This window comes from Columba livia, chromosome 17 (assembly GCF_036013475.1).
Source record: "Columba livia isolate bColLiv1 breed racing homer chromosome 17, bColLiv1.pat.W.v2, whole genome shotgun sequence".
Lineage (NCBI taxonomy): Eukaryota > Metazoa > Chordata > Aves > Columbiformes > Columbidae > Columba > Columba livia.
The window spans coordinates 5,366,558-5,419,457 of NC_088618.1; the positions used below are offsets into that span (position 1 = coordinate 5,366,558).

General features: G+C 51.6%; 1 protein-coding gene across 6 annotated transcripts; it reads left to right on the forward strand.

Moving 5' to 3' along the window:
- The first annotated feature begins 1,031 nt into the window (after positions 1–1,031).
- RPH3A (rabphilin 3A) lies at positions 1,032–38,653 on the forward strand. 6 transcript variants are annotated; one of them, XM_065033538.1, is made up of 21 exons: positions 1,032–1,376; positions 16,008–16,224; positions 16,742–16,756; positions 17,549–17,692; positions 26,463–26,592; positions 27,463–27,549; positions 28,001–28,166; positions 28,591–28,632; positions 30,278–30,418; positions 31,091–31,177; positions 31,332–31,391; positions 31,462–31,701; positions 31,950–32,029; positions 32,297–32,371; positions 33,014–33,123; positions 33,709–33,835; positions 34,080–34,136; positions 34,650–34,801; positions 35,177–35,258; positions 35,483–35,579; positions 35,909–38,653. In XM_065033538.1, exons 2-21 carry the CDS (start codon positions 16,148–16,150, stop codon positions 36,037–36,039), a joined length of 2,100 nt encoding a protein of 699 aa, XP_064889610.1. In that variant the 5' UTR covers positions 1,032–1,376; positions 16,008–16,147; the 3' UTR covers positions 36,040–38,653. The 6 variants fall into 6 exon arrangements, with proteins under 6 accessions (XP_064889610.1, XP_064889611.1, XP_064889607.1 ...); XM_065033539.1 differs by having other exon boundaries at positions 16,090–16,224; XM_065033534.1 differs by lacking the exon at positions 1,032–1,376 and adding an exon at positions 7,292–7,463 and having other exon boundaries at positions 16,090–16,224.
- The last annotated feature ends 14,247 nt before the right edge of the window (positions 38,654–52,900 follow it).

A 52,900-nucleotide genomic window follows, 5' to 3' on the forward strand; every position in this document is an offset into this window, starting at 1 on the left:
ATTAATTTGCTGGCCAGGTCAGGGCAAAGGCTGGAAATCCCCATGTGGAAGATGGTTCTTTGGCAGCAACACAAAAATAAACCACTTACTGTTGTGTCCAGGAGAGACATTGGCTGTGTGCATCTGTCTGTCCAGCAATAAATGTTAGGATGTGGCTTCCACACTGTGCCCCTTTCTTGGGTCACGAGTCTGGTAACATCATTTTATCTTCAGGAGTAAACCTCAGAGCTATAGATCTCAAGGAAATGACAGCAGTTTGCCCAGCGATGGGTAACTTGTATTTATTGGTCTGATCTGGGTGACTTTCTCTGACCTTCTGCACATTTCTCCTGGAAGAGGAATTGTACAAGTACCCTCCTGTGAGGATGCTCAGCTTGAACCCAGGGTTTTCACCAGGGCTGTGTTTTTCCAGGTTAACAGAATCAAGCATGAATACATGTTAAATACTAAAGATGTTTCTCAACCTGCTGTTTTCTCCGAGTGTTTGTGTATTCAAGAATATCAAAGCCCTTGGAGGTTGTTTTTCCTTTAAGCAGCAGCAATAAGGCTCCAAAGCCCTGAAGATCAAAGCAACTAGTTCTGGCATATCTCAAAAACTCTCCTATGCCTTCTCTGTGGATAAGGTGCAGGTGTTGGCAAGAATATTCGTGCAACGATACTCCAGGTTTAACCCTTCCCGGGTCCTGGGAGGTTTGCAGCAGCTCCATCTCGCTCTGAGGAGCTGCTTGTCCTCCCTGGGTGAATGGAGCATCTCAGCAGGTTCCTCTTAGCACAGTTTGGTGCACGGGATGAGGGACGTCTGCTGGGGTTCTCCCCAAAGCCAGACATGCTGGTAGCAAGAGCAGCTGTAAATGTGCAATCCACACGTCCCAGGACCTCCAACCAGCCAGTTTCCAGCTCCTGAGTTAAAGCCTCGTGTGACCGGCTGAGCAACTCGTCAGCTTGCAGCTCCATCGCGTGAGAAACTCAGCTGCTGCTCCTTTCATTTTTCAAAGCAAATCGTTACCCTCAAGGCAGAGGCCTGAGCAGCGATCGATACCCTGCAGGCTTTGCTGGGAAATCAAACAAGCTGGAAAGCAGCCCTTGGTGTGAGATTGTGGCTTTGGGCTGAGGGTGTCCCATGGGCACAAGGGGACGCTGAGCTGCTGCTCCCCAGGGACCCAAATCACAGCCCCTGGACCCTCACCCAGGCTGAGATTTGTCCCTGGGATCCGCCCCAGCAAATCGTTCCGTGCTGAGAAGGCTTGACAGCAAAAATCCCTCTGCGGCGGCATCTCCCGCTGGCGTTTGGATGGGGCTTGACGACAGGATCGATTTCTGAGCTTGTTAAACAAACTGCGCTCGCTGGAAAAGGTCCCCTCGCGCTCCATCCCCCTGTGAGTATAACGTGTGCTGCTTTAACCGCTTAGTCACCATGGAAATAATAGAGATTTTGGGGTTGTTTAGACTTGTCAAGGCTTTTGCTGTGGATTTATATGGAAGAGGGAGTATGTATAGGATGGAGATGGGTCCTCACAAAACCTGGTGTCCTATAGCTGTGTTCCCAGTGCCAACACTGGGAAGAGACCTCATTCCCTGGGCTTGGAGAGTCTGGCAGGGCAGGGGATGATGCTCCATGCTGGAGCACTATAGAAATGCCTCCACAGGGCTCCCTGGGTGGCTGAAATATTTGTGTGGGGGTTTGAAATATTATTGTTTTCCTTTCTTGAAAGAGGGGACCTTCTACACGACTTGACATCCTGAAAGCAGGGGCTGAGTAGCGTCTCCAGGGTGTGGGAAAAGGAACGTTCTAAAAATTAAAGGGAAGAGAAATAATAACAAGTGATCCCACAAGGGTGCCCTGACAGGGAATTCTCAAAGGGGAAGCAACCAGTGATTGTGGTCACCACCACTTGAAAAGACCAAGTCATTATTTATGCTGTTGGTGTGGATCGGGGACAACCACGGTGTCTTGGTGAGAAGTGCCGTGGTGACCTGGGTCTGCTGTCCCTGTCACCTTTCTGCTTTCCCGATGCAGGTCTGTGTGTGATTCCCAGGCTGGGGAGGGACGGGGGAGCTGCCAGCTGAACTCTGCTGCATTTCTTGGCAGAAGGTGACGAATATTCTCAGAGTTGGGCTGGGGAGCGAGCGAACACCTGTGGGCTGGGCTGGGCTTTTCTTTCCCAGTGTAAAATTTCCATCTGTAAGCTGCTGGGGAGCGAGATAAGAGTGTGGTGATGCTTTCTCTGCTTCAAAGGGGAGCAGCCCACCTCTCTGCAGGACAGCGTCTCCAGGTTTCTGTGCCTGGCTGGGGATGTGCGCTAATGATTGCAGATGGAACAGAAACCGCTGCAGGAGGCTGCGCCGCCCAGGCTGAGCCGGGGGCTGGTGTCCATTATGTCTTTATATAAAGCCTGGCACGGGGCGGCTGTCGTTAGTCAGCAGCTGGGACACAGAGGTGACACCCAGCGCCACGGGAATGGGCATCAGGTCCCTGTTGGTCCCTGTTCAGGCTCCCCGACCCTTGATGGTGTCCCCATGGATGGGCACATCTTGCTGCATCCACCCTGATGCCCTTGGAGCTGCTGATTTTGGGGGTGCCTGGAGATTTGCACAGCCCCCCTGGTTCGCAGCCGCCCTCTCGCACCCCGTCCCCTTTGGCTGGTGGCTGCGCCAGCCTGGGCGCCTCATCCTACGGCCGTGGGAAACGGGAAGCGGAGAGACTCTATTTTAATACACCGCTGTGGGTTGGTGACCTAGAAAAGCAGCTCGGAGAGAGCAAGAGTGTGAAGTCCAACCTCCCCCGCTGCCGCCGAGCACAGGGTGACCTATATAAAGCCATGGAAGAGGTGTCAGTGGGTGCCGGTCCCGCAGCCCTGGGGCTGCAGCTCAGGAGCCCTTTGCGGGCATCCCGTGTCCCCAAGCACTGTCCCCTGGGCTGCAGAGGGGACAGGAGATGGATAAATGAATAAACCCCCTCATTTGGTGAGGCTGTGGCAGAGATGCACGGGGTGGATGCAGACAGGTCCCTCCGACTGCTGCAGGTCTGTCCTGGCGCTGGAGGGTGTCACCAGCAGTGACAACTGTTGTTATCAAATATATTAATATATTGGCAATGCTGTAGTACAGCCAATGCTCCGTGTTCATGGCTTGAAATGGAGATAAAGTTCCTTCCTCCCTTTCTTTTAATGCGCCCTATCGGAAATAATTTAAATAATTTAAGGCTTACAGGCATGTGCTCTTTGCAGTCTCGAAAATGAAATCAAGTCCGGTTTATTCTCAGCCAAAACCAGTAAGTTGCTGAAATGCTGTGTTCAGCTGAGTGGAAGACATGCCAATTAATTAAATCAGTAAATAAGTTATACTAATCCCATTAACAAAAGAAGAGCTGGAGATTAAATCTTTTATGGCACTTACTGAAAAATTAATGCAGGCAGTCTTTTAGGAAATATATTCTTCCCCTCACCTCGCCAAGGATAATAGTGCAGTTATATAGGACAGAATGTTATCAGAAATGAAAAATGAATGTAAAACTAGCACATATCTTATTAAAAGAGTGTAATGAGCTGCCTACATGATTGAGCTGGGCCTGCTGAGCTGGGGGCTGTGCACTGCTGCGGGGGCTGTGGCTGATCCCCACATGGAGCTGAGGAGCTGGATCCTGCTTGGGGGTGCTGATGAGGGATTTGGGGTCCCCAAGGGTGTCCTCGGGACTTGGTGGCCTTGGGGTGAGGTGGTCAGTTGGGGAGGGGGATTTTCACCTGGGTATGCCGGCATCGGGGATGGGTGGGAGCGGGTGGGATGCTGGAGTCCCCCTGCTGCAGACTGAGTCTCTGGCAGGGACGGTGCCAGGACGGGGCTGGTGAGGACTGGCATGCTGTGGAGAGGCACGGGGGGGATAAAAACATCCCGGCGTCCTCACAAGGTGCTTTTCCTCTGCTGTTTCTCCAGCCAATGCTTCTGCAGAAGAGCAAATCCCATCACCAGTTCTTGGAGCAGCTGGGTGTCCCTGTGACACCCCAGCACCTGAACCAAGTGACAAAGGGAAAACTTTTTCCTTTCCCTTTCCCTTTTCATTTCCTTTTTCTCTTTTCTTTTTTTCTTCTTTTTTATTTCAACACTTCAAATGAGGGAATTACTTGAGGGTGTCTCCTCTGGCTTGTGCCTTGCTGGTTGTTTTCTGAGCTGGTAGGACCTTGGGTTGGAGGACGACAAGGCGCTAGTGAAATAGCGGTTGTATCCTGTGCAGTTCCCAGGGGAGAGCCCCAGGGATGGTTTTCTCCTGCTCTGGCTTAAATCTTGGCTTTGGCATTTTGTCCTCTTGAAAAAGCAGCTGCGAACTCTCTGGTCCCTGAGGTGCCAGGCACAACCTCTCTGGGTTCAGCTGCTTGGAGAGCAACTGCTGGTGCCCATCACCTCTTTTTCCATCCTCCTCTCCCTCTTGTCTCCTCCATCTCTTTCTCCAAAGCACAATTTAATGGAGCAGAGCCGTGCTGGGCAGCTGGGTATGGATTTGGGGTGCTGAGAGATGGTTCCTTTCCCATCTCTCTTGCATGTCAAATATTTAAGTCAGCACTAAAGCACGGGGCTGAGTGTAGAGCTTGTGTTAAGGTGGCTGGTGGTGAGTTACGATGTGGCTGGTCTGTGTTTCTTGTTCTCACATCCCGGGGAGCTGTGGTAGCATCGTCGGGATCTGTGGCCAGGCAGGCGTGGGGGGGAGCAGCTTGGTTTTCAGTGATTTACAGAAGCAGAAAATGCTCTCTAGGGTGCCCGAGCTGCCATCAATCATTTTAATTTAACTCATGTAACTGTGCTTGGAGCTGCGTCTGCAAGGGAAGGGCTTGATGTGCTCCTGGTTTATTTTTCCCAGTATTGGAGTCAGCAGCAGTGCCAGTTATTCAGCCCTGAGCTTTCGTGTGCTACAGCTCTGAATGTGTAGATTTCTACTGGAACACTTTTAATTCTTATTAAAAACAGTGAATAAAAATGTTTTATAAAGCTCATGTTCCTTTTCCATGGGACTGCCCAACTCTGCAGACACTGCAGTCAGCCTGGGGCTGACTCTTTGCTCCCAGTGTCCTGTCCAGAACTTTAATTAGGTGCAACTAATTGGGCTGTAAAACAAGGGGAGAGGTTTCTTTCCAGAGATCCATCCCCGGCTCCATCCCCAGCTCCATCCATCGCCAGGACAGGAGACTGCTGGAGATGATGCAGAGCTTGGCCCTGCCACCTCTGGGTCTGGTTCTGGTGCTGATTTGATGCCTGGAGCCAACTGTAGCCATGAACTTGGTTTTATTTCTCAATTATCCTCATTAAAATCAGTGGGGTTGCCGATGGTAATACACCCAAGACCACAGGTACCGCAGGACGGAGACTTGCTTGATGCAGCGGTGCCTGGTGCGTCCAGCCTGAGCTGCCACCACGAGCAGGGAAAGGCTGCGCTGCCCTCATCACCTCTGCACTTGAACTTGAGCCTGTGGGCAGGGGCTGCCGGTGAACAGCAGCCAAGCGCTGCAGCCAGGCTGCATCCCAGCCTCTGGGCAGGATCCTCCGGGCTTGAACAGAGCGTTTTGCTGCGCAGTGAGTGGGATCACAAGGGGAAATATAACAAATCCTGGAGAATTAGAGGGCTTGCGGCCATAAAAAGAAACTGGAGAGGAAATAAATAAATAAAACTGCCGTGCTTTGATCTGCTGCAGGAGATGCCAGACTGCCAAAATGTATTTATAATTCGACAAAAATCAAACCGTCTCTTTTATTTTTAGAAGGTGGGCTAAAAAGGGGGGAGTGAAAGTGTCCAGTATTCAGAACAGAGGATTGCAGGTGTTGCTTTTTTCCTTTCTGAAAAGCGGGTTTTAGATCTGATTTTCAAATTTCTGCACATGCTGCTGCTTTTTGTGAATCTCCAAGGAAGGTGTCAAGACACATCAGCTTGAAAGTCTTGTGCTCGTCTCTCCAACTACTTTGCATAAGCAAGACATTCTGTCAGTAAATAAAAATACATAGTTGAGCCTGGTAGAGAAGAAGATCCATCAAGCATCTAGACGAATGCCAATCAACACTCAACCTTGGGTGGTGGAATATTTTCCTTGCTGAAGGCAGGGACATGCTCCATCCTTCAAGGATTTCTTTTTAGGTACAAAAAAAGGTAAGATTTTCATGAAAGGCTTACTTGTAACCAGTTATGAATCTTTTACATAGAAAGGATGAAATCCAGGTATAGGAATGAGAAACTTTCCATCCCCCCCCAACTCAGGCATCACATCCTTGCTTGCCATGTCTCACCCTCTCAGCTTTATCTCGCAGCATCCTTTCATTGAACTTTTTAATAAACTTTCCCTCCTCGGTCACTTGTACCAAGGTGTCAGGCCAGCTCTGATTTCTGTCCCCTTGTGCCGGCAGATGATCCATCCACCTTGCTTCACCTGGCGAGAGGTGATGCAGGAGCAACAGGCAGGAGGTCATGAAAGCTCAAGGGTGTTGTGGTTTGAGAGTGGGTAAAATGGGGCTGCTGGAGCTGATGAAGGTGGCAGGAAAGCACGCTGGGGAGCTGGGCTCCATCCCAACCTGCCTCTGGCTCACTCCCATCTGTGAGCTGCATCCCACACCCTCCATGTGGTCCCTGCTGCAGGGGGACAGAGGTTGGATATCTCTGGCTGGGGGCTGTGAAATGGATTTTGGGGGTCAGTTCAGGCTGCTGCCCCTTTCAGTTTATGAAGCCACAGATGCTTCAGCTCAGAAATGGGGTCCCTCTGAAGGTGTCAGCAGTGCTGAGGTAGAGCTTGGCCAGAGGCAGCGTGTTCCCCACTTGTGCATGACATTTATCTACCAGCTCGTGGGATCCCCTGTGCTGCTTAAACCTGAGTGCGTGGGGCCAAAACCCCAGTAATGGAGAGCTTGGGGGGGGTGGGCAGGCAGCTCCCACAACTTCGATGGTGGAAGCACCTGCCCCACTTTGGGTCCCCACACATGGGTGGGGAGATGCTGGCGCAGGCAACTGGGAGTTTGTGGGTAGGGCTGGGGGAGATGCCCAAAGCCCCGTCTCTCCCAGGTAATGTGTGTGTGCGGGGGGTGCAAAAAAACGTTGTGTCCTCCAAGGATGCGGGATGGGATGGGGAGATGGGGATGGGGAGGGATGGGATGGGATGGGAGATGGGGATGGGAAAGGGCTGGGGAGGAGGAAGAACGGGAGAGGGAGAGGGATGGAAAGGGGATGGGATGAGGGAGGGGATGGGCAGGGTGGAGGTGTCGCTATCTCTAACGCCCCGCTTTGGCAAGGGGCTGCGCCCTGGGGCGGGGGTGGCTCCCGGGGGCGGGCAGCGGGGCCGGGCCCGGCCGTGTCCCCTCCCCGCGCCGCCCCCGCCCCGCTCCGCAGTGCTGCCGCCGGAGCCGCGCCGAGCCCAGCCGAGTCCGGCCCAGCTGAGCCCAGCCCAGCGCGGGGGGCAGAGGGCGGTGGCTCCCGGCCCGCCGGGACCCCGGCCCAGGTAAGGGGCGGTCGGGAGCCCCGCGGCGCTGGAACCGGGAAGGGGGGGGGGTCTCGCCGCTCCTCTCCCCGGGGCGGGCAAGGGGGAGCCGGAGGCACCCTGGGGGTCCCCGCTCCGGAGGGGCAGGGATCCGGGTGCCGGTATGGGGAGTATTCGGCCAAAGGCAATTCGCCCCCACCCTGCTCGTTGGGAGCCGGGGGAAGCTGCTGTGTCCCAGGGCTGTGGGCGATGGGTGGCCCCCCCAACGACCAGTGGCATCAGCCCTTCGGCGCCTGGTTCCGCTGCTGCGAGTCAGGGGGTCACTCTGGCTGATGCTTTTGGACTTTTGTCCGCTCCAGGCAACTTTGGAGCATGTTGGGGGTTTGAAGCCCCTGAAAATGTCTGTTATACCTCTCCTGGAGTGTGATCAGGGGTTTGTGTGAAGGGAGGGGGTGCTGGTGTGATGGGAGGGGGTGCTGACCCTCCTTCCTGGGGGTCGGGCAGCAGTGGGATGCAGAGACTGTCCTGGCCTCAGAGTGGAGAATGTGCTGCAAAGGAGTTTTGGGGTTTCTGCTCCCTATTAGGCTCTGAAAGGGCATTTCTGCCTGGCTGAAGGGCTTTAGCAGGTTCCTTCTCCTTTCTCAGGCTAGACAAAAGTGTTGCAAAGGGCATTAAAAGCCATTTGGAATCACTGTATGAAACCTGGAGGCAAACCCAGCCACTTCAGAAAAGCGTTTTAGGCTGCTCGATGCTGCTGTTCCCAGGGATGGGTTGTTTCAGAGTAGGGACCTGATTGTCTTTCTTGCTGGTATCTTCCTGTTAATTCTGGTTTCAGGTATAAACTGGAGCAGCAATTAGTCTTTGAGCAATTAACACTTCTTCATTTCACTGCTAGAAAAGCTTTGAGCAAGGTGGCTGCCCCGGACGTGGTTTTGCTTTGGGCTTGATCTGTGCTGTACCACTCCTGGGAGCTGAAAAGTGTGTGTGGATCAGCCTGATCCCCCTGCTTCTCAGCAGGCTGCAATAAAAAAAAAGATAATACAGGGCTTCAAAACACGGACAGTTGGCTCTAGGGATGCAGCGATGATAACAGATGAACCATTTGCTTTAATTACTGGTATCAAAAGCCCAGGCTGCAACTTAGCCTGAAAATAAATATTGTTAATGTTGTGATACTGGGTTTTATTTGATGATGCATCATTCATCTGGTAGGGATTTAGTGAGCTGCTCGCTTTTGCTGTAGGGACTGACTCAGAAGATCTGCGTTCAGCCCTGGTGTGAGGATCAGCCTGGGGTGCGTGGAGCCACGGGGCTGAGCCCCACACGGGGAATTTGGGGTTTGCTGGAGCAACTGGGCAGCACTTTGCTGGGCATCCCCCAGGAGAGCAGCGTTGGGTGGGTGATGTCCATCTGCAGCCGGGCATCCCTGGCAGAGCTGTGCTGTGCCCGGGCGATGCAGTGGGAGCTGTTTGCCATCCCCTGTCTGTGGGGTGGGCTTCCAGCAATGCCCCCTGCATCATCCCCACCAGCCCCCCTGGGTGTAAAATACCATCCCCTGCTTGGCCCTGGCTCCAGCCTCCTCTTCTGTTTTCTGCTCATTCACAGTCTCGCTTCTGCACTGCCCCGGCTCGCAAGGAGCGCCGAGAAGCATGTTGGATGCGGGAAAAGCACATTTTATTTGCGGAAGTGCCCTTTGCAGCAAGAGGGAAGCCTGGGAGCCCATTGTGGGACCCTGCTGTGGCTGCATGGGCACGTGTGTGCTGGTGATCAATATTCTCTGGTATTGGAAAGGGAAAACTGCTAAAGAAGGGTGAAGGGACTCAAAGCTCTGGAATCTCTTTTTGTGCGTAAATTTTGAGGGACTTTTCTCTGAGAACTGGAAATGATGATCCTCCATGCCTGCTGCAGGTCCCTGGGGCTGTGCTGGCAGGGGAGACCCTCTGCCTGCTCGCCAGAGCTGTGGTGGTACCAGCATGGTACCAGCCTGGTGCCGTCCTCCTGCCAGGTGATGGACAGGTGATGGTGTCACTGCAGTCATTGCTAATTAGTGCTAATAAGTAATGAATTGCTCCAGGTGCTCCCAGCTGACCACTCAAGGTCTGGGTGGAGAGGCAGTGCTGAAGCAGTGCCTCCAAGGACAGCCTGGTTAATTCCCCCATCCCCATTAAGCTGGAGACTGGTGAGTGGCTGGGGCTAACGGCCATGATGATTAATGACGACCGTGGTGGTTTATAAGGTTCATGTACTAGAAGATGCTCTGGCTCTGTCCCTGTTGGTACCTGTGTGTGTCTGAGCAGCATCACTCTCCTCCAGCTCTGGGAGGTGGGGACCAACTTGCATGTTTGGGCCCAGTAACTCAGTGGTGGGGGGCATATCTGGCTGCGTGAAACCAGATCTTTAACAAGGGTCTATGGAGAGAGAAAGGAGCTGGATTTAGTGCCTGGGGAAGCTGTGAGCAGACACTGAGCAGGGCAGCTGTGTGCTCCTGTGTGCCAGTGGCTAGGCTCCCTGGGGCTCTCAGGTGCTGGGGGGTCCCCTCTCTTCATAAGCATGTCATGGGGTACCTGGCTCCATGTGGGTTCTCTGTCCCAGGCTGGACGGGCATCCCTGCTGCCCCTGAGGAGGGCGAGTGTGCAGCCCTGAGCATCCTTCACCTGGGGTTGTGGTCTGGGAACTGGGCACATGCCTACCCCTGGCTATCATTGCTGCAGCACAGCACGATGCTGTGCTGGGACTGTCGTTGCCTTTGGGGACCCAGCAGCGAGCAGGGCCTGCTGCCTCTGAGCACTCTTTGCATCACCAGGGTCACAGGTACTTCACATTGCTAAACTTCCTTCAGCCACCGTCGTCGTGTGGGGGTCCCTGTGCCGTCCTCCTGCCATCGTCTCTGATAAGGCCAGTTCATCCTGGTGGCTCTGGCCACATGCCCTGTCCTCAGCGGTGCCCGAATGGAGGGCGACGTGCCGGAGCGGTGCAGCGATCTGTTGCTAAGCAGCCTTCGGAGCAGCTCTGCTGCGGTGAGACGAGTGATGGCAATGCCACTGCTGTGTTTAGTAGCACTGGGTAGGCTTGGGATGTGCTTGGGCATCGCCTGGCTGGAGACCCCCAGCTCTGGCAGCCATGAGTAAGTTCTATAAACCCAGAAGTTGTTTTTTTCTTTTGAACTGTTGTCTGTCCTGCAATTAATCAATAGGAGTAAAGCCTCGTGACAGCATCATAACAGTGGTTTGTGAAGGAGCTGCTGGAGGAAATGTCAACGTGCTGCTTAAATAAAATTGACTGCGCGCTGCTGCTTAGCTGCCTTGGGATGGATCTTTGTCTGGAGTATGACAGGGAGCTGGGAATTAAGGGGGAGGGAGGAAAAAAGGCATCTCTGAGCACCTGAAGTGAATGTGAAGGCAGCAGTGGCACTGGCCAAACTGAAGGCATCAGCATTTTGGAGAGCTGCAGCCCATGGGTGCTGCGGGCAGGAGTTTCCCTGGGACTGGGGCACTAGAGGATGGCCAGGACTTTAACTGCTCTGCATTTCTTCTGCTCCTCTAATCCGTGGATTGCTGTCACCTGTGGGCTGCGGCTGTCACCATCAGTTACCCAGGGGACCACATTCAGCCTTAATTAACCAAGTAATGCCAAGGAAAGCTGCGGGGCCTCAGTTCACTGCAAGGGGCTGGCATGGGGCCAAAGGATGAAATTACCTGAGTTTGGGACTCACCGGTTCTGGGTCTTTCCTAAAAGTTAAATTTCCAGGATCCCTGGCCCTCGGGGTCTCATCCCACTCACACCCTCACACTGGAACAGCCTTGCTGGGTGATTGTGGCACACAGGTCCCCATTGGTGCCACCTGGTTCTTCACCTGGATTCACAGAGTGACTGCCCTGCTGTCCCCTGCCCTGATGCCAGACCTGTCTGTGTGTCCACGGGTGGCTCCAGACCACGCAGCTTCAGTTTGCCACTTCCATGTGTTCCTGCCAGCCAGCGTCTGCCCCTCTTCTTTCTCTTTTTGAACTAGAGTCTCAAACATGGGCTGTTTCTTGAAGCGTCATCCATAAAGCAGCTTTCCCAAATTTGCCTGAACTTTCTAAACTGATTTGCACCCGAGATGAGACCAAGCGTGGGCACTGGCTGCACAGGGACATCGGGACTCGAGGGATTTTTTGGTGCGTGGGACCCTATGGGTCCTGCTTCTCCCTCTGCTCTGCTGATTATTTTTCAGCTTCAGCAGCTGTTTTGGGGCTCTTTACACCATTTCTGCTCCCTCTGCAGGTAAATCCATTAGTACCAAATCCTGCCTGACTCTGGAGGGGGGCAAGCACCCTGCTGTTGGCTCAGCTCTTCTTGGCCCCTATAGCCATGCACATATGCTATAGGGGATGCCATGCGGTGGGTGTGGCTCCTGTGGTGGGCAGGCTCTTTTATTTTCCTGGGAAAAGAGGAGCTGGGGTGTTGCGGGATGCTCGGGGCAGAGCTGGGTGCAGGAGTGTGGTGTCTGTGCCAGGTCTCTGGTTGGGACCCAGGGCCACTGTGGTTTGCACAGCTCTCGGGGTGCCAGGCACCAGTGCTGGGATGTGGGACATCCTGGTGGACTCATGAGATGGTGGCAAATGTCACTGTGAGCTGGGAGAGAATTCCAGCTAAAAACGGTGTTTGGGGACACACAGGGAGGTTCCCATCTCAGGGCTGCTGGTGCATCCCGGCTTCTGCATTCGCTTGACTGGGGGTGTCCTACTGGGTCCTTGTCACCCCGAAATCCTCATCCCTTCCTGCTGGCCATGGGGAGCTCCATCAGGCAATCGCACACTTCTACCCTATTTTTCCCTCCCTATCCCCAGCTCCACCATCCAACTGGGGAGGATAAATCAGCTCCCGAGACAGTGTGAAAACCCCGTCAGCCTGACAGAGGATGGTGCTTGGATCTGTTGGAGTTCAAAACCTCCTGTTTGGCGATGACACGCAGAAATAATCTCTCACTTGGCATCCGAGCAGCAGTTTGGGTTATTTGTTTGGGGTCGGCTGCTGGCTGTGAATAATAAGCTGCTACCGATGCTCTGTCTGCAAGTGTGTTTCGCCGAGTGAATGGACGGGCTCTAAAACCTGTTCTTTTGAACCAGATTAATCGCATTAGGCTTTGTCAATGCAAAAATTACCTCATCATTGGCACTGGCAGGTGGTGTAGAGCAGCAGACTTATTCAATATTTAAGAAAGCTGCATTGCAGAGCTGAGAAGGCTGGAGAAATAGGTTGCCTGTGTCAGTGTCTTTGGTGAAGACGATCCCTGCAGGCACCACCAAGTGCGAAATGTTGAGCTCACAGTAAAAAACCTGATTATTGCATGGAGAGTCTTTTAAAACGCTGAATTTTCTCTTTTCTACCCTGGTACGTTAAAGCCATGTGTTTGGGCAGCCCTGGGATGGTCTTGCTTTGCAGATGCTGGGGTGGTGGTGGTGATGTGGGTGGCTCTGGTGGCTTCGGGTCTTGCCTAGGGCACCCACCACCCCATGTCGCTCCCTGTGTCCATGGGGCAGGATGGGGGTCCTGCCGGGGGTGAGGGGCACCCACTGGCTTCTGATGCTGCATCTGCCAAATTTTGGGTGCTGGCGATGGGCCGGTGAATCAGCACCTCTTGGCTCAGAGCGAGCGGCGTCTGCGGGCAGGACGGCAGCGCCAGCAGCTCGGGGAGAGGCAGAGTGATTCATAGAAGACTTTCAACCCCTTTTTATTAAGGCATGATCAAATTCAGGGGCTCCGTCGTACCAAAGTAATGGAGCGGTGTGATTAGAGTCATGTGGCTCTTCCTTAAGGCCAGAAATTAAGACTTTGCTTCTATTCCTGGCTCTGCCCGGGACACGCCGTGTTCACGCCAGCGGGAGCTGCCGCCTCCATCCTCCCGACCTCTGCTTGCCATCGGGGAACCTTGAGCATCCAGTGCTGTGCGGGGACCAGAGGGACCTGGGGGAGCAGGTCCTGGGACCCTTTGGGGACAGCAAACATCTTGGCATCCTCTTGAGGTGGAATATTTCCATTTCATTAACTTAAAGGCTGCTGCACCCCATCGATCATGACTTGGATTGCCACGTCCTTTTGCTTGTGAACAAGGATTGGGTGGGGGCAAAAAGCCACCGAAAGCTGTTATTTTGTTCTTTACTGCACACTAAAAATGCAGAACCAAGCATTAGGACAAGCAAGAGTAGTTGCTGGAAGTAATGCAAAGTAGATGTTCAGAATCTATTATTTATAGGCGCAGGGAAAAGCTGGTGTATTCCTCCAGGAGCCGTCCCCGGGCTCTTCTCCATCCGCAACAAAGCAAAACGCCCGTGGCCTCGCTATTATTAGCAGAAAGTTCTAGTTGGGGGAAGGAGTTTTCCTTCCCACCAGCTGAAGTGCCAGTGATCGCTCTGCCCTCTTTGCTAGGAAAAATCAGGGATTTTCCCCTATTCTTTGCACATTTGGGGTGGCTGCTCCTGCTCTACATGACCTTGGGCAAATCACTTATTCACCTGCATCTCCCCAAAACTGGGTGCTGGCAAGAGGAACTGCCCTCCCAGGGCACCCCCTTAAATCTGCAGGGAACCTCATGAGACCCCCTGCTCCTGGTGGGGCCCCAAATCCCTGGCAGGAGTTTGCTGCTGCAGTGCAGATTGTGGGGATGTAAATGAACAATTTGCTTATTTAACTGACCTTGTCAATTAGAGCCTTCTGCTTTGGCACGGGAATAGTTGCTGTATGAAACAAGTGGAGCATTAATTACACCATGTGCTTCACTGTTTGGGTGGGGTTTTTTTTATTTGTATATATATATATATATATATATCTGTATTTTTGCAAGTTATCAGTGAAGCAAAGGTGAGCCTCAAATCTCTGCTGACACTTCAGGGAGTGATGGAGAAATGCCTGCAATGTTGCAGAGCAGAAAGTGGAGGATGTGATTTATAATTTTTCCCTTTTCTGGGAATGCTGCATGTTTTTCATGGCTTGGAGTCTGTGATTTTAGTGAGCCAGTTTTGCAAACTCCTGTTTTCCATCTTTTCCTCGGGACAACCTCCCCAGCTGGAGTTTTGCTGGGGGCTGGAGTTACTTTGTGCCCTGCAAAGGTGCATTTGCTGTGTTTGGGCTGAGCTCTGGTCTTGCCAGGATGCACTGGAATGTTAATGGCTTTGGTGCTGGGACCCGGCAGGACGTTGGTGGTTGAATGGTCCCTTCCAGCTGGGGAGGGATCTGGGGCAGCATCTTCCTGGTGCAGCAGGTTTGGGAGGATGGACGGTCCCTGGGCTGGGCGCAGCGCCGATGCTCGTGGGCCAGGCTCTGCAGAGGGTTTTGGGGTTTTACAGGCTTTTTTTTTTTTCAGCTCTGCTGCAGGCAGGAGTAAGCCATTCAAATGCAGGTGCTGCCAGCGATGCAGGCTGCTGCGGCAGGGGGGTCCTGGTGGGTACCCCATGCTTGCTCTGTGTGGGTGAACAACCCACAGATGGGAGATGGTTGAGCTCACAAGAACTTTGCCCATAGGCAGGGGGTCCTAACGAAGGGGCGATTCGTATCCTCCGCGTTGCCTGGTGCTCTCGTTAGTGCTGCAGCAAAGCTGAGCCCTTTGAGGATGGATTGCCTTTGCTCTTTTATTTCCATCTTACAGACTGTAACAAGAGGCTCGACCTGAGCTTCTCCCTGTGCCAGTGGTATCTCATGGGTGATGCTGTCCACAGACCCACGAGCTGCACCTGCTGCCCTTGGGGACCATCCCCAGGTGGTGACAGTGGCTCAGGGTTTGATTGCAGCATCCCCGGGCTGGGCAGGGGTGAAGGATTCTGCCCTTGGCTGGGGGACACTGGGGAACACTGTCCTGCCTGCACTGTTTTTTCCCCAAAAGAGACCATGGGACAGATGGATCCGTCCTGGCGTCGTGGGTGATGCTGCTTGGCATCAGCTCGGGCTTTGCTGTCCAGTCCCCATCCCTGTGCAATGAGTAGGGGGATAAATGAGTAGTGGGATAAATAAACACTCACGTTCTGAATTTTACATCAATTTGTTTCTTAATAAAAACCATCAGTTTTGCTGAAAGGGGAAGGGTTTGGACAGGTCCCTTTGTGGTGATTCCTGTGTCAAGATAAGTAGACAGAACATCACCTTTGGGTCCTGTTGCCACATCCTCCTTTGGTGCATCTCCAGGTTTCATTTTTGCAAAAACTTTAGCAAAGAAAAATGAAAGAGGAGGAGTTCTGATCCAGAGTGCCTGTGATTTTTGGGGAGGACAGCAAGATGTGTGGGGTTTTGGGGAGAAAGTTCCCTTGTTTGCAGCTTTTTCTCTGAAACAGAAGGATCCTCTTCCCTCCCAGCTCTGAAGCCTCATAATTAATGTGAGGTCAGGTATCTCATTAATCACATCTGTGCCGAGTGTGGCTGCATTGCCCTCCCTGGAGGGTGGTGGCTGTTGGCTCCTGCATCTCATGCACAACACCAAGACAGTGGCTCAAGTGACAATCCCGTTCCTCTCCCTGCTCTCGCTCCTCTTCATGCCAAAAATAAAGCCCTGCCCTGTATGATTTTGTGTTTTGGTTATTTTTTTTTAATCTGCAGCCTGGTGGAAAGCACCAGGTTCCCTTCATCAGCATCGCTGCCATCTGAGAGGAGCAAAGTGATTTTTGGCATTTGTCGGCAGAGCCATCGTTGTGCCCAAACTCGCTCCGCGAGTCCCCGCGTCCCCTCGGCGGCCGGCGATGACCGACGCAGTGGTGGGCGGCAGCTCTGACCGGTGGATGTGCCCCAGCGACAGGACTATGTCTCTCCGGGCCAGGTGAGAGGAGGGGACTGGGGCCACAGGGATGGAGCCGGGGAGGAGGAGGGTTCCCGGGGGTAGGAGGTGATGCCGGTGCAACCACCCCAGTTTCTCTTCTGGGGACACTGGGAATTGGGTTTACACCCATTGGATGGGGACATTTTGCCTCCTAAACCCCTTGAGAAGGGTTGGTGGGATGGACCCACGGGTGTCACGCACCCCTGTGCTGATGAGGAGCCTTATCTGTCTGTCCTGATGCCCTCCAACATATCTGCTGTGCTGAGCGATGCTGCAGGGCTCCGTCCCGGTGGGATGGGTGGTGGCAGCACCCATGGGTGTGGGGGCTGGTTTTGTGTGCCGGGATGATGCAGGGCTGGGAGTTGGCTGCTCTGCAATGCTTCAGGGGAGCAGCAGGGTCCATGGGGGGATGCACTGTTGGGGACCATCACCCTTGAGGTAGGGAGAGCTCTGGCTGAGCAGTTCCTGTCTCCTCTGTCTCCTAATCCTTGTCCCCTCTCTTTCTTTTGCCTCCCAGCAGCGAGAAGGAGCAGTAAGTATCTCACTTGTTTGGGTCTATTTGGCCTATTGCTCTTTACTTGCCACTCTGACTGTCTTGAGAGAACAGGAAAAACCTTGCCCTAGATGCAAGAAAAAAGCAATTAATTTGGAGAAGTTTTGCATGGGGTTTTAATGAATTTTAAGGCTTAAGACCATGAGAGTCTGCCCAGTCCAGGGGGAAAAGACCTAGGAAAGGTCTTTAGATGAGCAGAATAAGCGGGGGGAGGAGGGACATTTTTGTCTTTTGTATCCTTCGTTAGCATTGCCCCTTGGCCACCTGCTAATTTGCAGGGCTGAGTGGCAAATGTTACTGTGCCACCACATTACCGTGCCACCGGGTTAAAGTTGCCTGACACCCAGGCTGTGCTCACTGTGCAAGACGATCTTTGGAAATGGTGTTAAGAGAGGGAAAAACTCTCGTGTTTGATGAAATGTACCCCTAAAAATGCCATCGCTTCAGTACGGCAGCTCCCTGGCAAACCCAGCGTTACATGGTGCAAAAGCAACCACATCAGTTGATGCTTAACATGGAAATTATGAGAATATTTTTTAGAAGGAAATTGGTTTTCTCTGTATGAAACAAGTGTTTCTACATGAAACCCTCCTAAAAGGGAAATAAGAGCTTTGACTTGCTGGGTGGGGGGTGTTTGCAGGATTCCTCAGAGGTTGACGGGTATCGCACCCCATGTTCCCAAAGCTTGGGCACTGCTGCCTGGCTGTTGCACACACTCGTGCGTGCACATACGTGATCTGTGGCCAAACCCTGTTCCCCCTGTCCCTGCAGGGTCCCTGCCGGCTGGACAACACGGGGCGGCCAAGCCGATCGGCAGCGCAAGGGCGAGGAGCTGACGGACGAGGAGAAGGAGATCATCAACCGAGTCATCGCCCGGGCCGAGAAGATGGAGGAGATGGAGCAGGAGCGCATCGGGTACAACGGGGGTGGCACCGGTGACATGGGAACGCGGGGACCCTGGGTCTGGTGGTACCGGGGAAGCACGGGCTCTGGCTGTTCTCCCGCGCTGCACTGCAGTGCTTCTGAACCGAGCTGCAGGGGATCTTTTAGAGCTGGTGCTGGTCCTTGGCCAGGAGGAACCTGTGAGCAGGGGAAGGAGCTGCATGTTCTGGACCAAGAATTTATAGTCTCATTGATTTTTTGTTTGTTTGTTTGTTTGTTTTTCAAGTGGCTGCTGTTCTATCACTTTGCACAGCAGCAAGCAGCCTGTCCCCGGCTTTTGGAGAGAAGTGGAAGGACAGACTCGGGGTAGTGGTGATGAGAGAGCTGGGGTTGTTCAGCCTGGAGAAGAGAAGGCTCCAGTGAGACCTTATTGTGACCTTTCCGTACTTAAAGGGGACCATAAGAAAGATGGGGACAGACTTTTCAGCAGGGCCTGTTGGGTTAGGACAAGGGCTGATGGTTTTAAACTAAAGGAGGGAGATTCAGGCTGGACATGAGGAAGAAATTGTTGCCCCTGAGGGTGGTGAGAGCCTGGCCCTGGTTGCCCAGAGAGGTGGTGGATGAACCATCCCTGGAGACATCCCAGGCCAGGCTGGACGGGGCTCTGAGCAACCTGGGCTGGTGAAGATGTCCCTGATCATGCCAGGGGCTGGAGCTTTGGAGATCCCTTCAACCCAAACACTTCTATGATCTCATTCCAGACAGTGAAGCTGCTGCTGTTTGCCCAGTCCTGAGCACAGCCAACGCTGTAGCTCACCAAAAGGTGTTTTGTCTTGTTCTAGGAACATGGATGGATCCGTCAGCCCCTCCAGCCATGTGTCCTGGTGTTTAATCCCTCCTGCCACCCAGAAATGAGCTGAATAGGTCAGAGCAATGCTCAGGCTTGGGGCTGGCTGTGTGCTGGGACCAGCTCCCGGGGGATCTGGAGGTGTTGGTGCTGCCCAGCCACATCATAGTGGGCACCCACAGTCACTGGCGGGTGCTGCGGCGTTCCCAGCGTGGAGCAGAGGGCACCAAGTGCCCGCGTTTGCTTTTACTGCATCTCTATCCTGCCTGGGCAAAGGTGCCAGGTGAAGTAATACTCATAATTAGGTATTGACTTGCTGTACAGCTGGGAGTGGTTTTCCGGAGGGGATCTCCATAATCCCGTTTGTCAGGCATCCTGCCTTTTTTTCATTACAGAGGAGCATTTTCTTCTTGATGAGCTTAAGCACCGACTGCCTTTTTCTTTTTTTCCCTTGCAGGGAAAATACTCAGGCCCAGGCCGGAACCACACTTTTGAGGTTCCTTCCAGCCCCTTACATGCTGTGATTCTGTGATTCTTCTCCCTCAGAGAGTGTCAAGGCCCTTCTCATACCTTGGGTTCATCTTTGCTTAGCAAACAGGCACATGCAAAGCATAGCACCACAACCGGCGTTTTAATCCATCACCCTGGCTGTTTAATACCACCAAAATACAGTGTGTGCGTTCGCGATCCAGCGCAGGGTGCTCCAGCTGCAGCATGTGCTCTTCCTTGGTGGCTGCAGCCTGTTGCCTCCTAAGTGCTGGGTTTATTTGCTTCTTTTTAGAAATGCTTTGTTAGGAGCAGGTTTGCGAAGAGCTGAGGCTGTTTGTGCTGCCCAGGGCTCGGCAGGCGCCCCACGGTTGTGCTGCTCCCAGCTGGCATTGGTACAACATGCAACGCTTGCCTCTGCCGCCTTTCTGGCAGGAACCAGGTGAAAGCAGCTATGAATGGTGGTGATTCATTCCCGAAAAGTGCTTACAAACAGCATTTTCCCCGGCTTTTTGCACATGTACAACCTCGTAAGAATTATTCTCAAATGTGATGCTCTTCGGATCATCCTTAAATGAACTTCAGCAGTGGGGGAGAGATTTTATTTTGCATTGTGCATCCCTGCAGCTGTTTGCAAACCTGCAGAAACTCTCCCTTTTACCTTTGTTAGCTGAGTCGGAGGAGGTTTTCTCGTCCCCATTCATGAAAAAGCCGGGCAGAGGACTCCGTGCCGTACTCGGAGCGGAGCTGGCGGATGTGCAGGCGCAGCTGATTTTCCTCCTGCGAGGAGGCGTCGCCGGAGCTGTGCCAGCTCCTTTGTGTTTGTTGGCTGGCAGAACAAGAGCTGTAGGATGTGCAGCTGCAGAAATACGGGACAGCAGCTATATCAGTCTTGTACAGAACCACCCGTGCGGGAGATGCTCGGACATTATCCAGAATAGCTCCTTATATTAGAAAATAATCCGGGTTTGCCAGGCTGGCACCTCGCGGGGACACAGCAGTTGTGACTGTGTCCCTCAGTTGGACAGGCTGCTTTAGGGAGGCGCCCCGGAAAGCTGGATTTTCTGTGGTTTTCTGGGATATTCTATTCCTGTAAGAGGAAAAGAAGGAAAATCCATTACAAACCCGGTTTTTGGTTAGTATAAAGAATAGCTTGCGTGAATTGAATGTGCCTTCCCAAGGGGGAGCATGCAGTAGATACTTGGAGTTGTCTTCATAAGTGGATGGGTTGGAGGGATTGAGCTTCACAGATAATACCTGAGCAATCATGAAGTGCTGGCTGCAAATGGTCACCCTAGAGCCTTGGATTTCCTCCTGATTTAGTGTCCATCCATCTCCTCCTCCCTTCTCCTGCCCTCTCGTGTCCCCTCTGCTGCATCGCTCCATCCCATGAGCCCCTCAGCCTGGATAAGGGGGGAACAAATCGATGCTACTTGTCAAGAAGATGTTTGTGAAATTGGGCTTCGTGTCAAATCCAGCTCAAATTAATTTAGCCAAAGAGTATTTTTAGCACCAGGGGTGGATGGCAGCCCACGGGATACGTGCCCTGGATGCTGATGAGGATTGTAGGACAAGGGACACTTTGGTGTGTGTCGTCTTTTTTTGGCTGGGTCATTGTCTCATAGCACAGAGAAGGATAATAGGAGCTGAAATCATCTTATGCAGTGAGAGTGTGTTGGGTGTGACTTGATGAAGGACTTTACAGCTGCCAGGGGATTAGGATAATCCTTTTGAGGCAGTTCAGGGGCAAAGGGCTTGGAGGACGGCAGGGATGGAGCTGTTCTCATCCCTTCTCCCTCTCCGCTTGGCCTGGGCTGTGCTTGGGGGTGCCTGCGGGGCTCTGGTGATGCTCCAGCTGTGGTGATGCTCCAGCTGTGGCCCATGAGGAGCCAGTTCCTCCCAGCTGACACCAGAGCACCTGCAGGCACTAATTGGCTCTGTTATGTATCTGTAATTAGGTGCCATCAATCACCCACCGAGTCTGCTCTGCTGCCTAATGAGATCTGTTGTGCTCTTGGCATTGAAGAAAAGATCTTAACCTGCCCAAAGTTAGAAATTTCTGTTTCTGGAGAGCACCTTGTGGCACAGAGCTGGTTCTCCTGGGGCTGATGTGACAATCGCTCCTGGATCTGGCCATGCCCCTGCCTGGGTGCAGCTATTCCCTTCCCTCTAAAAGTGTTATGATTTGACTTTTAGGCCCCTCTAAAAGTGCAACGGTTTGACTGTCTCTCCCTGGGTTACAGTCCCTCACCTTTCCTCCAAGTGGACCAGCTATTGAGCAGGATTGCTTTTTAATTTGGCTGCTGATTGCTGGGATGACACATGCACAGTGCTGGAGCAGATGGCTGAAGTCACAGGGGATTAAGTCATTAACCTCAGTGGCAGGCAGCAGAGATGCTCTGTGGGGACCACAGGCTCATATTTTCCTCCTCGTGTTCGAACACCACCAAAATAAAAATAGGGGCCAGGAAGGGCAGGGTGGTTGCTGGAGGCAGACAAATGTCTCCTGAGCTGCCAGCTTCTAGAAGAGATTAAGTTAATTCATGGCCAGACGAACACTCCCGGGCTTCTGGAATTTTTATTTTATTTTATTTTTTCTTTATTTCCCCCTCAAAAAATCTACTCTCCTCTTTCTGAGACCGGGATGAGCCTGCACAATGACAACTCCCCTGTGACACATCACGGGAGGCAGCGAGCACCTGGAGGGATGCACTAGCATGGAACAGGACATGTGGAAATGCCCAAATCCCTCGGCCTCCTCAGGCATCTTCCCTCCGTAGCAGGGGCTCTCGGAGGAGGATGAGCTTCAAAAGTCGACCTCTGAAAGCTCAGAAGATGCTTTACCTTTAGTTACCTGTGCGCTTGTAAGGCAAGAAAATTGCTTCTAATTTTCTATCCTGATTTTAATTATGTGTTCTTTAATCTGTAGCTTGGCTTCTTGTCTCTTTTATACCATTAAAATTAGCCTTAATTTAATATTCAGCCCTTTAAGGCACATGATTTCCTCACAGAGCCAAGTCAGTGCTTAATTCTGGAGGCAGTTGTTGACCTCCTTTGTGTTTTACTTGCATTTTTTTGCCACATAAGTGGTGGCTGAGTCCATCCCCATTGGGCTGGGGGTGCTCTGGGTCAGGTCCTTCCTCACGGATCAGGTCCTGCTCCCACCCAGTGCAGCAGTTCATCATTTGCTGCACTAAATGTCCTCCTCAACGCCGTTTAAAACCCATTAGGCACATCTTTAGCCATTCATTTCTGCAGAGTGGCGATGAATATTTAAACACAACAAACTCTTTGGTGCCGGCCCTGCTGTTAAATCTTGTTTCCCGAGATCATCAGCACTTAACGCCGGTGACTCTCTGTCCCACCCTGGATTGTGCAAGAGAAAATGCTGTAGCAGGCGGGTTTCTATCCTACCCTATCCTACCCTATCCTACCCTATCCTACCCTATCCTACCCTATCCTACCCTATCCTACCCTATCCTACCCTATCCTACCCTATCCTACCCTATCCTACCCTATCCCTCAGCCCATTGAGCAGCCTTTGCCGTGTCCCTGTGGGACCCTCTGCCTGCCTGAAATCCCCGAGAAGGCCAGTGGTACCTGGGGTGCGTGAGGAAGAGTGTGGCCAGCAGGTTGAGGTTGGCTCTCCATCCTCCCCCTCTGCTCTGCCCTGGTGAGGCCTCATCTGCAGTACTGGGTCCAGTTCTGGGCTCCCAAGTTTAAGACAGACAAGGAATTACTGGAGAGAGTCCAGCAATGAGCTACAAAGATGCTGAGCGTCTTTCTGATGAGGAAAGGCTGGGAGTGCTGAGGCCGTTCAGCTGGAGAAGCTGCAAGAGTTCTTATCAATGTGATAAATATCTCAGGGTGGGTGTCAAGAGGATGGACCAGACTCCTTTCAGAGGTGCCCGATGATGGGATGAGGGGCGACAGGCACAGACTGAAACACAGGAGGTTCCCTCTGAATATGAGGAGAAACTTCTTTCCCTTGAGGTGCCAGAGCCTGGAACAGGCTGCCCAGAGCAGGTGTGAAGTCTACTTCTCCGGACCCAATCCTGTGCGATCTGCTCTGGTGACCCTGCTTTAGCAGGGGTTGGACTGGGTGATCTCCAGAGGTCCCTTCCAGCCCCAACCTATCTCTGATCCTGTGATATTCGCAGCTCTTCCTCCCAACACCAGCCCTTCCCCACCTGGCCATGGGCAGGAGCAGGCAGGGACAATGGGGCTGCTCATCTTTCTCTTCCAAACCATATTTCTGGGGCCAGGCAGACATTATATTATCGAGGGACTGTTTTATTACTGTTATCTCAGGTGCACGTTAAGCATTTCAGATATAGCGCATCAACCTGTTCTTATATCGTGCTTCCATCAGTGACTAATCCCAATTCCTCCGGCAGATGACGGATGCTCTCCCACTCCGTGGGGCATTACTCCTCTATATTTTTTTTTCCCTATTTTAACAATTTGAAGCAGATTTCCTGCTCTTTGAAGTCAGTCTTACAGAGGGATGGGCACTCTGAAGCGCCCATAATGATGAGGAAGATGTTGCTGTGGTCCTAGAGACGTGCAGGGGAGAGGGATGAATTGGATGGCTGGTTTATGGGCAATAAAAGTAAGAAACAAATTATATCTTGGGGAAAAGGGAGAGCAAAGCTTTTGGGAAGGCACCTAACTGGTTCCTGGGCAAGCTCAGAGCATCCCTCTGGTTACTGGGTAGTGACCAGCCCATGCGTGGAAGGTGGTGTTGGGTGAAATTAAAGAGAAATTTGGGCTTTTTGCTCACTTTGTTCAGGAGCTTCCCAGCCTGTGGGTCTCAGTGCAGTACCCCCTTGCCCAGGTCCTCTTTCTGCCAGATTCATGCCAGAACCTAAAAATTTCAATTTTTATACAGTCTTCTCAAGGCAGAGTTTGAATCAGGGGTAAAAAAAGCCCCATTTCTCTGGCTTGAATGGGTGTTTTAATTAGGCAAATATGCTTTGCTTGAAACTGGTGCCACAGGTGTGTGTACTGGCTGCTGAAGCATTTCCACTGGTTAAAAAAAAACCTCTTAAGGAGCCGCTTCTGGTAAATGAGAGACTTGGAAAGATTTTGCAGCAGCTGAATAATGAATCTCTTGAAATGCAAAGGCTTTTTTTTTTTTTTTTTCCTTTTGCTTTGATTGTGCCATTTGTTCTAGTTTCTATAATAAGTTTGTTGGGGCTTGCAGATTTCCATCTGGAAGCTGCTTCTCTTGGAGCAGAGCTCTTGCAGCACAGGGTGGGGGAATTGTGGAAGATCTGGGCTTGTACATGTGCTTCACTGGCAGGAAAATAGAGGTTCTGCTGCAGAAACATTTCCCTGCTTAGGTGGGAGCGATGTGCTGCGACAGAAGCTGGATGGTGTTGGTTACTTGCTGTTGGGGGCTTTTTTGTGGGGACCCTATGTTGCACATGGTGGGACGTGGGCTGGAAACAACTATGGTATGATGATGATGATTATTATTATTATTATTTTTAAATAAGTCTTTTCAGAACAGCTACTTTCCAGTTTCTAAATGGCATAATGCTCATTGCTGACTGAGTGTTAATGGGGTGATGCGACTCTTGAAATCACGGGGACCTCTGTGTTTGCAGCAGGGTCTCTTGGCTGTGGAGCTTGGGAAGGCATCACGGGCAGACGATGCTTTAGCAGCTGATTTATTCTGTAGGAAGAAATCACCCATGGATCGTCTGCACAGTATGGAGCAGATGCTTGGGGGCAGGGACAGACAGCCAGGAATAAAGTCGGAGCGGGGAGCTAGGCTCGCAGAGCATCCCTGTTAAGAGCAAAGTGGAAAGGCATTAGAGCACCTCGCTATGGCCTGAGAATGTTATTTTTCAACAAAAACTGTTTTGTTCAGGAAACAAACCAGCTCAGGCTGAGAACTAGAATTGCTGTGTTTAGAGAGCTGGTGGTTGTGTTGCTGCTGAAACTTCAGGCGATGACACCGAAGGAACTTGCAGGCTGGCCCGTCTGGTGACACCAGAGCTGTGAACACGGCGATTTCTCCCATCTGCTGGCTCTGTCTGGCTCCCTAGCCCAGTTTTCCCAGTCTGGCCCAGTCCAGCTTTCCCATCTGCTTGCTGGGAATGGGCTGCAGGTTCATTAATAACACTCTGGGGGCACCTCCACATCCCCAGCCCTGAGTGCCCAGGGAAATCAGCCCCTGCCTAGGTTGGGGTAGGAAATTCTCTGGTGGGTTTTAGCAGGGCCAGCGCCTTCCACCTCAATGAGTAGTTGTAATAATGTGGCTTTGATTGGATAACACACACCGGATCATGGAGCCGTGTCCCCGCTTTGGGCTGGATGAAGCGCTTTGACATGTTTCCATTGACCGCAGCGAGTCTCCAACAAATAGGTTGCACGTTCCACAATGCTTTATTTTTTTCCCTTCTTGCTGCTGTCCCTTTACCAAGCACCCACGTACAACACCATTACATTTCCACAGGGTGCCGGCTGCCCTGCAGACCAACCACAGCGGCCCCTGTGCTGAGGGGAGCTCAGATATTGCTTGTGAGCGATTCCGAGGTGCCGGCAGCCAAGCTGGCATAAACCTAAAGCTGTCATCAGCCATATACGAAAATGTCTTTTAAACATCGGGTGTTTTTTATGGCAGGCTTTGTCAGATTTGGGTCAGGCAGCGGATGCAGCCCCGCAGGCAAGGGGGCTGCGGTTCTCTCTGGTGGGCTTGGGTCTCCTCTTCCCTTTCTTCATTCCTTCTCCTTCCTCTCTGAATGGCATAAATAATGCATCCTTTTCTCCCTTCTAGTGCTATTTTTAGGGCCAGGATTCTGGGTTAACTGAGCATACAACTTGCTCTGGGGTGCTCGACAGGCAACTTGCTCCTGCTTTGCAAACTGCTTTTGCCTCTGCTATTTTTGTTTTCAGAAGCTGCTTAACTGTTTTTTTTTTTCACCTTTGCAGTAAGCAGATGTATTTTTACAACCTGTTCTCCAGGGGGCTTTTTGCATTTTACTCAAAGGGCTGATAATTTCCATAAAGTAAATTATATGCAATTGTTTTTTCTTAGAAAATGAGAAAACTAATTAATTTATCCAGTCCTCCTGCCAGAGCCCTTCCGAGATCTCCTTTCACAGCTCTTCCATGGGCAGTCGCTGGGACTGGGTGGAAAAGTTTCCATTTTGGGGGGGCAAAAAACCGCTTCACTGATGCCAAGCAGCTTTGTGCAAAGGTGTTAACTAGGATGGATTTTATGAATGTGTGTGTATGCAGGAGCTGTAGCAGTGTTGGTGGAAGTTAAGAGTCATGCAATATAAAGCTATAAGGGAATATAATACTTTGACATGTCCCCTGGGATGTGTCTTTTCCCCTGGTTGCTGGAAGAGGAGAGATTGCTGGAAACTACACCAGCGGCTGGACCAAAGGCAGCAGCTGCCCCGGGGAGCGGGACCCCGCGTCCCGGCTGTGACATCCCTGTCCCCTTTCCGCCAGGCGGCTGATGACCCGGCTGGAGGACATGCGCCGCAGCGTGCTGGGGGACGGGGTGAACCGCTGCATCCTCTGCGGGGAGCAGCTGGGGCCGCGGGGATCTGCCTGCGTTGTCTGTGAGGACTGCAAGAAGGTGAGACATCACCCCGCTGCAGCCCCCCGTGCCCACAAACCCTCCCCAGTGCCAGAATGAGCACCTTGATATTTGGGTGCGTGTCGATGTTTGTGCCCAGGTGACCAAGAGGCTACCAGCATCCTGGCTTGTGCCAGCACTGGTGTGGCCACCAGTACCAGGGCAGTGACCATCCCCTGAACTGGGCAGGGAGAGGCCAAACCTCGAATCCTGGCATCAGTTTTGGGTTCCTCATGCTGAGAAAGCCCTTGAGGTGCTGGAGCGAGTTGAGAGAAGGGAACGGAGCTGGGGAAGGGGCTGGAGCACAAGTGTGATGGGAGCGGCTGAGGGATCTGGGGGATTCAGCTGGAGAACAGGAGCTGAGGGGAGACCTTCTGATCTCTGAACTGCCTGAAAGGAGCTTGGAGCCAGGGGGGTCGGGCTCTGCTCCCCAGGAACAAGCGCCAGGAGCAGAGGAAACGGCGTCAAGTTGCACCAGGGGAGGTTGAGGTTGGATCTTGGAACAATTTCTTCCCCAAAGGGCTGTGGGGCATTGGAACAGGCTGCCCATGGCAGTGCTGGAGTCACCATCCCTGGTGGGGCTGAACAGACGGAGATGAGGTTCTCAGGGACATGGGTCAGTGCCCGGGGTGAGTTAACAGTTGGACTTGATGATCTTGGGGGTCTTTTCCAGGCAAAATTATTGTATTCTATGATTACCCAGCATCCCTCTGCACATGGCACATCCTGCAGTCTCTGATGCTTGTACTGGGAGAGCTCTCATTAACTGTCTCTCATTAATCTCACACTCCTGAGGAGTGATGCTGGTGCAGTGGGACCTTTCAGTTCCCGCTGCCACCTGATGCTTTGCATTTTTTGTTTTCCCCACAGAATGTCTGCACCAAGTGCGGGGTGGAGAGCACCAACAGCCGGCCCCACGCCATCTGGCTCTGCAAGATATGCAGTGAGCAGCGGGAGGTGAGCGTGGTACCCAGCTTTTCCTCGTGTGGGAGTGGGGACATGGTCCCTGTCCCCACCCCAGACCTCTGAGATGGGACCAGCTCCAGGCTGGGTGATGCTCTCAGGGACTTCCAGCCTGTCCCCACTGAACCTCACCCAGTTGCTTGAGCCTGGTTCTTATAGGATGATCTTGGGTTTTAGATAAAATGTCACTTTTTTTTTCCTCAAAAGCAAAGTCTTGGGGTTGAAGAGGCTGTTGTGTGCAGAGGTTGGTTCCCTGCCACCTACAGTGTGCAAAAGTCAAAGAGTCAATTAATGGACAGGGTGGGCAGTGGGGTGCTGGGGGGGGTTCACATCCTCAGTGTTGTCTGCTGGAGGCAGACCCCGGTGACACGGGGATGAAGGCTGCCTGGTCTGCACCCAGCATCCCCCCCCGACACGGGTGCCACCCCATTTCCTGCACCCCCAGGTGTGGAAACGCTCTGGTGCCTGGTTCTTCAAGGGTTTGCCCAAGCAAGTCCTGCCCCAGCCGATGCCCATCGGCAAGAACAAGGGACCCCAAGCCCTGAGCGAGCCCAGCCCGTCGGAGCCGCCCACCCAGGACCCGAAACTCCCCTCCCGTGCACCCACCCGAGGTAGGTGACAGCGGGTGCTGACCCTGTCCCTCTGTTCAAGGGGCAGGGGTTCCACCAGCGAGGTGCTGGGTCACCTCCCTGCTGTCTGCAAGGGCAACCCTTAGCAGAAAGGATTCATGTAGCTTCTGCCTGTGTTCTAAAGGGCACAGAAATTTCCCTGTGGAGGCTTCCTCAGGGCTCTCCAGGTCAGGATGGGTTTTGCAGGGACATCCCCGAGCATCCCCAGCCCCGGATGGGGATCCGGGGTGCCCAGCTGGGACTTTGGGCAGTGCCTGAGAATGAACACGGTGATGCAGAAGACTAGAAAACAATAAGAATAAATAAGGAAATGTGGGGAAGGAGTGTTGGCACAGCCCCAAGTTGGTGTTGGTGGGATGGGTGGGCTGCAGCTTCACCCCTTCTTGCTCTGTTTGTGCCCCCCAAGGCCAGGCGGATGCCGGGCCCCCGGCTGAGCAGGACTCTGACGGTAAGCACTGGCATTATGCCCTCCCCTGTGCTGCTGCCTGGGTGCTGAGCTCCCTCTCTCCCTCCTCCTGTCCCCATGGGTTGTTCCTGTGGGAGCTGGCAGCGGCAAGACCTCTTCTTGCTGCTGCCACCCACCACACAGGGACCGAGTTATTCTGGGGCTTCCTCACCTCCTGCACACGCCTGGGCTGAAATGCTGCAATTTCGAGCAGCTGAGCAGAGTGCTGAGTAGAATTACCGCCATAGGTGACATTTCCTGATGCTGATTGACGGGTGTTTTTCTAGTTATTTAATGGCAGTCCTTAGAAAACCTCATGTGGAAACTTTTTAGGAGGCTCATGGGGGGCTTGTGCGTGTCGGCGAGGGGTGGAGCAGGGGAGCTGCTCTGTTCATGGTGGGTTTTCCCCGCCGAAGCTCCTGGTGCCGGTGCCCTGTGCCCAGCCTTGAGTTAATTTTTACTAATAACCCTCATTTTCACAGTTCAGCATTGGTGTGCCAAGGCGATGAGATTACCTGATCATCCTCCAGCACCAGCTGCTCCCGCCTGGGCAATGATGAGGCTGGGAGCAGCTCAGTGCCTGCAAACTCTCCTCTTGCTCTCCTCTTCCTCGCTGTGTGGCGAAGGCAGCAAGGGGCTGAGGACACAACCAGCTGTGCCTGGTTATGCCGAGTGATGATCTTGATCTTCCCTTGCAGCCACAGTTGGGGAAACTACTTAATTAAGACTCTTTAATAGCGATGGTTGCTGGTGCTGTTACACTTCCTGGCCCAAACCAAGGCTTGTTTTACAAAGCCAGCAGCTCGCCCGCACACCAGGGAGGCTTTGCCAGGCTCTGCAGGTCCCTCCTGACCTTCGGCATGCTTGCGACATGCCTGTGATTGTCCTAAAGTTCCCTTGGAAAAATATTTCTTGTGTTTCTGTTTCTGCACCACGAGGCTCCTGGTCGTGGATGCTCGTTTCCCTTCCTCCCTCCCTCCTCTTCAGCATCGTGGCATTTTCGCCCCCTCTCCTCATCCCCACCTGCAATCTGTTGCGTTTTGCTTTATCCTTGTGCCCAGTGACCCTGAGAGCGCAGCCAAGGATAAACATCCCATTTATGTCACAGCAAAGATTTATCCCTGGCGTCTTCGGCACAAGCCAGGTGAGCACTGAGGCATTTTTCTGTCGCATCTGTGGGTTGCAATTCATCACCATGAAGCAACCCCGGCACCCTGGTGTGTGCGGCTGGGATTTATCTGCTGGGACGGATGGATGAAGAGACACAGGCAGCTGTCACCCTTGTCTCGCTAATAAATGGAAGATGATCAGCAAAAAGAAAATGTGATCCCTCTCCCCCAGGCTCCATGGAGCTGCGATGCCGTTAGGGTTTGATGGGCACTGATGGACACCTCTGTCCTTGTTTTCCTGTGGGGCCCTCCTGTCCCCTGGTGTCCCCATGGTTTGCCGTGTCCTTTGGGCTTTCCCAACCAGCCTGTGCAGGTTGGATGGTGCAGAGCAGCATCTGGGCATGATACTGCAGCGGCCGTACCCATCCTCATCTTCCTCCTGCTGACACCCAGGCTGGCCATCACCCAAGCAGCTCCTCTCGGGGCCACCTTTGGGGACAGACGGGTCCTCACTGCTGCCTGTGTCGCTCTCCCTGCAGGCAGCAGCGCCCGGGGGAGCTCCACGGTGCCCGGCCGCAAGCCGGCCGAAGGCAGAGCAGGTCCCTGCGGCAGCGAAAACGCCAGTGGGGACATGGACAGCCACGACTACGCCACCGAGAGCGGGGTCAGCAGGAGCCCTGGTGAGACCTGCACTTCTGCATGCTTGTCCACGCTTGTGAATGCTTCTGTGTGTTTAGGAGGAGAGGGCTGGGGGTGCACAAAGCTGGCAGCTGTACCAGCGTGGTCTCTGCTCAACATGCAGCACTCATTGGTGCTGAGGGATTTCACATTGCAGAGCACCAGCACCTGCTGGTTTATGCTGCTCTGTGGGGTTTGGTGCTGGGGGGCTCTGGGGTGTTGGTGGGACTGTGGAGAGTCCTGGAGAGGGATCTCTGATCCCCTCTCTGCTTGTGGGGAGGAGAGGCAGGACCCTGCTGTGCTTTTCCCAGCAAAGGTGCATCCTATGACCTATGGAAGGATGTGAATTTGAAAAGCTTCATGTACAATGTGAGAGCTGCAGGTGAAAAAAGAAGCAGGCTCAGTGCAAGCCAGGCCAATTTTAAGCAGAGATGAAATGCAACCACATTGGGACCCCAAATAAAGGCATGTTTCGTGCTGCTGTGCCCCATGAGGTGCTGCCAAAGGAGCAGGCGTGGGCCAACCCTGCCTGTGGGAGCTGCGTTTTGCTGGCAGGGGCCGAGCTGGGGATGTTGTTTGTATTTCATGAGAATCTGATGTGCTCTGAGCCATTGTAAATTTATGTTTTATTTAATTTTTTTGTAAATATTGCTGATTCTCCTCTCTCCTTGCAGGCGTGAAGAGGACCAACTCCCTGCAAGCCTCGCGGCCACCTCCACCAGCCGCTGCCAGTCCAGCTCCTGGTCCAGCAGCACCTGCAGGTAGGATGAGATGGGGATGTGGCCAGGATGCTCCATCCCTCTGGGGGTGAACATCCCAAAGAGAGACCCTCCTTCTCGGGCCAGTGCTGGGGTGGGAAAGGGATGGAGAGCATCACTCAGGTGAATGCTCCAGTAAAGCTCCATCTGTCCCCAGTGCCACCAGCAGCGGGAAGACCAGGTCCTGGGGCGGCTGGCCGGTTCCCAGAGAGACAAGGTAAAATCCACCTGCCTGCAAGGGGCTGGGGGGCAGCGGCTGGCGGGGGCTAATGGGGTCCCTCCCACAGCGAGCCCACCGCTGGGACCCCCAGAGCCAGTCCGCGCCACCGCCAGGGAGGAGCGAGGAGGGGGCTACACCGTGCCCCCCACCAGAGAGGAGCGGCCAGCTCGGCAGCCCCCCACCTTCTCACAGCCCCCCGCCATCCCGCAGACCCCTGCCGTCCCCCCGGCACCGGCTGCCCCACCACGGCAGCCACCCCAGGAGGAAGAGGAGGAGGATGCCAACAGCTACGACTCTGATGAAGGCAGTATGTATCTGGCCAGAGTGTTTCTGTTTGGCTAAACTGGGATTTTGGGGAGGTGGTTGCTGCAGAACTGTCACTCGCACCATAAGGTTGGGGGTCCCTGGCAAGGAAAGCCCACAGGGAACACTGCTTTTACATTTGAACTGCAAATCTTTCTAATTATTACTAATCAGGGTCGGTTAAACACAGTTACTGGCTGGGGTTTTAATGAGGTCTTAGTTCCAACTGTTTCTTCTCTACCTGGCTGGCAGCGACGCTGGGAGCTCTGGAGTTCAGCCTGCTCTATGACCAGGAGAACAGCTCCCTGCACTGCACCCTCATCAAGGCCAAAGTAAGTGGTCTGTCCCCTTTTCCCCTTTTTTTCACTGATTGAAGTCTGGCTGGCTTCCAGCTAGGAAGGTCTGTGGGATTCTTCCTCGAGTGAACCCGATTTTTCAGCACATCGTGGTAATCCATGCCTGCTGGGAGCAGAGAACAAGGATGCTCGTCTTGTTGGAGACATCTTCTCTTGACTGAGTTGCTTCGTGGGTGGCTTGTCCCTCTTCCCTGCCTCTGCTTGAGGAGCATTCATGCCCATGTTTTACTTATTCTCTTTTAGGGCTTAAAACCAATGGACTCAAATGGCCTGGCAGATCCTTACGTCAAGCTGCACCTCTTGCCTGGAGCCAGCAAGGTGAGGCTTTGCCTGGTTTGGGTGCATTTGGGGCTGGAGATGGAGCAGAGATTTCTGCTTATAGGTTTATTTTGTGTGCAGGGGCTTTTATGGTCTTGTGTAGAGTAAATCAAAGTGTCGTGATCTTGGGAAGTGCTTTGATTTCTATTGCTCTCTTGTTTGCCGATCTTTTAAATTTTTTGTTGTGCACATGTGTTTGTGAAAGACACATGAACAAGTGACAGAGTTCCTCATTTCCCAAGCTGTCACCTCCTTTAGAACCATGAGAGCTGTTACCCAAGCCCTACACAGCCTCCCCTGTGCAACTTCTTGTACAAGTGTCCTTGAGCGATTAGACCCCAGACAGTGAAAACAGCCAGGTGGTGACAGCTGTCCTGGCCACAGCAGGTGACAGAGTCCCCAGTGCTGGCATAAAGGTCCATGTTGTCAGGTTGGTGATGCTCACCTGGGTTGATGGCTCGCCGGTGCGACAGCCTCAGCAGGCAGTGGTGACATCCTGCAGAGTCCTCCGTGCCCTGGTCAAACCACCTCTTGTGAGCCACAGATGATGGAATATCTCATTTAGACTCTGCTGGGAGCCTAAATTTAGGGGGAGAGGAGTCCAGGGGTGTAATTGCGCTGTGTTTTGCTCTGATGCTACAGTCAAATAAGCTGAGAACGAAGACTCTGCGCAACACCCGTAACCCGGTGTGGAACGAGACCCTGGTGTACCACGGCATCACGGACGAGGACATGCAACGGAAAACCCTCAGGCGAGTAGAGGAGCTGGGGTGTCCCCTGGTGAGATGGGGGCTGGGGGTGTCCTCACACAGGGCATTGAAAGGCAGCCTTGGGAGGGCAGCAAAGTGTAGGTGTTGATGGAGCATCTGGAAATGCAGAGTTTCTGGTCAAAATCAACATCCTCCAAAAAACATGCTGATTTTGATGGTCTTTTTTAAAAGCGGGGGGGGGAAAGGCATTTTGACCCTATCATTTAATATTAAGTGATTGGCATTAGTGTTATCAGCACAGAGATTTGTGTATTGCATATCTGCGCATGATATTTGACAGTGTCTCAGCAAAACATTTAGATGTCTCTCAAATTTTTGGCATTTCATTCCTACAAGAAATGTTCACGTTTTGATTTCTTGCCCCATCACAGGGCACATATTAAAAATGCTGGCTTTTTTCTGGCAAAAGAGAAGTTCGGTTTTCTGACCGCTTTTGATCAGAGGAGAGCCAGATGGATGGGAGCTTTGATGGTGCTTTGCTGTGTCCACCTTGCAGGAGTGGGTTTGTGCTGTGGAGCCAGGTCCTGCTCCAGCCTGGTTGACATTCACCTTTCTTGTTCCATTCAGGATTTCTGTGTGTGATGAAGACAAATTTGGCCACAATGAATTTATTGGAGAAACTAGAGTTTCCTTGAAAAAACTCAAAGCAAATCAGAAAAAGAATTTCAACATCTGCTTGGAGAGAGTGATACCAGTGAGTTTGTGACGTTTCTTTCTACTGTTAATGTCATGGTTGCCAACAAATGGTGAGTGGTGAGCTTGGAGCTGGAACCAGCCAAGAGCTGCAGGTGCCTGACTTCACTGGCATCTTTAGGAGTTGGATTCCAACCCATGATGTGACATGTCAAGGCCAGGAGACAAAAGCATAGTTGGAATCCAGGGGAAGTGACTCCAGAAGTCACTCACGGCAATCTCTCTTTTTCTCTTCCCCATCCAAGATGAAACGTGCTGGAACGACCGGCTCATCCCGTGGGATGGCACTGTATGAAGAGGAGGTAAGAATCCTTGGAGGATTACATGCTCTGTGCACACTCCACCTATTACCTCTCATGAACAAGCCCCTTTCCCACACCCTTCCATGAGGACAGAAGGTTCCCTTGTATCCACCTCGTCCCATCTGCTCTGCAGTTGACGATCTTCCTTGCTCAGCTCGTGTTCCCATCTCCTTCTCGCTCTCTACAACTCCCTGAAAGGAGGTTGTAGCATGGAGGGTGTTGGTCTCTTCTCCCATGTAACAAGTGATTGAATGAGAGGAAACAGCCTCAAGTTGCACCAGGGGAGGTTGAGGTTGGATCTTGGGAACAATTTCTTCCTGGAAATGGCTGTCGGGCATTGGAACAGGCTGCCCAGGGCAGTGCTGGAGTCACCATCCCTGGAGGGGCTGAACAGACAAGAGATAAGCTTCTCAGGGACATGGGTTAGTGCCAGAGTTAGATTAATGGTTGGACTTGATGGGGGTCTCTTCCAGCCAAAATGATTCTATGATCTCTGGTGGCTTCCTCTTGCAGGTAGATCGTGGTGGGGACATAGAGGAGCGTGGGAAGATCCTGGTGTCCCTCATGTACAGCACCCAGCAGGGCGGTTTGATCGTCGGCATAGTGCGCTGTGTGCATTTAGCAGCCATGGACGCCAACGGTTACTCGGACCCTTTTGTGAAGCTGTAAGCAGGTGCTGGGGTGGGCATAGGGAGGTCACGCATGGTCCTGGGGCCACGCATTGTCCTCCGGCAGGAGCTGGTGCTCTTAGAGCTCCTTCCAAAACCCCTGGGAAGTCCAGTGCTCTGCACAAAGCAGGTCTCTATGGTTCCCTGTGTTTCATCTGACAATCCGGGGGGCGGGGGGAGGGAAGAGTATTGAGGATTTTCCTCATTTTACATTTATTTTAAATAATCTTAGAAGGTGGGGAAACTGGCTGACCCATTATTTGCCTTAAATATGTCCAGGTGTTTTTTTCTAGCCCCAAACCTCACTTTTTTTAGCTTATAACTCGCCCTGTTCTTGGACTTGCATTTTGAGCTGTTTTCTGTTGCCCCCAGGTGGCTGAAGCCTGACATGGGAAAAAAGGCCAAGCACAAGACACAGATCAAGAAGAAAACATTGAATCCCGAGTTTAATGAAGTAAGGCTGGATCTATATTTTTATATTATTAAATCAACTTAGCTAATTACTGTGTTGTGCAGGGGAGGGTGGAAGACAAACTCTCCATTAGTGTATTTTAAATGTCCTCTCACTGGATTTTGAATTCAGGCTGTACAGACAGATCATTTGCAATTCCTTACCTGCCGCTTTCCAGGAGTGTTTTCCTGGAATGCTGGAGTGATGTGGGTGTTCTCCTTCTGCAGGAGTTCTTCTATGATATCAAACACAGTGACCTGGCCAAGAAATCACTGGACATTTCTGTCTGGGATTACGACATTGGGAAATCGAATGATTACATTGGTGAGCTGCAAGTCTTGGTGCTCTGGTTTTGGTGCCCTATATTTTGCTGTCTGGATGGGAGGGACATGTGGGTCCCCCACCCTGTGGGGAACCTCAGGTGGGACCACACAGGTTGGTTGGGTGCTTGTATCAGGCCATCAAATACCCAGCGTACTGCCCCTCTCCCACATCTCATGGTGTCTTCTGTGCAGCTCCAGTTGTTTCCACCACATTTTAGATCCAGGAGGTGGAGAGGAATGGCCCAAATGTGGGATCTGTCCCGGTAGAAATGGTTTTCTGGAACATCAGCATCATCTCTAAATATGATGTCTCTTCTCCCTCTCTTCCAGGGGGCTGCCAGCTTGGCATTACGGCTAAGGGAGAGCGCTTGAAACACTGGTATGAATGTCTGAAGAACAAGGACAAGAAGATCGAACGCTGGCACACCCTCCAGAATGAGAACCATGTTGCCAGTGATTAAAGGGAGCTGCTGCCCTGTCCTATGCCAAGCCCCTGTAGATCCCTGATGTCTGTCTTCCAGCACAGCCATGCCCTGCTCCATACCGCTGGTCCTGGGGCAGCAACGCTCCTCTGCCTCCTCCAAGCATCCTCCGCACCTTCACCTCCGCCTGAAAACTAACCCACATCTTTTCTATTCACTTCCTTTGGTTTGGAGTATTTTTTTTTTGAAGGGGGAGTGTCATTGGATTATCCTGGTGTGTAATATTTGCCAAGCAATAGTTATCCTCCGACTGTTCCTCTTTCTCACTAGTCTCACACGCGCCGTGATAGCCGTCCTGTTGTGTGCGTGATGCTCCGTGTCCCTCCAGCCTCGTCCCATTGCCACCAGCTCGTGGCTCCTTCCTCTCCCAGTGGGACACGTGGCCACCGGCGCGGCCGTGCTCTGCTCTGGTGTGGGGGGGTTCCAGCGCTGGTGTTGGAGCATCGGCCCGTTCTGCTTGTGTGATATCAATACCTCAGTTGCAATAATGAAAAAAAGCTGTTTGGCTTTGGTGTGGGTCGTGAGCGTAGCCTGGTGTCTGTGTTGTTGTGATTAGGCTAAAGACTGCATCACCGATGTAATCATGTGAGTCCTGCTTGAGCTTTAGTTTGGTACATTTGAGCAATATTGTGGTATGTCCTTTGCTGAGGAGATCCATCAATGATACAGTAATGATAACGAGAAATAGAGAGCTGCTCCATGCTCGTGGGGAGACAGAGATCTGGAGTTTGTGTTTATTTCCAGCCGCCACATGCGGTTTCTCTTGCTTGAGGAGCTCGCAGGCTCCGTTGCTGTAGGAGGACGCCCGTGTTTCACGCTTGTGACTACCTCCTCTTCACAGCCTGGCCACGCAGGAGTGATGAGCTGAACCCTGAGGACGGTCCCTGGGCCCCCTCAGATGACCCTTTCTGCTGCCAGCCCTTTGCTGTACCCCACGCAGGAGGGAAGCCAAGGGAGAAGATATTTCCCACCAACTAGGTGGTGTGTGCAAAGACTGTTGCTTTAAAATACTGCAAACACTGGAATTAGCTGGAACAGTTAGAGGTCTTCCAACTTTGGGTTGTCTCTCTTTTTTTCTTTTTTTTTTTTTTTTTTTCTTAAAATTTCCACAAGAACTGTTGTCTTCAACAACTTGCGCTTTAATGATTGTCTGGCGGTGTTTTATTTGTTACCGATAGCAGGAGAGTCACGATGCCCTCAGACTGATCCTGATCAGGTTTGGCACCATTTGCTGTCTCTGGACAAGCTCAAGCATAGCTATGTCGATAGCAGCACTATAAGCACTACTGGAATATATCGTGGGTCAGCTACACGCTGCGCATGTTGTACGAAACCTGAACCCCAGCCCCTTTGGGTCACACTCTTGTCCCACGATATCCCTTGCAACCACTGCTGTAGTCTGCTGGTGTGCTGTCCTGTGCTGTGTTCTCAATTCAGCTGTACTGAAGAGCTCTTTCTTTTGAATTGGATGAGTTATTTTCCTATTCTTGCTATTATTCTTTTTTTAAGTTATTTTTTCCCTTGCCCTTTCCCCTGGAGAATTTGCTCTGACTTGCAGTGAGCATCCCTGCCGGGCTGTGGTTTCTGCAGCAATGCCCATGTCTCAGTGTGATGAGAACCTCTATACGCCCAGCGATGCTGCTGCCATGGAGCAGCCCAGCCCCGACTCAGGGCTGGCACATCCAAGGAGCTCAGCTTTCCTGGGCGCTCCTTGTAGCCACCTTGGGCCACAGACGGGAAAAGCAAACCTCAACCAGCCTGGGCATCCTTGTCCATCACCCCAGACTCTGCCTTGTGGCATTGCCATGGGGATGGGAGCTGTTCGGGGCACAATGCATGAAGAGTGCAATGGGAGAGAATGCTCCAAAAATAGCTTCCCCCTCCCTTTCCTGCAGTTCTCAACTCTGCACCAGTAAGTGCAACATCCCAGAGCCCCCGAGCCATGCTGCCCACAGCACAGGCCATCCAAAGGACCCAGGCTGGACCAACCTGGTTCTTTAGGGTCCTTTCCCTCTGTGTCTGGTGCTGCAGAGATGGTTCAGCTGTAGGATGCTGCCCTCATCCCTTCCAGAGTGATGGACCTGCCCAAACCCTTTGCATGGCCCTTACCTGTATCTCTTGGAGCAGCAGTTGGGCACAGCACGTTTCTGAGCTGTGCTGGGGATGAAATTACCTTTAAAAAAGAAAGAGGAAAAAAAAATTCTGAGCAATTCCTTAATTTATTCCAGACCTGCAGCAGTCCAGCCTCCTTTGTGTGTGCAGAACAATTAAATTCAGGTTGCCTTTACCTATGTCTTGTATTGACATTCTCTGCTCAGCCTGCTTTTCCTTCAGACAAACAATTCTCAAATCATCTCTTTGCACCCATAAAGTGCAACTTGCCAATTCCCCTCTTGGTATTGTGCAAGCCACAGTTCTCATCTCCATTTGCCACCCTCTTTTGAGTTTTTCTGATGGTAATTTCTGCCCTGAATGACTTTGTTGTAAATAAAGCATGCACATATGGATTGGGAATGGTGCAAAAAACAAAAAAGCCTCTTCTACTGCTGTTTGCATTCAAACTTGCATGCAGTGATTTTACAGCAAAATATCAGTTTACAACTATTAAGAGAAACAGAAAATGTTACACAGGAACTAGAAATACTCCAGTCTTCCGCTGCATGCAGCACAACATCCTCTCTCGATGTGGTATCTAATAAAGTGAGACTATTGGAAAAGAACAAAAAAAAAAAGCCATGGTGTTTTTTTGGCTTGTTTAATTCCCTGTGGAAATTCCTGCGTGGGCTGGTGGGGGTGGGTGGTTGTCCTGGTGGTGGGAATTTGCAGTGGGTTTGGGAACACTGGCAAGTTGCATTGGCTTCAGGAGGTTGAGGGGGAGTTTGGGATGGTGGGTGCAGCCGCTTCTCTGCAGGGGGAGGACTTAGCTCAGCTGTTCTGCACCCATGGGAGGCAACGGGGATGACATGAGTGTTAGGGGACAGTCTAAGTGAAAATCCTTCACGCACGGGTGAGACATCCGTGGGTTCCCCTTTCAAGCCTTGTTGAATGCAAACACAATGGACACGTGCTGCTGGGGAAGACCGTGGCACACACAGAGGGGGTTGCTGCTTTGTTCTGGTGCTTCTACATGTCCCCTCGAAACTCAAACTCACCCCATGGAAAACCAACCTTCTGGTGCCCTTATTCATGCCCCAGCCTGTCTCCCCAGGTTTTGGGAGAAGGAGCCATTCCCCCTGTGTGTGTGCAGCTCCTGTTGCAGGACAACTCCCCTCTCTGGGTACTGCATCACCTTTTTAAAAAAAATTTGGCATTTTTTAGGCTCAATTTCCAGCAGATCATCAGGTGCTGGCCCCAGGGAAGGGCACACCAGGATGGTGGGAGCTCCTGGGATGGCAGGGGATGGTGGTTCCACAGAGGCTGTGGCCCAGTCCTGGGCAGGGGGACACACGTGGGTGGTGGCCTCATCTCTCCAATGACATCCGCATACCTGTGGGGATGGAGCTGAGCTGTGGAGGAAGGATGCATGGAAGGTCTGGCACCGATGCCCAGAAACCATAATGGATGTCAATGATGCTCCAGGTATGGCACAGGAAGGACAGGCAGGAGGTGCCAGAAGGATGCCCGTGACCAGGGCTGGTGTCGTCCTCAGCGCCTTCCATCCTGGTGGTGGGATACCCTCAGTGTTGCCCATCTTGCTGGTCAGACTCCTCATCCATTCAATAGCACCCATTGTGGTGGTGGACCCTGAAATAAAGTCTTCATGCAAAGTGTTGCTGAGCCTCCATGGATGACAGCTTTCTGTGGGGTGGTGGAGCTGCACCAACACCGCAGGTTTAACCCATGGTTTCCCCAAGGCCAGTGGTGGTTCTTCAAGAGAGATCTGTGGGCAGTTAAAACCCCCTGAGATATCTATACTGAGGAGATACCATCACAGTGAATTGCAGTTGGCTTGGCAGAGACCTGCACGCTGGGGTCCACCTTCCATCCCTGAGCCACCAATGGTCAGCTGGACTCATTGTGGAGCAAAAAAGTCAAAATAAAGAGTTAGATACCGCTTAGATTTGTACATATAAGAGCCAGCAGCAATGACTGGTGTAGAAAATCGCCAAGATATTTAAAATTGTTGTATGATGCTAACTGTAGGTCTGAAAAAACAGTTCCCAGAGAGGTCTAGCAGCCTTAAAATTGAGCTTTAACTTCTTTTTATTAGTGTTTTTCAGCATGAGAGCTTCCCATTGATTTTTCCTCTCTGCTGCTGCCCAGTGTCGGTGCGGCAAGAGGTCCCAGCCAAGAGGTCCCCGTGCATTAGCCACCCAGCTCTGCTGAGCACCAGAGTGAGCATCCCCCGTATCCCCTGCGATTAAGATGCTGCCTTGATTAATCGCTGACAAGGCAGTGCCAGCTGTGGTAGGCTGTGAAAAGTTCTTCAAAAGAGAGAAAGAAGCATTTTGAGGAATCCATGGGGATAAGTGAGGGTCCTTTGTTCCCCCTGATTGATATTTCTACTTCCATTTTCTTCTCAGCCTCTCTTAAAAGGAGGCTCTTGGGTTGCAAATTGTGCTTAATCAGGACAGTTATTTGCATGTTCTGCTTTTGTAGGTAGCTTTACAGTTTTAATTACATCTCAGAACATCTGAATTGTTCTGCTGTTCCAACCGGTTTCCTTGTGTGCTCATTAGATTTAGACTTTTGGTGCAATCAATAGATTCTCATCTCGGGACTGGCCAAGCCAGTCGTGACCAGTAATTTACAGCTCTAGTTGTTCTGAAATCAATACAGATCTGCTGTGCATTGAGAGGGCTGTACAACACAGTGACAGCAGGCACGCCGAGCAGTTGACATGGGAGCAGGTCCCTTGCTGGGCTTGGAGAGTGGCCAGGACAATCAGAGAGGAAAAGCTACAGGACCAGTGACCAGCGCAGGCCTTTCTGGATGAACAAGCATTGGGCTGAAGACATTGACAAAGTTTTGAGCTCTTGCTCCTGTCCTTGAGGAGGAGATGTAAATACAGAGTATGGCCAAATGTTTCCTCTCCAAGATGCTCGTTGTTCCAAAAGGCCATGGCAGCACCCATTGACACAACCTATGCCAGCACCCTATGCTGCTCTCTTCTAACCTTTCGCCTTGGGATGTAATTAATAAAATGGATGGGTTTGGAGTTCTCACGACATGTCCTGCATGATCCCAGGTGTCAGGAGGGCACTGAAGCTTTCCTGCTGCACCGAGCAGGAGAGAAGCCTTCCATAGCTTTTTCATCTTCAGGGAAAAAAAAAAAAACAAACAAACAAAGCAAACTTTTGCTATTTAAAATTTCATTTAAAAAATAGAGAAACTCAACTAAAGAAATCCTTCTTCTATCTGCTTTCAAACTCAGCTTTTCAAAAAGCCTGCAGCCAGAAATCTCTTTATCTCGTAGGGCACAGATAACGATATAATTATGAGCTCAGATCAATGGCTTTCATCCCATCGGTTCTCAGCCTAAAAATAAACTCTTATTCTTTCCCTCAGATGCACAGAGCTGGGGGCAGCATCTCCTCTGGGCTGCTAGACCAATGCAGAACCATTTGCAAGCCACCATGGGGCTGGAGACAGTCTGCAGTGAGGTCTGGAGGGGCCACAAAGCCTTTTTTTTCTGTGGGAAATGGAGGTTTTGGCTTGTTTTGTTTCTGCAGGATGACATTGGGTCCCGAGCAGGAGATGCCAGCGAAGACACCCAGGTGATGCTCACCTGCTCCCAGCCACCTCATGGAGCTGCTGCCACATCCCCGCTGAGCCAGTGGCTGCGGTGACATCGTCTGTGAAATACAGAGCCACGTTTTAGTGGTTGTGTGAGTTTTGGTGACTTTCTTGAGAAAGGAAAATCCAAAGAATAAGTATCAGCCTTTTTTTATTGCATGCTGAGTAATAGGAATATAACTTACTGCCTCTGGAGAGCGGATGTGGTTGGCAGCAGCCATAAATCCCCAATTCTAATAGACGCTGCTTGCGCTTTGACCAAAGGAAGGGATGTACAGGCAAACAGCAAGCATGATTGGAACAGGGAGTGGAGTATTTTGATTAATCTGAGTATTAACTGGGCATGATTCTGATTTTCTTGTACAGGCAGAGGCCCCAGAGGTGGATGTGCCTCCAGCTGACAGTGCTGGAATAACAACAGCACTAGCTGGTGTTGCTGGTCTGAGATGGGGTATCCTGGCACATGGGAACTGGATTGATGCTGGGTTCAACCATAATTAAACTGTGTCACTGTTAATTGCACACCCAGCCCACTTGCTTGTACTGGCCAACATCACCCAGTTGGGAGGTGAAAGTGGAATTCAATTAGAAAAATGTATGCTGGGATGCAGCCCAGGGGGACAGCCAGGCATTAGAGGTGGGGTGCTGGATACTAGCCCCTGCGGTGATGCTCAAAATGAGACCATCACTTTCAACTCATCTTTCCTAAAACCATCCACCTGCAAAGGTTAAGCTTGGCTTGTCTTTAATTGGTCTTTACCTTGGTGACACCTCCATTAATCCAATCAGTGCAGATTAATTAATGAATTAGGGTTAAAATGGATGGTTGCAAGTGGGCCTGGCTTGGCAGAAAGCAAGCAAACAAAAGAAAAGGCAAAATTCTGTCTATGAAGCTTTTGCAAGATTCAAATAGCTGCTTTGGCCCCCAGTCCCTGCTGGGGTGGGCAGGGGCTCCCTGCTGTGCTGATACATCCCATCACATCCTGCAGCCATGCTGGGGCAGAACTGGAAAAGTGGATTTTACTGAGATCCAGGTGGAGTTAATATTAGCTGGGAACAGTCTATTGCAGGACGTGGGCCTGGCGGGGAAGGGGACGGGAGCTGAGAAGCAGTGCGACGTCACAGAGGCTTTGCCAGGGTGTCACCGCTACAGAGGTTCACACAAACCCATTTTTGCACCCTCACCCCATGAGGTAGGTGACATGTAGAGGGCACGTGTTGGGTGCGTTTTGGGGATGCTGGGCAACGAGTCAAAGCCCCTCACCTAATTGCGATGCCCTGGGCAGATGGAGCAGCAGGAGCCCAGCACTTGCCAATTAAGTAGCTGGAGTCAAGCTGGAAGCTGAAGTTATTGGCTCTTAGAGAGCCGAGCAGGTTCTCTGAATCCATTAGGGTTGCAGAGATAACTGATTTGTCAGCTTTTGTGGCAGCACTGTGGGAAAAAAAAAAAAATCTCAACAATCTAGCTCCTTCCAAAAACTGTCAAAGCAAAAAGACTCATCTTGATCAGGTCAAAACTGGAAAAGAGAAGTGCTGGCACACAAAAAGTGTTTTTTAAAAAATACTGTTGGGTCAGAGGGAATTGCCATTGAGGAGAAGCATTCAGGGCTTTTGTAAACAGAATGGGCTGAATTTGAGTAAGAAGCCTCAGACATTCATGGGTGTCTCTAACACTCCTCTTTGATCCCAGACAGAGGGTCAGCCTTACTAATTCAAGGTCAGATCGGCAGAGCTGAATCAGATCGTTGTCTACCTGATAAGAGCCCTGCCATGGAAACCCGGAGCCAAGATCTCAAGAGCCTCAGTAAATCAGGGTTTTATTCAGCCTGCCGACGAAGAGCATTTTCTTTTTAAAATCCAAATTATTAAGATGTGCATGACTCCAGCTCAGCTGGGAAAGGTGGGTGGGATCTCCAGGGGCAAAATTCAGCCTGTCCCAGCTATGTGCCTTATCTCCAAAGCTCTGCCAGTCCCCAAGGACAGGGTGTTAATGAACGGTGTTAATGAACGCCCAGGTCTGCCCTCACCTTGCTGGCACTCATGCACAAGCATTGCTTTCATCCCCCACTGTTTGCTGCTCTGGGGGTGTATTTAATGGCCTGGCCTTGCAAACTTGCTCTGATCAAGTAGCTGGGAAGTTTTCCAGTGAAACAAGCCTTTTGGGACAACTAGGGAGGAAAACTAGGCAGAAAAGCCTGCCTTACTGAAAGCTATTCTGCCAGGCCAGAGGAAAACAGATCAAAACATGTTACAGATACTGAATAAACAGTATTTATACATAAGGCACCTGTGCACACGCCCTGCATGCACAGCAGAAAGAGCTCACCATGCTCTGGGTGTCCTTCCTCAGCCCTCCTCTTCCTCGCCATCTCCCTTTTTGCTGCTTGGACACAAGGAACCGAAATCTGGAGCCTCAGTTTGCTCTTGGGTGAAGGGCTTGAGCAGAACTGTCTGGAACAATGTCTGGGACAAAAAGAAACAACACAACAGCAGCTTTCTAATAGTAGTGAAAACAGAGCGAAGCATGAATAATTCAGAGAGACGTGACCTCAAGGTTTTGCATGCAGTGGGCAAACAGTTGGGTTTTTATGGCTGCATTTGCTCAAAGCAGCAGGAGGATGCAAAAGGGGCTTGCAGGGCTCCTGTGGGTTGGACCACCCAAATGATGTTTCTTCCTCCCTGCCTGGAGAAATACCCTCCTCCTGGCCAGAGAAACACACATTAACTCCTGAACACCCAGTGCTCTCCCCATCATTAATCATCTTGACCCATGGACTCTCTGGGCTGCACCCACGCTGGGTGAAGCTCCCATTAGAAAGCAGAAGCAAAGCGTGTTCACCTTCTGCCAAATTAAAAGCCCAGAAAAGGGGAAAACAAAGCCCAGAAAGTCCCCGGTGCCAGGGTGCGGAGCTCCGGTGTTGAGCTGGCAGGCACAGGTAACACGTCTCAGTGCACGTGAAGCTAATGCTGTGGCAGAGCAGCTCTCTCGCAGATATAACATTATCGATTGCTTTTGTTTTACAAGCGACGTCAAAGTGATAGTATTTGGCAGCAACATTAACATTGAAATATGAGCTGCACTTGGGTCTTTTTATATTTAATCGTTTGAAAAACGGCAGGGGGGTGGCATTTGTGCCCTGGCAATCTGCATACCTCTCGGATGGTGCCACCGGGGAGGTGCTGAGCAACAGGCAGGGGACCTGTACGGTGCTGGGGGGACGCTGCTGTCACCCCACAGCCTGTGTGCTGTGGGGACACTGTTGGTCACCCCACACCTTTCCGGTCCCCACATCTCAGTCCTGCAGCAGCCACAGGGTGAGCAAGGCTGGTGCAAAGTTTCCCATTCATCTCAGTTTATCTCCTGAATCTGCTTTTCCTAATCAACTCCAAACACTTGTTAACGTCCTACGCAGGATGCTGGGGAGAAAGGCAGTGTGGAAAACGAGGTGGAGTGCACTGACATTTAATTCAGATAAGGAATTATGCTGAAATAGAGTTAAAAATTACTGCCCTGGTGCCAACTAGCTGCAGCCAAGAGCGTGGGAGAGCCACGGGTGGGAGATGATGGTTTGACCCTGGGGTGGGGGGAAAGCCCGTCACTCTGCTTTAGCTCATGGACAGGTCAGTCCTTGCCTGGCTGGGAATGTGGTGACCTAAAACTGCTCTTCCTTAAGGGCCGATGAGTTTGTGAAAGGGAGGAAGGCACCCATCTACACTTTTTTTTTTTTAAGAATTAATGTGGAAATGGGCATTTTTAAACATGGCAACTTATGTATTTTTCCTCAGCGTGGGAAGGGACACTCCTAAACACAGCAATTTATTTATGCCTTTTTTTCCCCCAAGCTTTTTATTTGTATTTTTCAGACAAATACTTCTCAGGGCAAGGCAGGAGTGGTGCCCTGGATCTATTCCTGCTGAGATCATGACAGCAGCATCCAGCTGGGTCTGGGGTTTCTCCTGTGTTGTTCTGGTACCATGGACCAACTCAGAGGCTGAGGACCGGGATGCATCCCAGGGACTGGTAGGTATGTTGGGGACCAGGATGTGTCCCAGCCCTGCACGGCACAGAAAGGGTGGGTGGCAGGGCTCTGCTGAGGGGTCTCACCCAGGGAACAGTTCCTGACAGAGCCAAGCACTCAGTCCTGCTCCCGAGTCCTTGTTTGCTCCATCAGCAAATGGACCTTGCTTGAGCTGAATAATTCAGGCTCTGCAGCGGCTGCTGGTCCCGCTGGGCGTGCAGCATCACCGGAGAATGCCAACAAGGCCAGTGCTGCAGAGTAGCAACAACAGCAATGTTTTGGCCCAGAAAGCAAAAAAATGGATCTTTTCCCCCCCTCCTAACCAATGTTATCCTGACCCCTGGGGCATGTCCCCTTCCCAGAAGAGCCAAACTGCATTTTGAAGCCCTGGGAGCCAAGCTGCACAGTCCAGGTGCTGGCACAGAAATCTGCTCCTGGCTGCCTACGGTGAGATGCAATTGATGTCATGGCCTCAGGGACGTGAGCAATGACAAGAGGTGGTTTCAGGACAAGGAGCACCCTGGGAGCCAGTGGGCAAATAGACCTTGTCCTCAGGTCCTGGTCACTGCAGTCCGAGAGTTGCCCCTGATGCTGGAGGACACCCAGGGATTCTGCTCCATTTTCTGGATGAACAGGGCTGTGCATGAAATAATTTGCTGAGAATCATTAACCTAATGTTGGAGGCTTTTGATAAACGGCTTAGCCTGCCTGTGGGGAAAAATGGGCTGAATAATGGCACGGGAAGAGACACAAAAAAGAAAGTGGAAGGAGCAGTGGTGGGTTTGAGGGGGCAGCAGCATATCTCAGCCCCATCCCACCCCTCTGCCCCGTCTGGGAGATGGGAGAGGAGCAGGAATGTGGTGTGAACACCAGAATCCTGCCCAGATGAGGGATTCATGGATAAAAACCCAGGAACATGTCCCAGTGCTGCACGGGGGCCAAAGGGGAAACTAAAAAGCAGCTTCAGGACCACAAATATAGGAGCTTGGGGAAAACTTTCTGCCAAAGAAAACACACAGAAAGGTGTTTTGGCAGAGCTCAGCCATGTTCTCAGGCAGGTTTTCACTTGTATGTGCCTGAGATGGGGAATCAGCACCGGGCAGAAGGAAGTTTGGGGAGAAATATTCCCATTTCTATACAGAAATTGTGCCAGACAAGCAAGTTGTAACAAGAAGCTATGAACAGGTAAAGAGAAATGCCACTGACTTTCATCTTTATATCTTTTTGCAACTTTTATGTCTCTTTGCATTTTTTATGTCTGAATTGGAATTAACTTTTGAGCTGGAAAAGCACTAACTGCTAATAATGAAGCCCAAAATGCATCGGTCTCAACGTTAGGTGTCACCCACACTCCCCCATTCAGTCCGCAGCCCTATTATTTTAAATTGATGCAATTCTTCATCTTACAGAGTAATACATTTTTTGTTCTCTGGTGCCCAGCAGACCTTAAAGCAGAACAAATGCTTTAATAAAATCGAGATGGTGCTTCCTGGAAACCAGAGCACCGGGTTATTAAGAAGAGGAGCAGGTTTGGGAATCTTTAATAAATTATTGCTTAATAGTTCTTTCTCGCAACAGATCTATATGATTAGTAAATGTTTTCTGTTCACTGATTAACTTTGTTTATTTCTTAATCAGGTTTAGCACCGTCTGTCTCGTGATTATGAAATAATTGTTTGATTAATGTGCCTGAATTTACATGTTCATTAAGCCCCCTGAATCAGTTCTGTACCAATTAGCCACGCCGTAACACGCAGATCTGGGACATTAGAGTGACAATCTTACCCCATTAAGTAATAACTGTTATATTGATTGGTGATAATAGAGCAGAGGCAGTAAATTCACGTTCGTTTGGCTGAGTTACAGCATCCCAGGGGGTGATGCTGGAGGAACAATGGCTGCACCCCAGCAGCACCTGATGCTCCTTGCTGCTCTGCCTCCCTATTGCCACCAGTGGGTGATCAAGTGACTTTAATGGATTCTTTCAATTTGGTTGCCCAGGTGATGATGTCAGATTTAGCCACCATGGCACCTGTTTGGTTGATGCTTCCAGCCAGGATGGGTGATCTGGGTGAGATGTGCCAAAACAAGACCGCAGCCCCCCTGCGCCTTTCCAACACCTCTGCTCCCAGGGGGCTCGAGGTCCCAATTAGTAATTAGTAACAATGGTGAAATTAGCTGTTCCCTTTCAATGACAATGAGCTGTGCCTTGTGGGATGCGGGTGGAATGGGGATGGGATGAGATGGGGACAAGGAATGGGAAATGGGAATGGGGACAAGGATGGAACAAATGAGGCTGGGGTTGGGGACGAGAATGGGAACAGGGATGAGGGCAGGAGGGGGCACAGGGCCAATGAGGGGGACACCGCCAAAGAGGTGGCTTGGCTGCTGACCCCAAAGGAGGTGAGACAACCATGTGATTGCATCAGACGCAGCCAGAAACGTCTGGGGACACTTTCACTAGGGAGGAGGAGACCGTGTGGGAAAAACAAGCCATTTTCCATTTTCCTGGGGGTCTCGCCAGCCTGCGAGGATGTGACCCCCAGACAGTTTCACAGCCAGTAACGCTTCTGAAGAGCCGCTGTGAGGGCGAGTTAATATATTTTCTCTCACCATAACTGTGAGTTTGTTGTTTTTTTTTAATGCTGGATTCTGCTCTCAAAAACTAGGACACAGCCGCCACACGTGTCAGCTCCAGAGCTGCAGTAATCTCCTGCCATCGGTCGGGGCCGGGCAGGCTGCGTGCTCTCCCGTGGTTAATTTGCAATGTAGCGTTAGGCTTCGTCACGCTGGGGAATAGCTGAAATAGTCATCTTTCTTTCATACAGGAACAAGCAGACCTGGACTTTATAGGCTTTATTCTCCCTTTGATGCATTAACATTGACAGGAATTATCTGCAGGAGTCTCCCGGGTGTCATTTGGAGGAAGGCAGCAGCCCTTGCCGAGCTCTGCTCCCAGCCAGGTGCATAGTAGTAGTAATAATAATAATAATAATAACAATGACAATAATAAATGATGCAATGGACACCTTCAAGTGAAGGGTAATGCTCTGGACAGCACAGGGAAGGATTGTTGCTTTTGCAAGAAAGGAGAGGAGAGCTGTGCTCCATCCCTGTGTCAGCCCTAATTCCCAAATTTGGGATGGAGCCATTCCCCACCCTGTCCCAGCACCTGGATGTCCCTCAGCACTGAATAGGAGGTCAGAACAAATCGCTCTGCTGGCAGGAATCCCTGACCATTGCCATGTGGGAGCTGCTGGGGGAGAATGGTGACAGGAGGTAAAAATGGGGATTTTGGAAGGTTTTCATGAGTTTCCCTATTCCAAGCAGGAATACGGCTGCGCTTGCCTCACCATACCCCAGCTTTTCCCCATCCAGTGACATTTCAGACGCAAACCAAAGCTGGGGAGAGCAAAGAGCATCTCCAGCATCCCCAGCTCAGCTGCAGCCGCTCAGCACTGCCCAGCACAGCACGGGGGAGCAGCCGCCTCATTTATCAGCCAGCGCTAAATGAAGCTGCCAAAATCCCATGGCAAAGACATGCGAAACAACTTTGCCTCTGGATCTGCTCCTCCATCGGAGCAGCAGGACAAACCCGCCTGCGCAGACGGTTTCTCTGTTCCTCCCCCGGCAAAACACCAGCGCTGCCTCCCTGGCAGCCACCAGCGGGGAACCTGCTGCCGCCAGGATTTGAGGACCCGTTTGGGTTGGGGATGCCCTGACCCACGGCAGCCACCGTGGGGACAAACCAAAACCACCCCTAGGGATGTGGCCACCTGAGCCCCAGCTCTTCTGGAGGGGGGAACAAACTGGTCACCAGCAGAATTCCAGCCCGGCCGTGTCCCCTCTCCATCCAGAGCTGCTCCCTGCCCAGTGGCTCCTGTGGGGTGGAGGTACAAATATCACCCATGTCCCTGGCCAGCCTGGCCCCACAGTCACAGAGCGCTGGCTTTTGATAATTTATTAGTAGGGCAATCTGATTTATGCCCTGTTCTCCCAGGACCTGCTGACAAATGAGAAGTTGTATTTCAGGAGTTTATCCTGCGGAACAAATAAACAGGCAGAGAAATGGAAACCTCATGAATTTTTTAAAGAGCTTATCCATTTTTTTCCCCTTTTTTTCCAAAGGCAGAATGGCTGAAAGGAAATTTTCCGTCCATCTGCATCCTGTGCTCTTCTTTTCTCTTCAATCTCTTAATCCTCTTCCTTCTAGCTTTAATCTACCCAGTTGCCTCTTTCATTTTTTTCTCTCTTTTTATTTATTTCTTTTTTTAATTAATTCCCATCCCCTCCAAACAATCACAAAACTAGCGCCAAGATGCCAGAGGCCCATGTCCATCCTTCTGGCCCCACAGCTCCGGTGAGCTTCTGCAGAAGCCTGTCTCAGCATTACAACATCCTTCTTCCTTTTTTTCCCCTTCTCTTACCCTAAAACGACCCCTTCGATTTGCAGCCACTGGGCATTTATTGAGCTTGCAGGCAGCACTGGGAGAGCAGGTCCCTCCTGGGAGACTCACATCACTGTCGCTGGCATCCTAATGAGTTAATTAAGAAAAATCAGGGCAAGAAAGGTGCGAGCCCTCAAGGGATGGTTACTGGGAGATGCAGCCTCCAGGAGATGCTCACTTGTGTCCTGGGGGACCATGGCCAAACAGCTGCTTCCTGGGGGACCAGGGAGATGCAAGCACTGGGGAGGACCCTCTAGAATGTTGTTCCTGCCCAAATTCTACAGTTGGAAAACATAAATGAAGAAGAAGGAGAGGAAAAGCATCCGTGTTGCCAGCAGAAGCTCCTTAGTTCACAGTGCTGGTTAATTCTGTGTGTTTTCTCTCTGTTTTCTGCCTCACATTGCTCAGGTTGGCCAAAGCAGAGGCAAGCACCGAGAGCATGAGATTTGCTGAATATTTACTTTTAATCAGCTGCTCCCTGATAAGCTGGCCCAGCTCCCCCAAGCACTCAAACCCCTGGTAAAGCAGGATTGTGGCATATTTTCCACCCCCCCAGGAGGTGGGAGTCCCTGGAGGAGTGTACTGGGGGCTCAGCAAGGATATAAATAAGAAAATGACTCAAATGAGGCTCCTTATCTGGATGTCATCATCTTAGTAACTCAGAGCCTGGCAACATTTACAAGTGCCAGTCTCATCCTCGGGAGGAAGGCAGAGCTTGGTGCCATGGCCCCGGGGCTGCGATGCTGCGACAGCATCACCTGCTAAGGCCTCAGACTTGGGCATCCCTGTCCCCACTGGTCCCCTCCCGCTGATGCCCTGGGGACACCGAGGATCAGGGGGAAAGAAACCCCTTTCAGCTGCACCCCCTGAGTAAAACATTTGCTGCTAAAACGCTGATATTTCAAATGACAAAAGGACCTAAATGTGGCTTCAAAACCAAACTTGTTTTTCCACATCCCAGCTTGTTAGTGGCACAGAGCAAGAAAGCAACAAGCGACCGATTTAAATTGTAGATTCTGACCTTTATGCTTAAGATGTTTTCAGACATCCTGTTTACAGCTTTTTTGTGCTGGCACTTCATAATCCTCAAAATGAGATTTTATGCAGCCTTTTTTACTATTCTAATGCACCACATCATCTTTTTTTCCTGCTGAAGAGCCCTCCTGAGACAGCCTGGGTAATTAGAAGTTTCTGAAAAGACCCAAAAAGAAGAGCTGCAGCTTGCTGCCTTGGGGGGGAGGAGAGGACGGCCGCCCTGGTGTTCCCACCACAGAGGGGACCCAGCATTTATGCAACGAAAGTCACCCCAGCACCAGGGCACAATGTGCCTTGGGCTCCACTCCCTGGATAAGGCACCTGCAGAAAGCTCAGCCATCACTTTTGGCTCAAAACCCAACACTCTTGACGTTTATTTGGTGACATGAGTACCTGGGGGCACTTAGAGCCAACGTCAAAAGTCCCCTGGCAATAACCTTGAGGCTTTTGAGATGAAAAACACCCTCAAAACCCTGCAGAATTGGCTCCTTCTGGTGCAGCATCACCAGGAACAGCTCAGGCTGTTGAGTATGATTTGAAGTCACTTCTTTTAGATCATGGATCCTTGATTGCTCTTTGGGCAAGTCTTGCCCAGAAGAAGCAAAATAAAACAGTCTTTGAAAGCTATTTTTGCGAGCACTATCTTAAACCGATGACACTGAATTTTCCCCCACATCCGTCAAAATGGCTGTAGAGCAGCTAATTTGCCAGAGACATCCAAAATTCTTGTTTCTCTGGCCTGTGCATGCTGCAAAACCTCACAAATGTGTTGGCCTCACTCAGCTGCTTCCCTTGCTGCTGCCCGACTCCTGTCTGCAGCACCCCCCATGCATATGTATACCCATCATGCATATATATGCCCTCCATAAATATATATACCCTCTATGCGTATTCCAGCCCTGAGCTCCCCGTGGTGCAGGAGAGGGTTTAAGAGAAGCCGGCAAGGTATGTGCAGGAAGCAAACTTTGTTCTAATGGATGCTGCTCCAGGGGAAGGCACCGTGCATCCTGTTAGGAGCCCTGGAATTGCAAACATCCCATTGGGGAGCTGTGGAGAAGACATCCCTGGTTTTACAAAATGCAAGACAGAATTTCTGGTTTTGTAGGAAAATTAGGACTGTTTGGAAGTAGGGAAAGCCCTCGGGTGGTGGGCCCAGTGTGGGGTTTGCTGGGAAAGGAACTGCCTGTCTGTCCTCAGCTGATAGCAGGTCTCATCACCCCCCCCACCCCCGGACACCCCAGTCCCTCCCAGTCACTGCAGCCTTGGCCGAAAGGAGGGAGCACTGCTGGGGCGTTTGCATGGCCAAACCCAAGAAATCTAGTACTGGGTGGATAAAAATAGTACAAATTGCTTTTCAGCCCCCAGCCTGGAGCTGAGGCTGCACTTGCCAGCCTGGTTTCCTATGGAAACGAGCTGCCACAGTCTGTGCCTGCCTGCTCCCGCCTGGGGCAGGTCTGGATGGATCCCTCGCACATGGATGCTCTCATATCCCGCATGGACCCGGCCGAGGCTGCAGTTTCCCTCGGTGGGGACTGCAGCAGGATCCATCCCTCCACTAAGCTGCTGCTCTCCCGAAATTCCCGGCCTCCCCACTGTTGGCTC

Coding starts and splice junctions, on each gene's coding strand:
- RPH3A (XM_065033538.1), top strand. CDS start 16,148: ATGACCGACGCAGTGGTGGGCGGCAGCTCTGACCGGTGGATGTGCCCC. Junction 33,124..33,708: donor ATGCAACGGAAAACCCTCAG/GCGAGTAGAGGA, acceptor TGTTCCATTCAG/GATTTCTGTGTGTGATGAAG. Junction 34,802..35,176: donor TCGGACCCTTTTGTGAAGCT/GTAAGCAGGTGC, acceptor TGTTGCCCCCAG/GTGGCTGAAGCCTGACATGG.